Raw genomic sequence first — 72089 nt, forward strand, 5'->3', positions numbered from 1 at the left:
AGAAGGTGCCACGTGGACCAATGAGGAATGAGATTTAGATGGAAGAATATGAGCCTCGTATTCCAAAGTAAAGGATTGTGAGCCACAAAACAAAGAAGCGTTAGATTACATTATCAGTTCTGTGGTTGCGTGGCTTGGGAAAAGAGGGCCCACGTAATCAAATTCTTTACACGTGGCGGTTAATTAGGAGCCCTGTCAGAGGGGGGTGGAATAATTAATCTTGCCCAATCATGTCATTCCTCAAAGGGAAATTTGGGAAAAGAGAAAACGTAAAGAGGAAGAGAACATGAGGGACCTTTGACGAATTTAGAGATTGTTCGACTATTTTTGGAAATATGTGATCCTGATTGATTGGACATAATTTTACTTTCCTCTGTTCGAAATAATTAAGGTTTTAGTTTCTAAAACTTTGATTCAAAATAATTGATGCTTATAAAATTAGGAAGATATTGATTTTTTTTTTATTATTTTGCCCTTGACATATACCTAATCAATGTACGAATTTAATGATAATTATGTGAACCTAAAAAGAAAAAGAAAAAAAATCATAACTAAGGATATTATAGTCAAAACCCCTCTTAATTTGTAGGAATAAGTGAATTTCTTAATGCATGTGATCAAGCTTAAAACATCAATTATTTTAGACTGGAGGGAGTAATAAATTAATTGTGTTTTGAATTCTGCAATTTAAGTTAATAATTTATTTTCCGAGAAGCTAAAAGTATTTATTTTAAAGAATTAAGGTATTTGACCAAACTTTTAAGAAAAAAAATAAATATTTTTAAGTAGTAGCAGAAGCTGAATAAAATAACTTTCCTCAGAAGCATTTTTGAAATCTTGACCAAGCATAACTCTAATATTGGCAAAAACATTTTGAAATTGATAAGTCAAACACAAATTGCTACTCTCCAAATTACTTTTTCTAAATGTACTTCTGACAAAAACCACTTACAAAATAAATAAATTTTGAAAGTTTGGCTAAACCGATTATAAATACGTATATAAGAAAAATTTAACTTAAACATGTAAGGTGAAGACACCATAAGGGAGTTCATTAAATAAAATGATATGAAATGCTGAAATCAGAAACTTGTTTTAAGTATAAGGAGGTCATTTTTCTTTAAAACAGACTCAAAAAAAGTAAGATTTCTTTAAAACAAACTAAAAAAAAAAAAAAATCAAGTTAATTTGAATTCAGTAACGACATTCGGCCAATGCACTTGTGTTTTGAATGCATGTGATCAAGCTTAAAACATCAATTATTTTAGACTGGAGGGAGTAATAAATTAATTGTGTTTTGAATTCTGCAATTTAAGTTAATAATTTATTTTCCGAAAAGCTAAAAGTGTTTATTTTAAAGAATTAAGGTATTTGACCAAACTTTTAAGAAAAAAATAAATATTTTTAAGTAGTAGTTAATTTAATAAAATAACTTTCCTCATAAGCATTTTTGAAATCTTGACCAAGCATAACTCTAATATTGGCAAAAACATTTTGAAATTGATAAGTCAAACACAAACTGCTACTCTCCAAATTACTTTTTCTAAATGTACTTCTGACAAAAACCACTTACAAAATAAATAAATTTTGAAAGTTTGGCTAAACCGATTATAGATACGTATATAAGAAAAATTTAACTTAAACATGTAAGGTAAAGACACCATAAGGGAGTTCATTAAATAAAATGATATGAAATGTCGAAATCGTAAACTTGTTTTAAGTATAAGGAGGTCATTTTTCTTTAAAACAGACTCAAAAAAAGTAAGATTTCTTTAAAACAAACAAAAAAAAAAATCAAGTTAATTTGAATTCAGTAACGACATTCGGCCAATGCACTTGTGTTTTGAATGCATGTGATCAAGCTTAAAACATCAATTATTTTAGACTAGAGGGAGTAATAAATTAATTGTGTTTTGAATTCTGCAATTTAAGTTAATAATTTATTTTCCGAAAAGCTAAAAGTATTTATTTTAAAGAATTAAGGTTATTTGACAAATTTTTAAGAAAAAAATAAATATTTTTAAGTAGTATTCGAATAAAATAACTTTCTTCAAAAGCTTTTTTTGAAATCTTGACCAAACATAACTCTAATATTGGCAAAAACATTTTGAAATTGATAAGTCAAACACAAATTCACTCTCCAAATTACTTTTTCTAAATGTACTTGATAAAAAATCACTTACAAAATAAATAAATTTTGGAAGTTTGGCTAAATCGATTATAGATACGTATATAAGAAAAATTTAACTTAAACATGTAAGGTAAAGACACCATAAGGGAGTTCATTAAATAAAATGATATGAAATGCTGAAATCAGAAACTTATTTTAAGTATAAGGAGGTCATTTTTCTTTAAAACAGACTAAAAAACAGTAAGATTTCTTTATTGCCCTTCTTTGGGGTGGTCTTTAAATTTTGCCCTTCATATTTGAAAAAACAAACTAAAAAAAAAAAAATCAAGTTAATTTGAATTCAGTAACGACATTCGGCCAATGCACTTGGGTTGAGGTGCTACCAAGATACTTCCACTGCTATTCGATCATTTTATAGAGTATGAATGGATCCAAATATAAATTTGTTTTCTTCGCATAACTTTGGTAATTCCTTAACAAAAGTATCCTAAACTTGCTACTTGTTAATTTTTTTGCGAATTTTTTTTTTAAAAATTTTGAAGCATTTTTCTGCATACCTTGCAAAAAAATGAAAAAAAATCAAGCACTATGCTGATCTAATCATCTTGATCATTTTATAGAGTGAATGGACGACTAAAATATAGTTAAAGCTCCAACTCTGGTTCCTTCTTCTTGATATTTATCTTCTATCAGTTAAAAGTATAAACAGTTATATAGTAAAGCCTATGAATATAATATTAAATTTACAACATTTAATTAAGGAAAAGCATAAATCTATTGGCCCTTCAGCCATATTAAAGCTGTTTTAAAGTTACAGAGGCTAAAGTGTATCTAACGGAGAACCATTACATAACTTTTAAGGTTTACAAAAATACCACCCTGTGGCTATTTTAGTCAATTTCACCGTTTTATCACAGCATGTTTATTCGCGATTACTATTCCATCCTCTGATGGGTTCGCAAGACTATTTTTAATCCTCGAATAACTTATCCATGATTAGTAACAAAAAGGATAAGATGGCTCTAAATTTTTATCTAAGGACATATCACTAAGAACATGATAATTCGTCGTTTGCAGCATATTGTTATATAAAATCACGTTATACCAAAAGTGATGACACTAAAGATCATGTCATGGATAACATGTTATCCATGTTTATCTGAAGTTGGAAAGTCATACCAAACTTTTGAAGTTAGGTAAATCAAGTACCGTAGACATCCTAGATATATTTTCGATAAAATCAAGTTTGAGAATAACCAAATCATTTTTAGATCACTTAAACAAATTGAAATTTTGTAAAAGGCAAAAAACTATTGACGAAGACATGTTAAAGGTATTGTTATCGCCCAGCAAGTTTCTAAATACTTTTAATTGCGTCAACTGATTTACCACAAGGTACTTTTAATTGCATCAACAGATGCACCAGCATTTACACGATCCTCTTTAACAAATTACTCCAGTAACATACACTCCAGGTGCTCTCTCTGCACAATATGCGAACGAATTTACCACCAAGGGTAATCAACATTTCCAAGACCAAAATATTCCACTCCGAGATTAATATACCAGCTCCCGGACGAATGTCGACAACCAAAGTGCCTCATCTGCTGGTTTATAGGGAAGATCCTCAAGATTTCTACAATCAACAGGACCAAAAAAGGAAAATTAGGCTAAAAAGAATGAACGAAATCGTAATGAAGTTCCTACGCTACAATCAAAGCAAGTCCTGAGTATCTTTCACCTGCATTGGAAGGTAGAGTTTGAATTCTGGTGGGAGTTCCTCCTCTGAATACAGACGGTCTGAAAAGTATATCCTCCTTAGCCGGCAATTTGCATGAACCTGCACTCGTAACGTTTCAACATAGTTGGTTCCATAAGCTCGTCTGATCAAATCAGAAAGATTCAACTGGATTTGATTCCATCCTTCATCCAATTTCAAGGGCATAGTGCAAATATAGGGTTTCACTCGTGTGACAGCCTGCAACATACAGATGAAAGTTTCAAACTCCGTCATAATAACTAAGCAGTCAAAACTGTCAAAGAGGTCATCAATACAATACAACTTGACCCCCAAGATAAAGGTGTCAGCAGGATTATCCTGTAACAGCTTGATCATCACCCAAATGGCCAAATCTATTCAGCAGCAACTGAAGAAACCTTACAAAGTTAAAGTCAAAGTACTGCAATATCTCGAGGTCAAATAATGACAAAATAAATAGTAGCATTTTTTTCCTCTTTTGTTTCTCGTTTATGCTGCACTTATTATCTAATCCTCACTAATTCAGCTTTAACTAACGTCACCTTTTTTTATGCCACCAAAACAGTAAACCGTAATAGGCGAGATGCTCCAAACAACAGTTCTGGAAAAGAGGTCCACATCCAAGCAAAACAGGATGTAGCAACAGAGAGAATTTATGTTAGGCATTTACATTATACCTCATTTAAATCTAAAACAAGTTTATTTATCACTATGTGGCTCTAAGGTCAGGAGAAAGTGGTTTGGCAATTATTCACATATCACCTCTGTACTCCACAATCAAGGAAGATATCTAAAGGCCAATAGGATAAGTTCACAGGACGGATTAATTGACTTAAAATTAGTTACACTATAATAACTGAAAGACAAATTAATCTATAAGATGGTCTTACATTCAACAGACAACACTAAGCAAGTGAGAACTTCAAAAATTATCTAGAAGACACTAGCAAGTTAGTCCATAATTTGCTTTTCACCAAATAAAAGAATTGTTGGCAAGGACCACTAGGCAAGTGCAAAATCTTAGAAAGCAGCAAAGCACTCAGCAGACCAAGTTCACAGCTCATCAAGGAAATCACATTAAGGCAGAAAATTTAGATGATCAACTAAACACTGATACAAGCAGTAGGAGCCAAACCTTCCCTTTATTGTATCCAGAGCATGTTTCATCATTTCCAGGCTTCCATATGTCATATTTAGTTTTGACAAGATGCTAGAGTAGTTGTTTAGATATTCCTAAGTCACATGCGGTCAATATCCACAACCAAGCTCTAAATTCTAATGTCCTTTTTAAGTCTTTACAATCCATGCGATCATTCACCATCCTAGGTTACGTTTCAAACCAAGAAGCGGCTGTGCATGTGCTGGATTCTACCTAACTATGTCATCTTTATGCTTCCTTTTCAACTCTAGACAAGGATAAGAAGGCAACTAACCAAGGTGGTCAAATCAAATTTAAGCTCCAACCATGAAGCTGGATGTTATCAGCTTGCAAGCTTCTAATCAAACCTCTAAACGTCATGTGCCGCAAATAATAAAAAGAATCCGATCAAGCGACCAAACTGCTACATCCAACATTTTAATCTGGAAACAGAGAATTTCTCCCATCTTTTTGCACACTTCACAGGTCGCTGACTTTCTCCTCATCACACTTTATTTTAATTAATGTATGCATTGACAGTTTATTAGGAGAATCCCTAATCCATATAACGAGAACCGAAGAAAAGTTTAACATATGATAATACTACTGTTATAAGTCTAGAAAAATGACGTCAAATATATGCTCTGACTAAATGAGCAAGACACTGTTCATGTCATAGACTCCATCTAACAAGTAAAATTTTGTTTTTGTTTTTTGCTCATACACAAATAAACGTTGATTAACTGAAGAATCGTTCAATTAAAAACAGTTCCTTTCAAATGCTATGATTATCAATTATTATCATAAGACAGCACTCAGTAGCTCTCTTAAACCAATGACAAGACTACATGCACAAAAAGATATCCAATTTATGACACAAAGAAGTCACAGGAACAAATCTATATATCCTGGGAAAGACTTACAGACTTGATAATTAGAAGCTCGAAATCTTCTCCGGACATTTTTATCATCTAAAACCTGAATTTCAAATGTGAAGTACTTCTTCACATTCTTCACTATCATGACTAAGAAGGGAAGCTTTATGCCAAGAGTTGCATTAGGATCTGCAGGACAGGTTATGTATGCTTGTTGGACATTCGACCCAATAATTTCCAGGACATTGGATTGGATATCTTCATCTTGCAGCCGTTTGACATGTCCATCGACAACTGCACACAGGGGGGAAAAAAAAAAAAAGGAAGAGGGTGAGCATGCTGCTTACAGTTAAATCTTTCTCGTTGACTTGTCAGAAAGGAGAGATAGTATGAAGGCGTTAAAAAAATTGGAAAAGCAAATCTCTGAAGAAAGTAGCTCTTTTTCTTTTGCAGAGCAGGACTCTATTTCAACTGAGGATATTTGTGAGTTGGTGTTGTATCAGGAATGTGCAAAGAATCAAGAGAGCTGTTAATCATCTCTTGTTGCATTATAGGTTAGTTTGGTAACTGTGGGACCTTGTAATCTCATAGTTTAATATCTCGTGAATGTTACCGAGGACAGTGGAGAAAGCAATTTGTAGATTCTAGAGGATTGCAAATGAAAGTAAAGCAACATGGAAGACGGCACAGCATATCTATTTTGGAGCATATGGAGCGAATGAGATATGAGAATGTTCGATGATAGGGAGAATGATGTTGAATGCATAAAAAGATCTTCTTTTTTTTCAGTTTTAATCATTGGTGTAACGAGAAAATACCATGTTCTAGAGTTGGTAGAAACACCAAAAACAATCACATAAACCAAAGGAAAAGAGGAAGATGACCAGGACACATAGAATTAAAAAATACATAAACAAAGGGTGAAAGTTAACTCTTCAAGTATATAAAACTTCCTGCGATGAGAAATAATTCACCAAATCCATATAATCTAATGTGATTTAGTAACAAATCAATTGTCCCGGTGAATTTAATACTGATCATATAAAAAGGTAAGGCTCTCCCTGATGTAATTTCCTAGTTACACTTTCCAAGAAGGACTTGAGGATTCAGCAATCGAACAACAGAACTATCACCACATCTTATCAACAATACAACTGATTCCAGCGTGTGTAGCTCCCTCTTGAATGCTCTAATCAACCTGCTCCGCACCTTAGTCTATTTTTTTTTAATCTAGAATTTAGATATTTGTTATAATTAATTGTTTGTTGGACCCATCAGATCAGTTAACACTACAGATATGATCCTCATCAAGAAATCAGTTATATGTCAAAAAAAAAAAATCCCCTTATGCATAAACCTACAAAAATTATACAGTAATAAGTCCCCATAGAAAAACCCAGAAACACAAAGTCAACACAAAATCACATATAAAAATGCTCATCCATGAATCATATTTAATGGTGCTCTAGCAAAATAAGTGCAACCCAAATATTAGTTTATATTACCTTCTTTATCCCAAATTTGCAGAGGCTTGCTCCTGGAGAAAGAAAAAAATGCTTAATACATGTTGAAAAATTGAAAAAATTTATAAGAAATTGAGAACTAAACAGCAAAAGACAAAGATTACATACCCAAGGCTGTACAAAATGGAAAGGAAACCAGATTGAAACGTGTTCTTAAACATTGGAATCAGCTCTGCAAATTAAACACCCAGAATAGTAACTTAAAAATCAACTTGTATTATGTACAGCGGAAATAAATACATACAGGTGAATATAAGGGTTGATACCTCAATGAAGAAACAGGGACGAGTGTTAGGGATTTTAGAGGCGACTTTGATTTAGGGAAATATACCGGGCGAAGTTTGACCCGGCTTGAACCCGAAGTAAGGCAGCGGGTTGTGCTAATGTTAATTTTATCAAATTGGCGAAAATTGGTATCTAATTGCTTGATATTTGAGATAATAGTCAAAATACCCCCCCCTTAAAACGCCAACTACACACCTAACCTTTGCCGACCTATTGAACAAGAGCGTGAATACACGAATACACCGGTGGCGCGTTATAGCCTTTAAAAAGAGCATGTGACGTGTTTTGGAGCGCCAACCGGACCGCCACGTAGATGCCATGTAGATTAATTTGAACTCCCTCCATTTTTACACCCAAACGGCTACTTCATCTTCTTCTTCACCCATTTAATACCCATCTCCATTTTTTTGTCAAAAAAGCAAACAACTCCATAACTTCAACCACTCCAATCGTTATACCTCTAAAAATCAACACCTTAATCGCTCCAATCGTTGGAAAGAGGTTCGTTAGCTAGGGTTTATTTCTCATTTATTTCTCTTTAAATTTTCGTTCATGTGAAATTTATTGTTTTAAATTTCTTGAGTGATTCTTGCTCATATTTAGTCATTTTTCATTTCTTAGGGTTTGTTATGGAAAAAATTGACCTTGGTCGATTGTGTATGGATGAGAGTGATCCTATGCTTAGAACCGTGGTCCAATGTCAACACGGGAATTTGTTGCAAATGCAAACTTCTTGGTCTAAAAACAACCCCGGAAGAAGATACCGGTCTTGTCCCTATTATGGTGTATGGTCTTGCTCCCATTTTTTGATTTATTGAAAAATTAAATTTGTAAAATTATGCTCGTTTTGTTATTTTTCGGGGCTCAAAAATGCAAGTTTTTTCGCTGGAGGGACAGAGATGAAGTTGATCCAAGATCAAAATTTATCCTCCCAAAATTGGTTAACAAAATTAGAGATTTAGAGAAGGAATTGGTGCAATATCGGAGTTTGAAGATGGAATTGATGAGATCACTACTAACGATAATAATTCGGTTAGTGTTGACATGGGTTTGGTCGAGGTTGATGGACCAAAAAAAGAAGACACAAGGAAGACTAAAGGGGTAGGTTCCATAGGAATTTCATTTTTTGTTTTGTTGTTTGTGTTGTTGTTGTGTTCATAAGTTTTGTATTCCGTAGTGGCAATTCAAACAATGGAAAAATCAAATTGCCATAGATAGTGGTAGTGGTGGTAGTGTCTCGGCTATGTTATGTTTTGTTTGCCTTTTGTTATGGCAAATTTTCTAACATATACATCTATTTTATCATGTATGAATGAAGAAGTTTGATGTTAAGGTGTTTTGAAGTATTTATCCGAAATTAAAATTAAAATCAAAATCACATCCACATAACATTAATCATTGTCTTAATCAAAATAGTAGCATACATGGACATGTTAAACATAGACAATTGAATAATAGAGATCTACTAATCAATATTTATGATCTCTATCTCTTTTTTAAATACATGAAATCCTATGCCATCTCCACACTCACATTTACACACCCAAATCTCTAGTGTGTCTCCCTCTTTCAAACCTTTTGAATCTATAAATGCCTTCCACCCTTGGCATAAACGAGCTTTTTTCCCAATTTCAACGTCATCTTGTGAACGGTGTCATCTTGATACTTTAACACGGCATGCGTTGTTGTCGTTGGAAAATGTCATGATGTTCATGTGGAAGTATCTTCAATGAACAAAAAAGAAAGTTTACATCGTCGGTTTTCACGTAAATCAAATAATAATAACAAATATAAAAAAACTTACAAAATCATCGGTTTGCACGTAAGAACGGGTTAACTTTTTCACAAAGAAAGCTAGCATCTTCTTTTGGTATGATGTAGATGTTATATGTGTTTGTTGTGCACTAGTTGTTGTGTTTGTTGTGCTTGCTACCTTGGTGCACGTTGATGTTGTGTTGTAGTTTAGTGTGGTGAATGTGTGATATGGTGTGTGTGTGTTGTTGTGTTATATAGATGGTTTCAACATTTTTTTGCACGGATTGCCCTTCGTTTGGGGTGGTCTTTAAATTTTGCCACTCAAATTTGTGGTCTTTAAATTTTGCCCTTCATATTTGGGTCTTTAAATTTTGCCCTTTGCTTGAAGATGAGCGAATACAACGGGGTGTGTGTGTGTATGCCGGATCCAAAGATACAATCTTTAAGAAAAAGTTAAAGTTATGGTTTGACCAACTTTAGTTAAACATAACTAAAAGTTAGGCATATAAAATTTAAACTTTGCCTTATAAGGCAAACTTTTTTTTGTTGAAGTCTATGGCTAATCTACCTTGTATTGACCAAAGTGTGAATTTGTATCCGGGATGGACATTTGGTTGTAGCATAATACTTTTCCATGTAACTTCGCTATGCTTGGTTGTGAAGGAATTAGCAAAGTTATGCCGGACCGCATACTTATGCCTTATGGGCACTTGACATAAGTATGCTGTTGGCATAACTTTGATAATTTCTTCATAAGTTTATGCCGGATCCGGCATAAAATTTTGCCCATTAAAAGTATGCCCCCATCGGCATAAACTTGTTAAGGATTTACCAAACTTATGCCGATGGGGGCATACTTATGCCTTATGGGCAAACTTTGCCTTGAAGCATATATATGTATTTTTTCAAGCATATATACCAAAGTTACATGGAAAAGTATTATGCTACAACCAAATGTCCATCCCAGATACAAATTCACACTTTGGCTGGCAATACAAGGTAGATTAGCAACTGTTGATAGACTTCAACCAAAAAAAAAGTTTGCCTTATAAGGCAAAGTTTAAATTTTATATGCCGCCTCCGGCAGACTTTTAGTTATGTTTAACTAAAAGTCCGCCGAGGGGGGTGTACTTTGCCTTGAGGGGCAGATTTTTAGTTATGCCGGATCCGGCATAACTTTAACTTTTTCTTAAAGATTGTATGCTGGATCCGGCATACACTCCCCTAGTCCCGCTTGCGAAATTATTTTTTTATTTTATGCTTGAGCGGGGGTTCGAAAATTTAAAGACCACAAATCATCCAAGCAAAGGGCAAAATTTAAAGACCACAAATATGAAGGGCAAAATTTAAAGACCACAAATTTGAGTGGCAAAATTTAAAGACCACCCCAAACAAGGGCAATCCGTGCAAAAAAATGCATTTAACGGTCCTTGACCATGTTGGATTTAGTGCCATTTAACGGTCCTTGACCATGTCGTATTTAGTGCCTTTAATCGTCTTTGTTGACCATATTAAATTCATGCCCTTTGCCGAATTTGTACACGTTTAACAAAGCCTATGTCAAGCCGAAATGGAATTGGAACACGTTAAAACTATGTACCGTAGTGTTGTTTTGATTAAACGAACAAGACAAAATACTAAAATGTTGTTTTGATTAAACGAACAAGACAAAATACTAATATGTTGTTTTGATTAAACGAACAAGACAAAATACTAAAATGTCAATCCATAAATGTGTACATTGAAGAACCGCAGGACATTTTCATCATAATTATATTTTCCATGGTCGCTTGGACCGTGAACAGTGCTTTCTTGGCTTGGGTTTGCCGATTTACCTCTACCTTTTGTCATTTTCTCCCGTATCTCTTGTAGTTTCCTCGGTTGTGATTGCTTCATTGCCTCTCCATTTCAGCTTACTATTTGCACTTGGCTTGTAGCCAATGTCACCAGCTGGTAACCGCCGATCCGGTCACCTTTGCTTTACTAGTTGACACAATCCTCGCTCGCTCGACATGCTGTGCTCGTTCACGCAAATTATACCAAGGAGTTAGTAATGGAAACAACACATAAAATAACACTTAGTAATGGAAACAACACATAAAAGAACACTTGTGCGTATTAAGGCACTCACATTAACCGTTTTGAACCCATTTTCCGCCCGGAAAACACCCATTCCCATTACTCTAGGCCTTTTATATGGTGCACTAGTGCCACTTCCTCTTCCTCTTTAGCAAATGGGTCGTGCACTAGTTGTCGCAGGGACGTAACATGAAGCATGAACTTCACCGTCGCAGATTATTTCCTACCGCTGCGCTTTTCCTAGGTCTTCCTCTTGGCCTCTTTTCAACAGGTACTAGTTTTGTTGGTGGTTTCTTTGGTCTCCCCATGACCTTGCTTGAAGATGGTGGTTGTGATGTGTTAGCCCTTCCACTGCTAGAGCTTGCTGTTTCTGTCCATGCTGCTGAGTCTTTTTTTGGACACCCTCTCTTGTTGTGGACTCTATTATGGCGCTTGCTACAAGTCATGGCCATTCCGCTTCTTGGCATCTTCCCGTACTTTGGAATTTCACCGCCTCCTTCCTTCTCGGTCTTTTCGAGGCTTACTGTGCATGCTTTTTATGTCCGGTGGAGCCACACTAGGCGGGTAGAGACAGCCACATTTCCATGTTTGGATCGGTGAAGAACATGCTCATATGTTCTTATGTAAGTCTCTTTGCTATAGCAATGGTCAATGTAGCCAAGTGGATCATACCTTTTGAATCGAATTGCACTAAAGCACGTGCACACGGGATGCCTTTTAGCCGCCACACCCTACAAACAAGATCGCTTTTAGAAATATCCACAAGTGTGTTGATATAGTCCTTCCCTAATTTCAAAACCAAAGAACTCCATTAAACTCAATGTTACATTGCATTGAAAGTGTAGCATTTTCCTCTAACACCTTCGTACACATGGAGAGTAGTTACATTTCCAAGTGTTTACAAACTCCCTTAATGTTCCAATCCTTGCCATCATTTTCACCCTAATCTCCTCAAGCATTGTTATTATAGTTTTGTGCCTACCGCTTAGCCAATAAACAAACAAATATATTGTTATCTACAAACAGCTTTGTCAAAACAGAGCAACAAAGAAGGTAAATATGCATTACTCATACTTGGTACCATGATCCAAGCATTAAAACACTCACCCATATTGTTATCTACAGAATCTACTTTTACATTAGTGTTGAAGTAGACCTTACACCAATAATTTATGTTGTAATACATCGCTTGTCCATCATTTTCGTTGGACCAAGCAACTTCATCTCGCTCAATATTTCTCCTTAGTTGAGACTCAAAGGTGCTTTTGGCAATTCTCCAAAACTCGCCGTCTTCTTTGTAGCTCCCTCTCCGCCTTTGCTAAAGTTAGCTAAGATGTGCCTAGCACACTTTCGTGTTCAACAAACAGTAAAAGATCTTGAATAGCAACAAATAGTCCCCGAAATAGTAGCAAGCTAGTATAGATGAAAACACATGACTTTTCATGAAAAAAAAAAAATTGCAACAAATCTCTAGTGTACATACCTTCGCATATCTCGTTATCAATGTTAAATGTGTCCCATCTCCAAGTGCCAAATCTTCCTTCAAAATTCGATAAACCAAGTCCAAGTGCTCTTGTTTTCATACTCCACCACGCCCCATGCCGAGGCAACATTTGGTTATTACCATCTTTACACACAAACGCCTACCAACAATCGTCCTCTACAAACCCCTTTCGTAAAACAACCATCTAAACCAATACATTTTCTACAAAGCTATTTGAAATGCTTTCTTCAAAGCATCAAAACAGATATAAAAGCTCTAAAAAAATGTGCCTACTATCGCATTTGGTTCAAAGCAAGTTTAACTACACAAGTGGAACCAGGATTAGTCCTTAACAATTCATCCCCGTAGTCAAGGATTTTTCCAAACTCCCGAATATGATCTCCCATGATTTCTTTCAAGATTTTTGCTCTTGCTCTTCTAACTCGTGGTCTTACCAACATGAAGATTAAACTTTGTCCTAATTAGCTCTTGCAACCGAACAACTTTAATGTTTGGTCGCTCGCTTATTCTCTTTCTATAAGTCTCGACAATAAACTTGGCATTACACAAGTAGTTTCGGTAGTTTGGAGGCAAGTATGCTTTGGAATGTAAGTTTTAATTTGGAAATCATCCGTGGTTTTATCAAGCCTAGCATACAATAACCATGGACAACCATCCTTGCACCTCACCCTAACCCTTGTAGGCTCATTCACCCACTTTTCTACTTTAACCCTTTTCCTAACAAAGATATTTTGTTATCGCTCTCCTAAACTCATCAACATCTTTAAAGACCATACCCAACTCGCCATACAACTTTCTTGGCAAAGGTGGGGTCATGAATGATTTTGTTCTTATCATTCTTCCTTCTTGTAAACCTTTGTCTTCTTGCGCATTTACCCCAACAGATTCAATGTCCTCTTCATCATCCCAACCCTCATCCTCATCTATTTCAAAGCTATCATCACCGTAACTATCAATGTAAGGTTCATCACCTCCTAACCTACCCTCAAGACTAACCTTACCTATTCTAGTTTCATCAAATCCTAGATCCACACCAAGCCTGACCCGCCGGAACCTCTTCACCGTCGTGTTTTGCCCTCTCACTTCTTTTTCTCCTCTCGAAATTCAATCCTCCTTTCAGCCCCTCAACTCTCTTACCTCATCGCCCTCATCACTTGCATATTCATCCTCACCTTCCCCTTCTATGTCATCTACAGCATTGTTCACTATCATCGCTGAGAAATCGAACCCTCATCTAAGGAATCAGATCCAACTGGACCTACATCTTTAAGATCTTCATGAACAGCAGGTGTAGAAGAGGAAGGTCCTGCTGTATTTTCAGCAGTAGTATCAGCACAAGGAAAAGAGGAATGGGGTGTTGTTTCTTCAGGAGCAACAGCAGGTGTAGGATAGGTAGAGGTGTTTTTTCCGGAATGTAAAAATTTGAAGTAAAAGAGGAATGGGCGGTGTGTTTTCAACAAGAAGAAGCAGTGTATGGAGGTAGGAGGAGGTGTTTTTTCACAAGTTTGAGTAGAAAAGGACAAAGGTGCATTAGGACAATTTAAGGGCTCCTCAACAACCCTTTCATTACTACATCTTTCATCGCCCCTATGTCATCACCCCTTTATTAAAAGGGGAACAAGATTCCTCCCTATCCTCATGACTAACATATTCTAATAAAGGTGGGTCAACAATCGCTTCATCAACCATGTGCTTGACAAAAACCTCCACAAAGTTGTCACCATCATTCAAACCCACAGTCATATTTAAAATAACCTCATCACTATCAACATCTACCAAAATGCCACAACGAGGTGGCTTAATACCGAATGTGCAAGTAGTTGTGTATCCTAATTCTTTAATAAAGTCTCTCAACTCAAAAAAGACAACATATCAACATCGACATTGAATATATCAAGAACTTCCCCACCTTCATATATGGCTCCCCATTATTTAAGTGTAACACACCTCCATGGTACCATCTTAAGGTTACATACACAAAATCACCATGTACTACCTAAATACAAAATAAAAAAACAAAAAATAACAATTAATTCAACTTAATGTTAAACGGAATCAAATAATGATAATAATATGCACAGTAACTGAAAACCCTAGACTACGTCGTTTTTTGAAAAAAAAATCAAACAATATGCACAATATGATAATAAATGTGCCGATTACGCTAGGGAACTATGAAAATTTGTTTTTTATAGTCCGTATTTCAAACAATATGCACAAAATCCTAGTATCATTTTTTGAAAGAAAAAAAAATGTAAGGAAACTAACCTTTCCTAGATGAACAACAATGAACAAAGAACGAGAACAAAGAACGAAAATATGTACGTGAGAAAATGAAAACAAAGATCGGGGTTGAAAATGGTGTTTATCATGAAATTTGGGATGGTCGCTAGGTTTTTGTGAATAAGAGAATTGGGATGGTGTTTAATTTAGGGCTACGGGTCGGGTTCCGGTCAAAAAAAATGGGTCGAAATTAAATATGTGACACGTGGCGCGTGTGGTGCGCGTGTGGACAAGCGCCATTTAATAATTGGGGGTATTTTGACTATTATCTCGTTGATATTTTAGTCGACTAATTTCTATTTTTCGCCAGATTGTTAGAAGAAATTTGTATAAAAGAAGAAATAAGCCCTTCTAATAAAAGCATTTTAATACCGAAAAAAAATGTTGATTAGCTAAGTTAGTTAACAATTGAATTTGGGGTAATAGGTCCAACGCAAAGTGTTAGGTGTGTAGTTGGCATTTTGGTCAAACGTCGGGATATATATATATATATATATATATATATATATATATATTTTTTTTTTTTTTTATTATTATTTTTATTTTTTTAATTTATTTATATATGTTATGTATATATTTTAAGTGTGTGTGCGCGCGTATATATATATATATATATCTGTCTCTGTGTGTGTGTGTGTGTGTGTGTGTGTTTAAGTTATATGTATTGTATAACTTAAGTTTATATATTAAATAACAACTTATGAGTATTATAAAATTCAAGATTGTTTTTTTTTCTAAGTAATAACTTTCTATTTTATAAATTAAGTAAATGTATATTCTAGGTATATTGTAGGTATATATGTTTAAGTTATATGTATTATAACTTAAATTTTATATTTACTAATAACTCATAAGTATTATAAAATTCAAGATTGTATATTTATTTATATATATATAGTTATAACTTTCTATTTTATAATTTAAGTAGATGTATATTCTAAGGTATATTCCTAACTTAATATAAGTAATATTAACTTGAATACTTGTAAGAATATGAACACAAGTAAATAGAAGAAAGCTCAATGAGCCATATATTTTATTCATTAATGGATAACATTTATTTGCAAGTTGTAATTTTTTTAACTTGCAAATAATACATGAGTTGCAACTAAGTAGTACGAGAATAAAATCACATTGTTTCAACCATTTGGCTATTGTCCGCCATATCATATTCATCCATTAAGATATCTTCCATGTCTTCAATTTGGTTTTCTTCACTTGCTATTAAAACTTCAATCTCTTGGTCTTCGCCTTACACCGCCACTAGACTTTGGTTACGCCGCTCCGATCTAATCCGATCTCGAATGCAAACTAGTACTGCAAGCTAAATCAGGATAAGGAGTATCTATGATTTCCAATTTGTTGTCTTCCTTGGCTAAATGCACTTTCCGAGGCCACGGTTGATATTTGAACATTAAGGATATCCCGAGCCATTCTTGCAAGTACCGGATAATTGTCCTTGTATTTCTTCCACCATGCTAAGACGTCCACTTCGTCGCTCCTTTCCACCACCGGCTGCGTCAAATAAAAGTGAAGTTCATCAAAGTTTGCACTACTATTAGAAGGAGTAGTAGAAATGTTTCTCCAAATTCCTTTTAGTTTGAGAAGTAGAAGTAGTAGGGCGGGAGCAACGGGTATAACATTTTCTTCCAGCTTAGAATAATGTAAAAAAAAAATTTAAGCTCAACATCTACCACTTTCTCAGCCTCAAATAAAGATGGTTCCTCGGTAGTAATATCTAAATAACGATAAATTTGTTTAACATACTCAACGGTATAACAAGATTTAAGACAAGGATTTAGAATAGAACCCAATATAAATAAAGTTGGGATGGAAAAATAATACTTCTTAAATTTTTCCCTCATACTGTGAATAGCCGCTCGATAACCCGATTTTTCACTATAGTCATATAAAACTCTAGTTATTTCGGCTAAGTATGCTAAAATTCCGATAACTGCGGGATATAATTGTTTAAAAAAAGCAAGAGTAGCATTATGAAATTTTTCTAAAAGTGTAGTACATTCCACGACATCTTCCCAATCGGAATTACTTAACCACCCACTAATCTCCTCATTGTGATTGTTGTCAGTATTTTGTATGGGAACCTTATAATTATATGCTTGTTGCAACATAATGTAAGTGTAGTTCCACTAGTATCAACTTCAACTTGAATTTTCTTAGGTATAAGACCAACACTCACACATTGACTCTTAAAATCTCTAATTTTAGCCCTATTGGCATTACAAAAGAAAAGAACCGCATTTCTAACCTTGTGAATAGATCATCAAATAACTTAAGATTATCTTTAACAATCAAGTTTAAAATGCGACAACTACATCTCACATGAAAAATATTTTCTAGTGGAGGATTTAATTCATTTTTTATAAGGCCGACCGCCTTTGTGTTGTTAGAAGCATTATCTAAAGCAATACAATTTTTTTTTTGTAAATGTTAAAAAATTTCATATTAGTTGTTATTCCATTCGCTAAAAATTTACCATCGTGACGACCCTTCCCTTCATCATATATAAAACCTATAATTCTTTTTTGCATCACCCAACTATCATTTATCCCATGACATGTAATAGCTGATGGGACAGATGTTCACTGCACAGGACTCCTCATTTAATTCTTTCAAATTCATTAAATTATTTTCCGCATTCAAAAATTCCCTTTTCTTCCTGGGTTGTCGTCTGCCACTACCGGCAGGTTAACGAAGTTAGCGACCAGAAAGGTGGGATCCAAATAAAATCGATGAAACCGAAGAAAACATGAGCGAATGGGAAGAGAAAAGAAAATAAGGGATAAATTCCATGCGAGTCTGGAATGAACTGTCCACGCATTCTCTTGGTTTTGAGTCAAATCCGTCTTTGTTAACCTGGATCTGACTTTATGCGTACTGCCACTTATTCTCTGAGTTGTCCAAGCATTGAATCCATATTTTTTTACCTTTTTTTGGTTTTTGTTTTATTTATAGTGTTTTTTATTGTGTGAGATGCAAATATGTTATGTGGTCATATCTCACCTAATACTTATTTATATGTACAAACCCAGTGTACACCCGTGGCCGTCCACTTATATTCATTTAGACACTTCGGTGTGGTCATTCCTATTCTACTTAGACACTTTTTTGCACCTTGAGCAAAACCAACACCAAAGGGGGCGCCATGCACATCCAAAGCCCCAAAAGCCCCAATTTTTAATGGTCAAAACTCCACGAATTTACAAATTAGTGAATTTACAATTAAAATGAGTTGACACAATTTAATTGAGTTGACACAATTTAAATGAGCTGGCACAATTTAATTGGCCACTTAATCCACGTAGGAGACGACTGGTGTTGGTTTTGCTCCGTGCAAAAAGTGTCTAAGTGGAATAGGAATGACCTTTGAAGTGTCTAAATGGAACAAGGGCCACTTAGGTGCTCAAAAGAAGTGACGATACAATGTTGTTTGTCGATGGGTTTGGCCTATTTATAGACGATATTTTTTTGTATATGTTCCCTGTGTTGCTTGATTTCTCAATCATAATCAAGACTCTTCTCATGAGAAAAGGCCATAAATAGTCCCTTATCTATGGGATATCTATGGGAGTAGATCTAAAATGGTCCCTTAACTATACACTTACCGGTTTTAGTCCTTTAACTATCCAAAAACTTATCAAATTTGGTCTCCGTCTATTTTTTTATACAAACAACGTACAAACTCATAAACCTTCATGAGATTAATCGTTAAACCATTCCCCAGACCTATATTTCTCTCTCCCTGCTTCTTTTTCCCCAAACTGGTATCGCTCTCGAGTCTCTAAAATTCGAAAAAACAAACTCAGGCACAAAATTTCTGTAACCATTCTTCTCAAACACTACTAAAAATCGATAAAAAACCGACGAAAAACCCGATGGAAAAACCGTGAAAGACCAACAAATTCCGTCGATTTTTTCAATAATTTTTTTTAAGAAACCCAACGGACTGTGTCGGTTATTTTTTCCACAAAAATGCACAAAAAATTATAATTATTTTTATATTATTTTCTAAAATAAACCGATGGAGTCCGTCGGTTTTTTTCCGTCTCCGTTTTTAGAGCGAAAAAACAGTATAAATTAAATCAATGTAAGTATATGAACAAAAAATATCAGTGGTCTAGTGGTAAAGCCCTTTAATGCCAAGGAACATTGTTCGATTCCAAGTTCCTACATTTCATTCTTTAATTTTCAAAAAAAAAAAAAAACCGACGATCTCACGTTGGTTTTTAATTTTTTTTTTTTTTTTAACAAAACCGACGGACTGGGTCGGTTTTAACCAACGCAGTCCGTCGGTTATGAAACGCGAGAGAGAACTTGAGGAAAAAAGTTGAGGTTAAAGAATGAACTTGCGGAAAAAAAAAGCAGGGAGAGAGAAATATGGGTCTGAGGAATGGTTTAACGATTAATCTCACGAAGGTTTATGAGTTTGTACGTTGTTTGTATAAAAAAATAGATGGAGACCAAATTTGATAAGTTTTTGGATAGTTAAAGGACTAAAACCGGTAAGTGTATAGTTAAGGGACCATTTTAGACCTACTCCCATAGATAAGGGACTATTTATGGCCTTTTCTCCTCTTCTCATCGACAATAAACCTTGTGTAAGGTTTTGTTTAATTCGCTATTTTACTATGGGCATCAAATTACTTTGTGAGGGGTAGGGGATCAAACCGGTGATTGTTGCGGTTGTTGTCTGCGGGGATGTGACACTCACAAGTTCATTAGTGCTCAATCGGGAGAGTTTTCTTTGGATCGTTAGAGCGGTTTAAATAGAAATAAATAGGTAAAAGTGGAATTTTCCATGTATTATTGCATGTCAAGTCCATACGCTCTTAAAATAAATCTCTATAATGTAAGAAGGAGGTTTACTATTCATATTTCGAGCAATATATATCCACAAAGGTGATGTGTCAAAATAAAATTTTGTGCTAGACTTAAGTTGGCATTGATATATTTGTTGTATCTTTTAAAATGTGTTCCCCTATTGTGTCTGGTTCGAAATAGCCCCAGCGAAGTGTGAAAGAATGTGGTAATAATATTAGTCCTTCCACTATATACGGTCAAACCTCTTTATGATGGTAGCGTTTATCAGGAAATTTCATGGTTGTTATAGTGAGGTGTTGTTATGTATATATGCTGACATTTGATGTTTAGATTTTATCTAGCTGTTATAAACAAAAGTAGGCAAACAATTAATCTTATGTACTTTTTATGTTATAAACGAAAACAATATAGTAGTTAATTTTAAAATTTCAATTGAGTTTGATATTTCATTAATTAAAAATTAAAAAGACTAATAAAAATCTATAACTAGTTGTACCGTATCGATAAAGAATTAAAATCTAAAGAACATATGCATTAAAATTAATTGAGAATTTAAATATTTCAAGTTTGACGGAAGAATCTATAATTGTAGTTTGTTTCATAAATTCCAATCTCTCATTGATAATATAACGATTGAATTAACGAAAATTTTGTCCAAACTTCCAGCAAAAGGGAATTCAATAGCTTTCCCTTGAAAGTTGTCTAAAAGCTTAACGATTGACTCTTCTTTCTCATCCCAAATAGTAGTAGCTTGAGGATCTCCATTAACACTTTCGTTGTCACCTTCTGCATCTGTTGTCTTTTGAAATTTACTACGTTTATGACATTAATGATGATTACCATAAATATTTCAATATTTTATTTTATACATAATATATTTTTTACAAAATACTATTGCACAATATTTGAGTGTGGCTGTTATAGAGGTAATTTTACAAAGAGTGTATCGCTATAATGCATGTCACTCTTTGTTATAGATAGAATGCTATTATAGAGAAGTAAAATAAAACATGAAAAATAGGTTATGGGGAAAATCAGGCTGTTACACTGAAATGTTGCTATAACGAATGACAATTATAGAGAGGTTTGACTGTATTTGATCTCCATCGATCGTGATCGAGTCGTAAGTACTCATGATTCTTAATAAAAGGTATATCGAATTCGAGCTTGAAATAATATCGCATGTGGTAGACAATTACACTTTACTTCAAAGTGGGATTTTCCATCGCTAATTACGTACGCAAAAAAGGATATCGATATTGATGAAGCAAATCATTATAACAACATGAGAAATATTGCAAACTACAAAAAGGAGTAATTTTTTTCCTTTCAAAATTATGGATTCTAAACTCCTATTATGTTATGCTAAAATAACTCAGTTTATTTGTTTTATCACCTTTTTGTATATAACTAGATTTTGATGCACCGATTTAATCTTATTTTGGCACAGTAGCAACTAACGAGCAAAGTTAGATTGTTACAGGCTACAAATTCAATCGTCCGATCGTTTAAACCACACAACATTTATTGTACTTGCACATAGTTTATACGCACATATAATATACTTTTAGACTAATGAGTCTCTGCCTTTGCTCATCGGAAACTGAATTAGTCTTCAAAGCAACACAAAACAAAATTGAAAATAAAAAAAGATATATAATTGTTGGCATCAAACAGCAACAACAATGTACAAAAATGAATTCCTTTAGCTAACATTTACGGTTAACTTGCACATAGCATATGATCTTTGCACATAACGTTAACATTTATGGTCCATAAATTTTTTAATGTTCTATTAAACAATGATCGCGCTAACTAAACTGTCTTGAAATAGTTGTCCATAAAATTTTGAATGTTCTACTAAACAATGATCGCGCTAACTAAACTGTCTTGAAATAGTAGTCCATAGAACCCCAAAAAAGTTAAAATCTGGAACCGTCTTTGGCCGGCCAAACGTAAAGCTCTAAGTATGAATGGACGCCAGCCACGATAAAAACAAAAAGCATGATCAGAAGGGATGCATAGGTAGCAATGGCTGGAAGCATGTCCTTTTTTGGAGGGGCAGTAGGGGGTGGTGAAGGAGGGGTTGGTGGTGTTGGGTTGTATTCCATAGTAGGGGGTGGTAAAGCAGTGGTAGGTGAAGGAGGGGTGGGTGGTGTTGGGTTGTATTCCATAGTAGGGGGTGGTAAAGCAGTGGTTAGTGAAGGAGGGGTGGGTGGTGTTGGGTTGTATTCCATAGTAGGGGGTGGTAAAGCAGTGGTTAGTGAAGGAGGGGTGGTGGGGTAAAGAGGGCGGGAGAATGACACAGGTAAAACCAAGATGAGGAGGAGGATGACGAGTGAATAAGCCATAAACATGGGAGACGTAGCCCTGTTCTGTAGTTTCCTTATATTTGTGAGAGATTACAGGAATTGTATTAAATTGACTCATATTTATAGATACATACTCCCTACTGTACAATCATAATCCTTTTTTATTTAGGATACAATTTACGAATCATATTCCTATTTCTCTTGGGTATGGTAACTGAATGTTTAGAAATCTAATATCAGAGTTAATCTAATTTTAAAAAAGCAAAATGTAACCAAGCAATATCAATTTTAAGCCTATGATGGATATGCATTGTATTTACTTGACCGTTGGTAACAAGTTATTCTAATAGCTCTATTTCGATTTCTCCGATAGTGTCTTTCACTCATTATAACTATCTTATAATATGAGTTATTATTGTCCAGTCACAACAATTTCCGGAGTAATGTTAGACATACAATATATGGAAAACGGTCCAATATGTCCCTAAATTATGCGAAACTGAATGAAAATGCCCTCCGTTAACATGTCTAAAAATACCCCTCTGCCGTTAATAGTTTGGTCCGAGAATGAAATTGAGAACCTAAAGCTACTAGGTAAAGTCGTTAGGGCTCCATTTATTCAGCTAGTTTTCAGTAATTTTTAGGTCCAATCTGTCTTTTAATATTAGCACTTAGGTCCAGTTAATTCCCAAAATAGGACACTTTAGGTCCTTTTTGTCTTTTCTGTTTTGCGTACTGCATGCCAGCTGTGGCAGAGTATCCATGTTGCTTTAGGATATTCAGGCATTGTCATTATCCTTTCTTTTCATCAATTCAAATATATTTAGGTGCTGTTTGGATATAAAAATTATTCACTTTTTTCGAATTTTTTTTTCACTTTTTTCATTTTTGGGTGTTTGGCCATAAATATTCCAAATATAATTTGAAGTTGTATTCCGGAATACCAAAAACTCAAAAAACTTATTTTTTAAAAAAAAAAATCACTTTTTTCACTTTTTTACAACTACATTTCACCAAAAACTACAATTTAAAAAACTATGGCCAAACACAACTCCAACTTCAAAAATTTCAAAAAAAGTAAATTTATTTTTGGTATCTATGGCCAAAAGCCTACTTAGCTAATTTTGGTATAGATTTACTTTTATGTTTCCCTTACTAGCGGTTTTTATCTTTGTTCCATTGCTGCAAATTTTTACGCTACTTTATTTTCAGTATAAAATTTTAGATTTAATTTAAATTAATTTATAAGAATTTTCTATAAAATAAAATGAATTAGGGTTGTATGATTTAATGGGATGGGGAAACGGGTTACGGGTTAAAAGAATTGGGGTTGGGATCCGACGTGGAGCCTACATGGATCTGACGTGGCTAATTTTTTTTTTTTTTTTTTTTTTATGTTGTGGAGTTCAAGTCATACTTCCATCCATATAAGGGCAAATTTATCAAGTGTCCTAACAGGGAAGACAAATTTGATCCCGAACTTTGACGGATGCAAATTTAAACTATAAATCATACTTGAAGGGTAAATTTAACCCTTTTCCCTAGATAGAATGCTGTTATAAAGAAGTAAAATATAACATGAAAAATCGGTGCCGGAGAAAATTAGGCCGTTATAGTGAAATCTTTGCTATAACGAATGACAACTATAGAGAGGTTTGACTGTATTTGATCACCGTCGATCGTGATCGAGTTGTAAGTACTCATTATTCTTAATAAGAGGTATATCGAATTCGAGTCTTGAAATGATATCGCATGTGGTAGACAATTACACTTTACTCCAAAGTGGGATTTTCCATTGCCAATTACGTATGCAAAAAGGATATCGATACTGATGAAGCAAATCATTATAACAACATGAGAAATGTTGCAAACTACAAAAAGGAGTAATTTCTTTCCTTTCAAAATTATTGTTTTAAACTCTGATTATGTTATGCTAAAATAACTCAGTTTATTTATTTTATCACTTTTTTGTACATAATTGGATTTTGATGCACCGATTTAATCTTATTTTGGCACCGTAGCAACTAATGAGCAAAGTTAGATTGTTACACACTACAAATTCAATCGTCCGATCGTTAAACCACACAACATTTTTTGTACTTACACATAGTTGATACGCATATACAATATACTTTTAAACTAATGAGCCTCTGCCTTTGCCCATCGGGAATCTAAATTAGTCTTCAAAGCAACATAAAAGAGAATTGAAAATAAAAAAAAGATATACAATTGTTAGAAAAAAACCTTCCATTTCTTTTTAACTCTGGTTGACTACCTAGATCATGTTATTCTCATTTACGAAGGATCATAAAAGTATTTCAGGCAAATAAATATTAAAGAATCAATAGTATTTCAACGTTTACTTGTGTTTAAAATTCATCTATGGACCATCCAATTTTCCTATGACATTTATTTTTTCCCCGTACGAATTTCTTCCGGTTTTGCAAGAATGTTCAAAGAGGAAACAAGAGAAAACCCAAAGTTCTAGGTCTAGCACTCATACCCTTAAATCCTAAAACCCCAAGCGTCTCTGCTTAAGTAAATTTGAGAAAGAGAGAAAAAAAAAAAAAAAGTAATTCAATCTTGAACATGGTAAGCTATGTGGTTTCTCTTTCTTCTGGTAGTTGTTTCTTGATATTCTTCACTCATTCTTTCAGCCATTCAATCTTTAAGTTTTGTTGTTTTTCCATTTTACAGGATTTGTTTAGGCAGGCTATTTTGAACCCTGGACCACCTGAAGATTTCGCTCTTCAAACTGTTCAAGAAGCTATAAAACCTCAGGTTTCTTTGACTCCCTATATACCCTTTTAAGTTTTATCTCATCTAATTGTGTTGTGCCCTAAATTACTTGTCCTACTTTCTGCTTTGCATTGTAATTGAAGGGAAGTGTTCTCTATGCTACTCACTTCTTTATTCACTATCGAGCTATCAGTAAGGTACTTTGGTGTACTAATACTATTATAAGATGTTCAAATTTGGCGAATGTTACTAGTTCTGTCTCCATTTTAATGCTAAAGATTATAATTTTAACTCTTAGCTCAACTGCCCAAACTAAATAGGGCACTCAAATTGGGAAGGAGGGATTACTTATGTATTTCCATTGATCTGTGTATTTACTTGGAGGTAATTAGATGCAAAACCGGTGTATATACAACTTGTAGTGCGTTATGGAGGTGTATCTGAATGTGTTCTATATTTGTTGACAGCTTGGGTAAATAAGAAGGAAAACAAAAAACAAGATAAATTTGCATATATGTATCTAGGAAAGTGAAACAGAAACAAAGATAAATTATAAAAATATTGTTGCAGATCAAGGAAATTCATGCAGTGGATCCAAAATAGTAAACGGTAATACATGTCCATTACATTGTTTACCTTTATGAAGAACCAAGACCTGAAAGTGACCAGTCAAGCAGATGTTGATATCGGCTAAAGTTTATCTAACCCAGTGACTTTACCTGACAATTAAACCTGCTTTTTTCCTTGTCGTTGCAGTTGGGGTGAGGGAATGTTCAAGATTCAACATAAGAACTTGCTCCCTGCTTTTAATTTGGCCTTTTCCAGTGTTACAAGTGGACTACCTTTTTTCTTACAGTGTTTCCCAAATGTAATTTGACTGCCATTTCCCATTTGATTGTGATGGTGACACGTTTTTCTGTTTTCTTTGTTTGAGGTGCAGTATTCATTATAAAGAAGTCAATTTTGTGTAACATAACGGTAGCTTATGTGATAAATGATACATGTGGGTTTCACTGAGTAGTTATGATTGAGATATGCTTACTAATGCGAGGTTACTGCTATGGAGTTTTTGTCTTCAGCCTATTGACTTTTCTGATCATCTGCAGAAGCAAACAAAACTAGTCCAAGACGAGAATCAGCTGTTGGAAAATATTCTCAGGTCACTACTTCAAGAACTGGTGGTATGTGTGATTTTTTTTTAATTAGGAATTGCATCATAATTTATAAAAATGTTGGTTGATGAAAATTGTCTCTCTACCTTCTCAAGGTAGAGGTGAGGTTTGCGTACACATTACCCTCCCCAGACCCCACTCGTGGGATACACTGGGCATGTTGTTGTTGTTGTTGTTGGTTGATGAAAGTTGGACTTAGTAAATCGTGGTGGATTCTAGTTTAGGGCGACTGACAATCTGATTGTTGTGGTTAACTAATTTATGATGAGAAAACGTTGGTTGATGAAAATTGAACTTAGTAAATCATGGCGGATTCTAGTTTAGGGTAACAGATCATCTTAGATTGTGTTGTGGTTAACTAATTTATGGTTAATTTTTTCATCTCATTTGTGAGCCTACTCTTTTCAGTTTCTTGATATTAGCCTTTTTTTGACAAACTCTTGCTATGTAGGTTTTTTTTTTTTTGGAACCTTTGATACGTAGTTAACAATTTAGAGTCTTAGATTTTTCCATGGACTAAGTCAGAGTTATCAACCTATTCTTTTTAATTACGATGCTGTCTGGGCCAGCTTGTTGCTTTCAATCAACACAGGTACCATTTAACTCTGCCCTTCAAGGGTTAGACAGATGGGAAGAAATTACCTACACCGAGATTTGAACCGTAGACTTCACGGTTCTCCTATTTGGAAATTACTCCTTGATGTTATGTAATATGATCTTCATGCCGGTGACTTTTCTTTTTGGATTATTTTCATGCTCCCAGATTCTATTGTCATTGTGTAGCCCTTTTTCACTAAAACTTACGCATTCCAGTGTAAGTCAATATTCCATTGTATAGATTCTTCTCATTAGAAGTTAGATTTAGGGTAAAGGTAAATAGGCATTATTTTTCCTACGAGTTGTCCGTGTGATAAGTAGCATGTAAAGGGTAGATTTTCATCTAGCTTAGATATTTCGGATCTCGAATATTCCCTAACGAACAAACAAAGAAGGATTTTTGGAGGCTGAAAGACTAGTTGATAGGTCTAACAGTATAGCTGAGACATTATTTGGCAGATGAGTCCAAAAAATGGTTTTTATGAATGCTAAAGTGTGATAATAGACTAAAACTAAAAAATAAACTGATTTTTTTCTGGAGATACTGTTGCGCCACTAATGCAATATCTAGATTCTGGTAAGGGTAAATTTGTAATATGCAAAATAGGTTCTAATAGCTCATGACTATTGCAGTGGGAGGTCGAATAATCCATAAGCAACAAGAGTAGGCAAAACAAGTGAATACGTAATGGAATTGAGTAACTATGATGGTGGTTCCTCTTACTACTTTATTTTTAGTTGGAAAAATATCCAATAAGTATGAAGAGTTCAAGTCCCCTCTCTTTCTTTTCGCTCTTGCTTATGCCCTTACAAGAATTTGTTAGCTGGGTTAGATCAAATGCACTGGGTCAACATCTAGGACAAGTCGTGATTGTGACTGATTCAAGTTCCAACTTGAAATGGAGAGAATACATCAAATATTACCGGAATACTTCTTAAGCAGTAGCTCATTTATCAGGAATTTCTGTAATTGTATCACCTTGCATCAAGAAAGGCCGAAGCTGTTTCTTTCTTGTTCACGAGCTCTGTAGTGTTGGGGAACTTTTTCTGCTGCCTTTCCATATATCTTTTTTATGGTTTTCTTTTGAACTTCACCATTGGTAATGCTGTAGAGTACTTTTTTGGGTAACATGACTGTCTTGTGAGTAGTGAATATTTTTTAATCTTGTCACAGGCTGCTGCAGTTCAGTCGGGCCAGAAAGTCATGACGTATGGTGTGTCAATTGTTGAAGGTGAATCAAGTCAGGGTCAGATTCCCCGCCTTCTTGGTGAGTGTCTTGTAGCACTAGCGAATATACTGCAAAGAAGATATGGTCTATTAGTATGTTTCTTGGTCTTGGAATATTTGAAGTGTTTCACCTTAGCGATTCGTAAGTTATATACTTATTTAATGTTATCGATGGTTGAGAGACATGGAAACTCTTGCTTTTTGGGTGCTAGAAGAATTAGTTATATTCTACTATTCTTCAAGTTGAAACTTACTTCTGGACTGGGTACAAACATACAATATCATTATGCTTTACTGGAAGATAGTCAATCTATCGTGGTGATGGGAATATATTATAGGGAGGATATTGCTTATGCCATCTACAAGTTAGTCCTTTGTTTGATTGATAAACTTCAAAGAAAGGAGAGAAGGAGATAATACACCAAGGAGTTGTTTGGTTGCCTGAAATAGGGAGGACAATCTCATTGACATCAGTATAAACAATACCTTGTTTGGTTGAACTTATATTGTCATTGAATTCAGCACAACTCTTGCACTTTTTTCTAGTAGTATTTTTTCAATGTTGAATTTAATGAGGATACAAGAGTTGTGCTGCCTTAATATCCTATTTGAGTTGACTTCTATTGGTTGAAAGAAGCCTTGAAGAGGAGAAACTGGAAAACAAAGTTCTCGGCTATGTCGGAAATTTGGTGAGTGTTATTTTGAGGATAGTACTCGCCGGCTATGAGAAAGTGGACGGAAAGAACTTTTGAGGAGAGTGAAAGTTGAGAAAAGGTTCTGGGTCATGTCGGAAAGGTGGCTATGTTGATCAAAGAGATTCTTTGAGGAGAGAGAGTGTTGGAATAGGGTTTTTTACGACTTACTTTGGGATCTGTGCCTGGGAGCATTTTTCCAGGGACCTCTTTTTTATTGTGTTATTAAGTTTTATGTTATGCTTAAGGTTGTCTATGTTGTTCTCTTTTGGTTATTATCAGGAAATTGCGATCCTTAAGTCTCTGTAGTTGTAATAGTACTACTAGAAAAAATAATTCATCTTATTGTTATACATCTGTTATTTACCCAAAGGAACAAAATCAGCTAAGATCACGATTGTAGTAGCAGTAGAGGTAGAGAGATCCTTGACATATGCCTTAATTGCTAATGAGTGGCTACATAATGCTAGGTGTAAAAATGTTCCAAGTAATGTTTTGAAGTTGGATTTAGGTATCCTATGAATGCTCTGGCTGATTTCACATAGGAGTTGGTGAGATGCATTTATGATCTTAATCTAATTTATGAGATTATCATGGATTGCCACTTGTTCTTTCCTTGTAATATTGTCTTTTAATTTATTTCTAGATATTGTTCTATATCTTTGTGAGAAAGAGCATGTGGAAGGTGGCATGATATTCCAACTTTTGGAAGATTTGACAGAAATGTCAACAATGAGAAACTGTGAGGATGTTTTCGGGTACATAGAGAGCAAACAAGACATATTGGGGAAGGTATGCATAATATGAGCAGTTTCAGTTCTATGAACATTTCTTGGGTCATCAAAAAAGTTGTATGAACATTTCTGACTTTATTGATGGTATGTGTTTATTTGGTGCGGGAAATTCTTGACATTTGAAATGCTTATGTTCATTTTTGTGACATATAGCCAGAACTCTTCGCACGAGGAAAGCTTGTTATGTTAAGGACGTGTAATCAGTTGCTTCGTCGTCTATCAAAGGTGCATAGTGCTTCGCATTTCAGCTTTGTCTTATGTATTAGATATCAGGAACATCTTTGTCTCTAATTGCACATTAATTCATCCGATGCATGTTAGTGAAAATGAATCTATTTTCAGCAATACAAGTCATTACTCATTGTCAAAGCACTGAAAAAAAAATAGTCTCTAGTATTCAGAAAATGGCATTGTCCCGTGATTTGATTTTATCATGGTAAAAAGCTTCATTTTCTTGTATTATGCTAAATCTTTCCCTCTGTATTAGATTGAGGCATTATCTTGGCTGTACAAGCTCTAATTTCAAATCTCTGTTCTTTTTCCTAATGATCAATAGTTAAAGTTCAATTCAGTATATAATGGAACATTATTTTGAGACTTTAACCTGGGACTTCTGCCTGCTTTGCTACCATGTCGAACTGTGGGACCATCTCATCTAAAAGCTGAAGTTGTTATAGAGAACACACTTTTAGTTAGTAATTATATTATGTCTCAACACAAATTGCTCGCAGAGAGAACACAAAAAGTGATGAGATATTTGGTTGCTGAAACAGTAATGAGTTTTATTAAAGGAAAGCAGATTACCGATGTAGTGCTTATTAAAATTGAATGCTTAGATAGTAGAAGGAAACAAGGGGAAGTTGGGGTAAGGTGCAAGCTGGACATAGAGAGTCTTATGATCATATTAACTGGTCATACTAGCTAAATTTGTTGAAATAAGTGGAATTTGGAAAAAACTGGATCGGATGTATAAAATGTTGCATATTTATGGCGAAGTTTTCAGTTCTTATAAGTAGGACTTCGAAAGATTTCCCCCCCTACATACAGAGGTTGAGGAAGGTGGATCCACTATCATCTCATACATAGGAGTTCTTATGAGTAGCGTGGAAGTTTCTCTGCCTTTGATTGATCATTAGATTGCCGATAAAGAAAAACAAGTACAAGGTCTTGGAAGTCATTGCTTGCATCGACTTTTCTCTTCGTGATGTTAGGCGATCTTTATTTTTATGAAATAAAGTACTCTTTTGTTTTAGCCAATTCGCCTATCACGAGTCGTCACTTAAATTTAAATTTCATTGTGTTTCATTCCTTTTCCGTATGGCCGGTATAGCCTGAACAATGCTTGTTGGTTATCATTTATCTTCTCTCTAAATAAACAAACTGTTCTAATATCTTATTGGCTTAACATCTTCCATTGCAGGCAAATGATGTTGTTTTCTGTGGGCGCATTATCATGTTTCTTGCTCACTTCTTCCCCTTATCTGAGCGTTCTGGTACTTTGTTTTCTTTCTCTGTGGTTGGATTCCCCCTTGGTATATTGGTGCTAATTTGTTTGCTCAAATTCCCGCAGCTGTAAATATAAAGGGAGTTTTCAATACATCGAATGAGACAAAATATGAGACAGAAGCTCCTGAGGGTAGATATCTTTTTCTCATCACTTTCTTGCTGATTTGTTTTTGCATTTTATTTAGTGTTAAACAGTGCATCAATTTGTTTGGTTTCAGGTATTTCTATTGATTTCAACTTCTATAGAACACTTTGGAGTCTACAGGTTGGTATCAGGTGTTTTTACTTTTAAGGGAATACTTTTGACTACCATATTCTATTCGATAAGCATCTTTAAAACCTAACATTACGAGATATTAATTCTGCATTTCCTGGTAACACAGTTGCTTTCATGCTTGTTATTCCTGGAGAAGTGTCATAGAGTGTTTTGTAACAATCTAAGTGAAGGTTGATTAGGTGCCTGTTTTGATGTCTCTACGACTGACTATCTATGCGTATTGACCTTCTGCGGTTGGTAGAAGTTAAAGCTGTTGCTTAGTTTGAGTAGTCTCCTTTACTGATGCGAGAACACATTTATATGTAGCGTTTCGTTTCATTTTTTGTTGTCTTTCTAATAGGAGGTAAGAACAGAAATTTATGGCTCAACACTTGAAGAGAATCTCATCGAGCCTAAGTGGTGAGAGAGAAGGCAAAGAGAAACCCATTAAAACACAGTAATTACCAGTGTCGAGGAGATTGACTTTAGCGAGGATTTAGCTTGCTTTTGGCAAAGCGTAAGCTAGAAACTCCTCCATGGGTAGAGTATCCTTAAAGTTACACGGAGATATAAAGGAAGCTGATACCATCATGTTCTAGCTCATTGATTCTGTTAAACTTGATACACACCCCCCCCCAAAACCCCCCGCCACCAAAAAAAAAAAAAAAAAAAAAAAAAGAGAGAGAAGAAAAATAAGAAGAGGATTCTGTCAAACTAGGTAATCAATTTGAGTGAAATATCAGGTTAGGATTGTTTATTGCGGAAATCAGACGACCTTTATTTTTGCATTAATCACTGTGCTTGAAGTATCTCTGACAAGCTCTGCGATATGCTTCGCCCACCTTCCTATCTTGTTTTGTAAGATTTTAGCTTTGCTAACTCAGGAATACTTCTGCAATCCGCCATCCCTGATTAATGCTCCTGGCAAGTGGCATAAATTTACATCCAGTTTGATGGTACACCTCTTTCTTTTAAATTCTTTGAGATGTTTCTGTTGCTGTTTTTTCATTAACTCCATGTAATGTGTGATTTTTTTTAATTTTTTTTTTTTTTTTTGCGGCTTGCAGGTCGTGCTAAATACTTTTGAGGCTCAACCTTTAAGTGATGAAGAGGGAAATGCTCAAAACCTTGAGGATGACGCTGCAACCTTTAACATAAAATATCTTACAAGCAGTAAACTTATGGGTCTCGAGGTATGGGACCTCAATTTAGAAAGCTCTTCTTAAGCAAAAACGGAGCAAATTCAATGGCATATTCCTGATCATTCTTGTTGTCTCAGCTGAAAGATCCTAGTTTCAGGCGCCACGTTTTGGTTCAGTGCCTCATTCTGTTTGACTATTTGAAGGTAATGATAAGCATGTTGTTAGCTCGAGTTCAAAGTGCAAGTGGATATTTTAGTGATAATGTCACCTTAAATAATGATGTCTGAACAATAACTAATGTTGGAAGGTTCTTTCTCTTTCCTGTGTACACGTGAGACAAGTTTTTTCTACTTGAATTCACATATTCAAACCATCAAAACTCAGGTGTTTGATTTCGATCAGGATCATGACAAGCCACATGACTGTTTGTTAATAATTAAATTGAAGATTCTCTAATATACAAAATCAGTACGATTCTTAAATGTCTTAGGCGTGCTGTACATGGGAGAAGAGAACTGATGAAAACGTGTCAAACGTGGTCTCTGCTGGAGTTTCGCCGGGGGAAGCTGTGAGAGTTAACTTAGTTGAGGAGGGAGAAGGAAAAGCACGGTAGAAAGCTGATAGAGAGAAAGCAGTAGGTTAGGTGCTCTGTCAGTAATCTAGAAGGAGGCGTCTCGTGTTGATCTTGTCTCTTGTCATGATGGCCCGATGTGACTATGACTTATTAGTTATTACTTGTTTGGCCATCAGTTTTTGTCCGTTATTTCAACTTCAACTTGAAGTAGGGAATTTGAAGTTGAAAACTTGTTTAACTATGTCAAGTGAAATAATGGTTCACTCACAAAACTTCAAGGTTTTTCCTGGTGAAAGTTATGTCCAAACAAAACTTCAACTTGCAAATACTTTTTTTTCAAATTCAATGTCAAATATTCTTTTTGCAACTGCAACGGAATAATGACCAAACTGCTACTTGCTTGTAATCATGCAGGCGCCAGGGAAAACTGAGAAGGAATTGCCCTCTGAAGCAATGGTTGGTATTGCTTTTGCTGTTTATTTCATTTCAGCTGTAACAGATTTTTAGCGGTCCCTTGATTCCCACCTCTGTGTGTGTGTGTGTGTGTGTGTATGGGTATATGTAAAATATAGCACGCACACTGATGCATAAAGAGATACTTCTGCAAGGGTTTCCCTAGGTGTGAAAGTAAAACTGTTGGAAATTATTGTTCAGAAGGACCGCTATTTATAAACTGTTGGAAATTATTGTTCAGAAGGACCACTATTTATATGTTCCTTCCAAAAGAAAACCGGGGAATACATGAGCCTTTGCTGTATAACTTACATTCTGAATAGAAGTTCTCTGAAGAATACATTGCAGCTGTTTATAGAAGTGATTCTCTTTTACAATCTTTAAACTGCTCGTTTCTAGAATATTGCAACATAATTCATGACGATGTAACCAATGTTGTTACTATATAATGCAGTGGGTAATGAAGAGTATTATTTATTGTAATTTCTGATGTTGCGTATATCTGGACTACCTGTCCTTTCATAAGTTTCTTCGCTGTTCTATTTTTACTTCTTTGCTGTTAATATATAATTAGCAGGTGTTATTTTTTGCCTGAAGGAAAACGTGCCTCAATACCTTTTCTTATTCCTTTTAAGTGGAAGATTGAGATAGTAAACACACCATTAGGTGGATTACTATATGGAATAAGTTACACGTCTAACACAAACTACAAAATTACTTCCATCCTCACCCAGAAACCGCAGCTATTAAGTTACTCGGACTCTTCACTTTTGGTGCCACACCCGTGTCGACACCATCCGTACCCGATCTGGTCAGCCGCTTTTGGGTACTTTGACCAAAATCAACGAAGAAATTCCGGATAGATCCAATGATTTTTATAATCAAAACAAAAGCTGAGATGGACTTAAAGAAAATGGAATACCTTGTATATTGAAATTTCTATGTCACTCCTTTTCCTTTTATCTCCTTCCGGGATTATCCTCTTGATCAATATTTTCTCCTCATGTTTTCCACATAATATCTCATAAAAAAAAAAAAAAAAAAAAAAGCTATCAATCAAAAAAAAAAAAAAAAAAAAAAGAGGGGTGGGGGTTTGGGGGGGTGGGCGGTGGAGAATCTAATGTAAGTAAAAACCTGCTTTTAGGAGGAGGACCCATGGCCTCAATGATTTGACTTTTCCACTTGAGCAAGTGCTCATCAATAACATGTTTCATTTCCTTAGAAACAAAAAAAAAATATGATAGCATGCACTTATTTGGTGCACATATTGGGATGAAAATGTGGTCATGGCATATGCTGGTTGGAAACTTGTAATCATATCTCATCATTAATAGATTTTATGGTCGGTCTTTTGTCGAAATGGAATGGCTTTTCTTTTTATCTTTTTATTTATCGTGAATGGGGGAATCATTACACATAGTATGCCCGATCGGCGTCAGGGGAAAATGCCATATGGCATACTTCTCATTTGTTTCTTTCTACCATTTTGAAATTCTTGCAGATTATGGTGTTGCAGAAGTAGGGATCAATATTTTGTTAATGATTGCTAGTTTGCAAGTCAAGATGCTCTGTGTTTAATACTTGTACCTTACAGAGAAAATAGTTGACCATTTATTGCTGAACATAGCTTTACTTAAACTGGGGAGTCCCTACAGTCACTTACATAATATAATCACCATGTGTACATTATGGAGTCCGACACCTGTCCCTCATTGGCTAGGGCGTCTCGTCAAGGTGCCACACGGTTTGACTAACATGAATATTTGCACACAGAGCATCGTGCTTTACCTCAGCAACAAGCTAATTTTGTGTCCTCAAAATTGTAGAAGGAGGAAATAAAGACTAGTGAAGAGCGGGTAAAGAAGCTTCTTCAAACGACTCCACCCAAAGGCACAGATTTCCTCCATAGTATTGAGCACATATTGGAGCGTGAAAGGAATTGGGTAAGCATCCGTTTTCTCTCTTTTTTCGCTTTCTCATGCAGGAGATCTTAAACATTTGTGAGGATACTAGAGGCCATGTGTTTATGTATATCTTATCTAAAATATTCTGCTTCACCTTCATCAAAAAAGAATATTCTACTTCACTCTTCTCCTTACACATTTCTCTATTTTCTATTTATTGGTTGGCTTATTATGCATAATATTCTTTCTCACTCTTCTCTTATACATTTTTCTGTTTTCTATTTGTTGATTGGCTTATTATGCTCTGCGGATGATGGATTTTTCCATAGGTTTGGTGGAAACGTGATGGCTGCCCCCCATTTGAGAAGCAACTGGTAGAGAAAAAGCCGGTTCAAGGTGGAGCCAAAAAACGGTATCTAACTACAAGTTGGCACGTGTTGTTGCTTTTAATCCTTGGATAATATATTGGTGAAGATATCCAGCTCATATTTTTTTTTCCCCTTAGTTTTGCATTTCTCTCACATTGGAAAAATTAATTTGTTAACAAGAATGAAAATGCATTAGAGGACTAGGCGTCCTCTACTACAACAACATACCGGGTGTAATCCCACAAATGGGGTCTTGGGAGGGTGCTGTGTACGCAGCCTTACCCCTACCTTGTGAAGGTAGAGAGACAAAGGAGGGATGCACCACGAGGACTTCCCGGGGGGTCACCCATCCTAGTACTACTCTCTCCCAAGGACACTTAACTTCGGAGTTCTGATGGGATCTGGTGCGTTAGTACTGGTATGATCGCACTAGTGACAATATTAGAAAACGATAAGTAATGAAAAGTTTAAACAAGCAGGAGCCTATTGCTGTGAAGATCCAACAAGTCCACTCCAGAATAAAATCCTTCTGCAATCACCAAAGCAATTCGTAGAAAACTATTCCATTCCAAACTCAGGCTGGATGAATACTTCTGCCCTGGAATCTTTAGCATTATGCTGAAGCTTAATGCACCACTCAACATAGAGCATGAAGGATTTAATGCTTCTTGCCTTTAGTCTATGTTACATGGGTCCTTCATTTGCCTTCATGTAACTCAGTGTTGTCAAAGGCGCGCTTAAGCCCTGAAGCGAGGCTCAAAACATGTTGAGCGCTTCGCCTCGCTTTATGTGCGCTTCAGTGTCATCATCAAGGCTCTAAGACATACTTTTCCTTGCCAATGAGCCTCTCTTGTAGAGGTGACACTCGATAATTGATATTTCACTTTAGCGTGATGTTTTTGCATTTTCTTTGTCCATATATTTGTCATTCATGCTTGTTATTATTAGTCTTGGTCTAAACATATATATATTTGTCTTTTTGCACCACTGCGCCTTCTTTCATTAAAGCCCGCACTTCATTTGCGCTTTCCGCTTAAAGCCCCAGCTGACCTTAGAGCTTTTTTGTGCTTTTCGCTTTTGATAACGCTGATGTATCTGTCTCTGAATGGGTGTGATAAGTGTGGATTATTTCGTGCCGATTCTTTAAAATATCCTTAAAAAATTCAGCAAAAAACTTGACGTACCCGTACCAGATACTTCTACACACCTTGCTGAATGCGTACCATAAAGAAATCCACGTAAGATGGCCTTTAGTAGAACCAAAGTTGCGGTTTAACTAGAAAGGTTTCACCCAACGAGCACATGCTTCTGCGATCTCTCCCATGGTTTTCTTGCATAAGGGTAATGACTAGAAAAAGGTGGATGAGTCTAATTGAGATTCTGGATGTTTAGTAGGGACGAATATCCTTATGTGGCCTGTAAAATGTAAATTAGTGTGAACTAAAGACCATGTGAAAAATCATAGCAGCTTACTGTAATGAAAGCCAGCCAACATATATTTCTGCTTCTAAAATTCTCAGTTTTACTTATGTGATTGGAACAACCAATCTTCTTAAATCCGATGCCGAAGGTTGACTATTTACAACAGTTTGTAAATATTTCAATTTTGTGAATTTAGTTGGTTTGTGATATTTGGTACTTCTGCACTGTGCAACTGTAGGATATTTTTGAAAATTACTATGTATGTATATCACATATCTGTAGTGTGTCATTCAGCAGTCTTCGAGCAATTTGGATTGTGCTTTCTCAAATCTTTTTGAAACAAAACATATAATTTGCTAAATTGTGCCCTTATGACCTGTTTCATCTGCACACATTGTGGACCCATCTGCGTGGATAGTTGTTTATCTCATCCTCAGCAGCCTATGTAACTAAATGACGATAAAAAGTTTGGTAGTCTAGACTTGAGAAGCCAGGAGCATAAATAGTTATGTCTAGTTATTAGTTCCTAGTTCCTTCTAAGTCTTTTTACTTAGCGGATCATGTTTTCTGGAATTCAAACTGCTGCTGTTTTTCGTTCCCTTTAGTCATACCTTTAGAAGATAATTAACTGTCTTCTTTTTCCCTTACTCGCAGTCGGCCTCGATGGAGGCTTGGAAACAAAGAACTCTCCCAATTGTGGAGATGGGCTGATCAGTATCCGGTTTGTTTTTCATCAACTTATTACTTGCATGAGTCCCATATCGCAAAATATTTTATCACATTAGTTTTCACTGACTCTGTATGATGGACTTGCTGATACTGTCACAATGATACACAAAATCATTAGAACTCTTTCCTTGATAAAGAATTCTCATTGTAGAAGATTAATTTTGAACCTATGACAGTATTGGGTAAAAATGTGTAATAGTCTCGTTTGTAATTTATGGTCTCTATGGACTATGGACTTGAGAAAACCAAATATCCTCTCATAATCATCATGAACCGTATGAATGATATACACATTGAACATATTTCTAGTACTCGTTAGATATGATGTGTGTTTCTAGATATGAATGCTCATATCTTGCTTTTTTAAGATAAAATAACTAAGTAAAATTAATATAAATCCTTAAATTTTTTTGCTAATTGATAATTATTTGATTGTTCTTTGTCAACTATACAAAAATATGAAAGTATTTTTCCAACTATCTATACCAAAAAGAATGTTCTCTTTACCCCAAAAATACAAATTAACAAGATCTCCTTTGACTTTCTATGCTGGTGTCTCGCCACTCTTTTAGAAGTTCTATTTCTTTTCTCTTCAGATTGTTTGGCATATATGAAGAGGTGTTGTCTTGCACAGCGTTTTTACTAAATATAGTATACCAAGGTCTTCCACAGCGTTTTTACTAAATATAGTATACCAAGGTCTTCCACAGCGTTTTTACTAAATATAGTATACCAAGGTCCATAGTTCTGTTGCAAATTACACTATAGTAAGTGATCCACATCCTTCCCTTGCATTTTGTACACCGATTCATTCAATTGCTTCTCCATTTTATAAGATTGTTAACTTTTAAGATAGCATCTATGTGCACCACGTGAAGGACACCACTTCCCTATGTGCTTTCGAGTTCCATTTGGGCCTTGCATGACCACCATCAAGCTAGCATCTATGATCCGATTTCACCGATAAATATTTGTTGCTTGCTTCTTTTGTAAATCATTTATCCTCATTCGTAAACTCTGTATGACTATTTTCTTCTGCAAGAAATTATCAAGTTTCATCTGATTCTCAATCTTGCATTCATCTCCTAAAAGATTATTTCTGGGGTACTTGGCCTGCATCTTCTGAGCATTATGACTGTCGTGGCGTGCTCCATAAACTGCGGAACTCCTTGAAGATTAAGCCTTAGCGTCATACCTCAAACCAACATTGTTTGAAAACCATCCATGCCTTCTACATTCATATTTCATAAGGATGTCTATCCTCTATAGGGCCCCATCTTCGTTCTCAAACCTCCATATCAATTTTCGTTAAGGGCTTGTTGGAGTTGGTTAACCTACAAACAGTCAATCCTCCTGATTCCATGGGGTTGCTACCCTCTCACCATACCAAGTGAATTTCTTGTCTCCATTTGCTTCATTCCACAATAAAGTAGCTCATTGGTTCTTTCAACAAAGAGGAACGGGAAACATAAATAAAGTATGTCTCGGATGCTTGATGGGGTTGATTTTGTAAGAGGTAACATTCCCTTCTTCCAAAAGCTGTTGCTTTTCAACCCGCTGACCTCTTCTCCACTTTCTCTTCTGAGCTCACCATTTTCAGAATCCTCCAAGTGGAAGCGTTAAATACTTTGTGGGCTAGTTAGCCACTCTACGACGACGTTCTGTATCCAGCTCATGAATATTATGCACCTCGTCGGCTGGAATCCACTTAAATGGCCTCATATTAACTCATAACATGGACATTGCCTCAAACTATGCAAGTGTCCTGAATAATAAGTTAATATTCGCAGCATGCATAAGATTAAAGTATCATTTGCGAGCTGTAGGTGGGCGCCATATTAACTCATAACCTTGACAATGCCTCAGATTACAGTTTTTTTCTTTTTCTTTTTCTTTTTGATAACCCAGAAATCCCCAAGGACCACAGAAGTATCCTGAATAAATAGTGAACCTGCCTCATTCGCAACTAACATAACACTGAAGTATCATTTGCATATAGTAGGTATGATACGATGAGTAAAGACTTCACCTTCCTTCCTTTGTCCACCTGAGTCCTCTCAAGGATCCCCTGCTATAGATTTCTCCAAGAGTTAGACTTCTATAACAAAGAGAAAAAGAAGGAAAGAAGATCTTGATGTTTGATTCCTGTACTGCATTTAAAGAAGCCGATAGAAGTTATTTTAACTATTATGGAAAAATAATTCCTTCTCGTCAGTTTGTGTGATCCATTTCCCCCCCAAAAAAAAAAAAAAAATCAAAACCTTTTCTGGAGGAGCACGAAATTATGGAAAACTATTTTTAGCGGGTTGGCGAATAAAGCAATGGGTAGATATAAAAAGATTCCTAGCTAAAGGTTGCTAGTCTCATACAAGAGGTTCATGGCTCTGTTACCTCTGTATAGACTATGTGGTGCGTGCCAACGTAGCCCTTATGCTAAGATGACACTCAATAAGAAGTTGTCTTTGCTAACATGTCAGTTATAGATTTGTACACTCTATTACTCAAACTCTGACTAATAGCACGGGTAATCATGCATTTCGGTTCTCCTGTCAGCTTTTCATTCTAGTTATTCCATGACTTGATAACCGTATTATCCGAAAGACTAAAACCATGAATATGTAGTTTCTAGCATGCTTTATTCAAGGCATCTTGAATCTGAAGAAGACGAAGCTTACTATTTTGACTTTGAATGGCTAATGATATAAACACCTCATATAAACACCTCTTTTCTCTTCTTTCTCCAGAACGCTTTAACTGATACTCAACGTGTGCGCACTCCCACTATCACAGAGTACTGGAAACCTCTGGCAGAAGATGTAAGTATCCATTAAGTCTCTTTAAGAACAACTTTTGCAGGAGATGTTCCCTCTAATTTCTACTTTGTGTTATTCCCTTTGCTGCAGTAGGAACAGGTGTCTTCATAGTATTTCCTTGATTTCTGATTTTCTCACTTTGATTTTTATCTATTCTGATTTGATAGATGGATGAAGCTGCTGGAATAGAAGCAGAATACCATCACAAAAATAACCGAGTTAGTGTCTTCATCTTTTCTGCTTGTTTTTCTACCTACACTTATTACCACCATGACATTATGTTCTTGGTTACAGCTTAAGTGACCTCTTATTTTCAATAATGGCATGTTAAGAAGACATTGTAGCAACCGAATTCTAGCTGACTGGTTTATTTCATTGAAAATTAGGAGTCATTTTGTGTTATATCTATACTAATGCAGGACTGATCAGCTCGGAACTAAGATTATATACATACATATATAGCTTAAGGCAAAAGCTCATTTAACTGATAAAAAGAAAAAGCAGCTGAAGGTCATTTACATTAGAATATAGAAGAACCATGTTGCAATATATTTATCTCTATGTATATACAAGACTGCTACCTAATAATAATATATATAAGTGAACCTCAAAGCTGGATGAAGTAAACATTTTGCATCAGATAAAAAAATTTAAAAATTACTCTTGCAGTTGAAATACTCCCTCCGTTTCTAAATAAATGGTGTTTTAGGCTTTTCATTTTGTTTCAAATAAGTGGTGCTTTAGGATTTCAAGAAGAAATTTATCTTATTCTTCCAAAATTACCCTTATTTGCATAATCAAGAATCATTAAGTAGCTTTTCTAGGAAAAAGGAAACTTAGAAAGAGGTAAAATTTTGATTTGGGGTAAGTTGGTAAAAACACTTCGAATTTGAATTTTCTAGGATTGAGCAATTTGTTAAGGGGTGTGCATAAGGTAAAAGCACGCTTATTATGAAATGGAGGGAGTAGCGATTAGTATTGACTAATCTTCACTGTTCATTTGTGGGTTAGTGTGGTGATCAAAGATACACCTTCTTAGGCAGGTGTAGTAAGGATTATCTATTCTCATGCTATCTGGAAGATGGCACATGTAACAGTAGGTAATATATTTTCTATAAAGTAAAAATGAGAAATCGGGGAGAAAATTGTTGTGTTGATATCATGATACATCTTTATGCTCGCCTTACGATGCATATTTCTGTGACTTTTCTTTCTTGGATGCACGATTGTAATGATATCCTGGGATCTATCCAGGTCTATTGTTGGAAAGGTTTGCGGTTTTCAGCCCGGCAAGACTTGGAGGGATTTTCCAGAGTATGAGCTTAACTTATGGGTGTGATTTCAAGTCTTTATCATTGTTAATAAATTCTCAATGAAATTTGTTACTGGTTTCTTTTTCAGTTTACAGAACATGGTATTGAGGGGGTAGTGCCTCTGGAGCTATTGCCTACTGAAGTACGGGCCAGATATCAAGCTAAACCAAGCGAAAGGACTAAGCGGACTAAGAAGGAGGAAACAAAACACTCAGCACAACAAGCAGAAGAAAATCAGGTACCTGAAAATGAACTTAGCCTTATGTTCCCAGTTTCCATTTCTTTTCCCGTAAGTTAATCCTTTCCCCAGTTCATGTCCTCTGTGCCGCATGGTCTGTACACCGTATAAACGAGAATACCCTTCCACAATATTGAACACCAAATTAGTGTATGACTTCAATTATGAAATTCAAAATTTTTATTGCTTTTTATAGTTCATTCTGGCCTGTCTTCTTCGTGGCAGCTTATATTTTTCGTGAAATATAACATCATAATATGTTCTGGTCAAACGCGCTACTGCTGAAGATGTCCATGGTACCAAAGCCATGTAAATGCCTCATGTGGAAATCCTCACCTCATGTTATTGGTGTTAAATTAAAATAGAGATTCTGCTTAGAGAATGGTGAAACAAATGAGTAATGTCATCAATAAATGTTCAACTCCGGTGGTCATATTACTCGTAGTGATAGTTATTAGCCTTACATTTTGCAAAAATGAAAATAGCTGGAGATAATTACATTTTGTTTCTGATGCTGCAGTTATTCCGAGTTTGGAGTTATTTCTAATTCATTTAATCTTGTCTAGATTAATCTTGTTTGCTGTCCTTAACGGTTCTTTTCGTTTAATCTTGTCTAGATTGCAACACCACCAAATGAGATGGACAATGAAGCGGGCCGATCGGATCCAGAAGCATCAGCTGCTCCCATGGACACAGATGCAAGAATTGCTACTGATAACATATCTCAGGAAGAAACTCCGACTCCAGAGGATAACCAGAAGCAAAGCTCTGATACAGATGTTGCTCAAGAAGCAGGGCAATTGGAAGCAGACACAGAAGCAGAGACGGGGATGATTGATGGAGAAACAGATGCAGAAGTCGATCTAGATACGGTTGGCTGATCCAACTGTGTATCGGTTTGTGCACCAAGCCGGTGTAACTTATGTCAACGATCTACTTAATATGGACTGAATTTGCACTATGTATGTTGAAGAAGCTTGATAGCTAAAACATCACACTTTAGAATTAATTGTTCTTCCGTTGGCTGCAAACAGTTGCTGCTTAGAACTTAATTTTTAGTCGAGGAAATGGTTGCCAAAAGTTAAATTAGCCGGAAAGGGAGGTGGTATCGTTGCAAGCAACAACGGCGAGATTGGAGAATGGGTGGTGTTTATTAAATTGTGTTTGATTACGTAAGTTCTATTCCTTTTCGAAACTCCTTACCTGTGGGATTACATTGCGTATGTTATTGTATTCCTTTTCGAAACACTATCATGAGATAATTGCAAAATGCATTTGGATTGTGGGTCCTGCCTCCAACTTGAGGAAACATGTTCAATGAAGATCCATGTAGTCGATTTTAACTTATTCAGGACGGAGATGTAATTTGTCTACGTTGTTTATAAAATAATGTTTAACAGTCACATGTAATAGTTGTCTTAGCTTGAAGAAGTTTTTCAAATTTAAATAATTAACATATCTCCATCTCAAATCTTAGAGTCAAAATGTTAAGGATTTGGATTCTGATCTTCTCCAAACCATTTTTTATATTTGTCACATTATGTGGATAATTGGTAATTGTACTAATAGAGTCGGGATTTATAAATTATAAGATTTTATTCCAACTCTTTAATAACAAGTTTTCTTGTATACGTTCCACTCACAAATTAAAGACTCTTTATTGTCTGAATTTTGACGCTCAAAACACAAAACACAAAATACAAAGTTACAAATTTAATAAGTATAATTTTAAAGTTATTATAATTTCTTGTGAATCTCGGGAAGATGCATGATTTAGGAAGTCAATCTGACTCACCTTGCCCTACGTCGTAGGTCACAACTTTCTCGTCTATGCTGTTCTCGAAAGCGTGTAGACAGAAGGCCCTTTTTCGGACCGTCTTGTTTTCAGATTACAATTTGTCATTTGCACGGTTACCCTTCAAAGGCGGTGGTCTTTAATTTTTGCTCTTCAAATTAGTGGTCTTTAATTTTTATCCTTCGCCTAATCTGGCGAGGGTTTGGCCGAATCTCGCGATAAAAAAAAAAAAAAAATCGCAAGACAGAGTTTTGTAGCAAAATTAGGCTTCAGGCAGAGTTTTGCATTCAAAATTTCACCTGAGGTCTGCCTTGCGAATCCAAACCTCTGCCTTGCAAATTTTTTTTTTCTTTTTTTTTTTTTTTTTTAATCGAACTGTAGCTCGAACCCGTAACCCGTATTGACAGCGAAGGCCAAAAATTAAAGACCAGTAATTTTGAAGGACAATCCGCACAAAAAAATGTTTTCTTACAAACCCAGTATGTCCTAGCCTCCTGGTATGATCCACCCCAACCCACTTCTCGGGTTGTGGGTTGTGCTGGATTCCCCTTCTGCCCAATCTATATCTGAACCCTCTTTTTATATCTCGAAGACGGTATGCAAGCAAGTTATCTGTATGTATACATCGACTGAATGAGACCTATGTGCAGTTGCACGTGTTATTTTTGTTAAAATCTGGCCCATATAATTTGGAAGTCTAAAATTTTGGCCTAAATCCAATGTTAGGGCACATGACTCCAAAGAAAGGTTGAGCAGGCCGGATCATTTGCAACCTTATTCCTTTTTGGAGACACACATTAAATAACGAACTAATTTCACCAATAAAAATAGTTGAACAATATTTTCTTTTGCAGGCATTATTTAAATACTCCCTCCCTCCCTCTCAAAATAAGTATCATTTTAGCAAATATATATATATATATATATATATCCTAAAATAATTGTCGTTTTAGGAATTCAATGCAATAATATTATTTCCAACTGTACTCTTATACTCTCTCCGTCTCAAATTATCTGTCGTGATTACTAAAAATTGTTGTCTCAAATTATTTGTTGTTTTAGAAGTCAAGGCGTAATTAATTATTTTTTCTCCATTTTACCCTTAGTAGAAGAATTAATGGAGATGACACATAAATAGAATAAACTTTTAATGAAGAAAGATTATAACTTAGACATAAATAAGGTAAAGTAGGCCAAATACCCCTTCTAATTAATATTTCTAAATGATTGTGTAACACAAAAATGCGACATATAATTTGAGATGGAGGGAGTATTAAAGAACTACTTCTTTATGGTGTTCAATTCACAATAAACATCTAATAAATAGGGATAACTTAGTAAATAATACTCCCTCCGGATCAAAAAGAGTGTTCACTTAGCCATTTGCACATCCTTTAAGAAAATATTAACTTCTAGAAAAAAAAGAAAGTAATTTGACTAAACTGCCCCTCATTAAATAGGTATTGGGATTTGATCACATAACACTTAATTGGGGCAAATCTGGAAAAACAAGGTTAATTCTTTCTTGATTTGATAAGTGGACACTCTTTTTGACCCAAGAAAAAAAAAGTTAAGTGAACACTCATTTTAATCCGGAGGGAGTACATTGTATATATTATTTTTGTTAATGCACGTGAAAAGAGCCAAAACTACACTTATTTTTGGACAGAGTAAATAGTTGCATAAAAAGGGTCATTTGTGCAAATGTCCCTAAACATATGGTGAGGCTAAAAGTCCAACTTTGTTAACCCGAACAGAAAGGAAAAGAAAAGAAAAGAAAACCTAGGTTAGGTTTAAGGTATATAAAGCAACCGGAGTAATCAGAGAAGCCTCTTATTGCCACAGTGTTTTAAAAGGCAGGGCGTTTTACATTTGCCTCGTCGAGGCGTAAGCCCCATAAGTATTTAATTTTTAGTATTTCATAAAATAATATATTTACAATAAATATTTTTAAATACGCAAAATTACATAAAAAAAATGAAAGAAAATTGTTTTATATATATATTGTTTTTATTTTTCTATTATATAGAAAGATGAAGAGTTGGACGACCAAGGGCAAAAATGTCATTCTAGAAATATTTTGCATTGTTTGGGTATGCTGTATGCCTCAGAGCTTGGTCAAAAACCCGTAATGACCAAAAAACCAAACCTTTTCTAAATGCCACGTCTCCCAAATGGTATAAATATCCACGCGAGGCCTACGTTTTTCCATCACATTCTCCATAATGCGTTGTGTGAGTTCTAAGAAATGACTAGCCTATATTTATGGGGGTATATGCACGGTAAAAATACTCATTTTCTATTCCCTTTTTATGTGGTGAAATTTTCACTTTTGTTTTAATCAAATGAAAGTGTCTAAAAAAAATATATATATATAGAATTAATTTTTTTCTTTGCACATTTGATTACAATACAAACTTATATTGTAGTAGAATAATAAAAAATAAAAAAGATACAATAAATATTCAAAGGCATTCATCCATCTACATATTGGAAAATAATTTCAAATTGATAATTTTCACTATGTCTAAGGGTAATTTTAAAAATATAATTTGTTGAACCTCAAAAGTAAATTTAAGCGATGAATTTTGTTCACACTTTATTATGATATTACAATTTATATGCTTAATCGATGTGAGAATTCAATTTAAGTAACATGCAATGTAAAGGAAAGAAGTTCTTACTATCAGGTCATATAAGAATATCTATAGGTGAGATTTGTAATCCTAAAAAAAAAAAAAAAAAATCAAACTACTTGTTACAATAAACAAATGGACCTGATAATATAAAATTTCTTTACACTGACAATATATATGACATAAATTCATTTACTATATAGTATTGTTTATACTCCATTCTTCCATGAATAATTTCTCTTATTAATTGTCTTTGATTTTATGTTTTCTAATTTGTATATTGTTTCATTATGAAAATATCTCATCTCCTTAAAGTACATTATTTTATTTACTTTTACTTATATTAGGTAAAGAAGACTATGCCATTTTTTAATTAATTTTTTTTAGAATACTATCGAAATTAATCGTTTAATTTGATGTATGTGTTTGACATAGTATTGCAATGAGTATTAAAGCATAAAATCTTTTAATGTTAACTGTGGTAACTTAGACAAGTTTTAAGTTATTATTTAATTTTATAGAAATAAAAAAAATTGTAAAGTCTGATCTCCAATGTAATTTTTCTTTCCTGTCATGCTTAGCTGAGAACAATGATAATTAATTTATTTTTAAAAAATAAAAAAATGGGTATAAATACAATATAATACGGGCCCTTCAACATCTAGTAGTGTTGCCTTTTTTTATTTTTCATACTTGTTGTCTTTTACTTCAAATAGTAACATTAGTATTTATATAAGCGAGGATCAATTTAAGTCAATAAGATATTAGCCATGTGTTTTAAAGACATTACCTAGGATGTTATTGTAAAAACTTTATTTAATAATATGAAGATTTGCGTAGTTTAGTTCAAAGTTCTATAATATTGCTCTTAAAACGTAGATAGTGTTATTTCTTTCTTTTGTTATATATATTTTGTATTTCTTTTTACAATCTTCAATATTATCTAAAAGAAACTTATACCATAAAATTTAGGGCATTTTACATAAATGGCAAACATTTAGGGTTTAATCAAGCTGCATAGCTAATGTTTCAATATTTACGTTCTGTAGCAAATCACCCCGCCTCCACATGTATTCAATTTTTTTTTTTTGCCGTATTCGGGAATACAACAATTTTTTTCAACCGTATTCGTAAATATAACTATCCGTATTCATAAATTGGCTTGTTGTATTCATGAATACAACTATTAAAAAAAACCGAATACATATACACCAATAATATATACACCAAAAAATTAACAAATATGCCATATTTTCTCGTATGTATATAGCAAATACAAGCGAAAAAGCTTATACAACATAGATACACCAAAAAATTAACAAGTACGCCTATATTTTTTCGGTATGTATACAACAAATACAAGCGAAAAATATTATATACACGGTAAATATACAACAAAAACGTGAAAATCTACATTTTTTCTAGATCTACGACCGGAAAAATTTTGGTGACCGGAAAAAATTCGTAATACAACAACAACATTTTTAATCGTTTTTGCTTCCAACAATGCTCAGATCCGTTATAGATCGAGCTTTTTTTTTTTTCATTTTTGCTTCTAACAATGCTTAGATTCATCGCTATTTGGTGCTTTTCCGTGTAGATCCGAGTTTTTTTTCCCTTGTTGGCGCGGGAGAAGAAAGGAAAAAAGGATACCGGATAAGAACTTAGCGATGACGGTGGTGAAAAGGTCACGGCATTTACGGTGTTTGTGGTGGCCGGCGGCGGGGTAGTGGGGAGAAAGAGGGGGAAAGAGATAGGAGAGATGGGTTGGAAGTGAATATGGGATGAGTATTCTATTTTTGTGTGTGTGTATATATATATATATAGTTACTAAATGGTATTAACACATAAATATTTGCTATGAGAAGTAATTAAATTAAACTATAGCTACTAAATGTTAATACCCACTATTGTTTGTTATATCATGTAGTTATTCCTAAAATTTATTGGTAAAAATTTTTGGGCCTCAAAAGTTTGGGGGCCTAAAGCTAAAGCTTTACTGGCCTCACCCTCTAGCCACCTCTGCTTACAACTTGTAATTATATATAACATAATTTTTCCAGTATAAACAATACAATGAAATAAAAGTTATTATGGAATACAAATAAACTCTAACATCTTAACTTTCAAACATTGAAAAAACCAAAATTTCTTAAAACAATATTACTATCATATTGTTCATTTTATATCAATAAACTTTATCAGTATTATAATTAAAACGTAACTCCTTCATGAAAAAAATTAAAATTACTTTCAAATAGAGAAATAATAAAATATGATAATTTTGATACATAGGACAAAAGACCAATGACAAGTGAAAATATACAAATCGGCTACGTATTTAAAAAAAAAATATTAAGTGATATTCACCCCCACGATGTTATCAAATAGTAAATATGTAATATCACGACTTGTTATTTGAGTTACACCTAATCTTTTTATTTACATAGATAAAAAACTATTAAGTATCATTCATTTGTTAAAAAATTATGAGGGTCAACGATTTTAACTAAAGAATTTAGCATATTATTTGTGTAAGAACTGTTAGGCGAGTCCCGAGCATTAGGCGTGTTTAGGGCGTACAGTCGGACGCTTAGGGCGTAATTTTCACAGGAACTAAGCACTGCACGTGAGCCCCAGAGCATTTTGCCAGTGCCTCAGGACGAGTTCTGAAATTGCCTTTTATAACACTGAATTTGCTAGAGCTTGAAGCAGCTGAGCCAACCATAACTATTCCGAGCTTCTTCTTCTCTCCACGTTCAGGTAATCTCTCTTCTCTCAAATTAAATAAACGTGTTTTTCTTTTCTTTTGTGTAGCCTAATGTTTTTTGTTTGTGTGTGCAGAAAAGAAAGATGGCAACATATGCAGCAATGAAGCCAACAAAGCCCAGGCTTGAGGAGCCACGGGAAGTTATTAGCAAGATTAGGATCACTCTCTCCTCCAAGAATGTTAAGAATCTCGAGAAAGGTTATCCCTTTTCCTCCTTTTATTTAATATATCTGTTTAATCGAGATTCTGCTTAGAGAATAGTGAAACAAATGGGTAATGTCATCAATAAATGTTCAACTCCGGTTGTCGTATTACTCTAGTGATAGTTATTATCCTTAAATTTTGCAAAAATGAAAATAGCTGGAGATAACTACATTTTGTTTCTGATGCTGCAGTTAATTTCGAGTTTGGAGTATTTTCTAATTCACTAGTCCTGTTTTCTGCCCTTGATGATTCTTCTCGTTTAATCTTGTCTAGATTGCAACACCACCAAGTGAGGTAGAAAATGAAGTGGGCCTAGCGGATCCTGAAGCATCAGCTGCTCCTATGGACACAGATGCAAGAATAGCTATTGTTAACATATCTCAGGAAGAAATTCCGACTCCAGAGGATAACCAGAGGTAAAGCTCTGATACAGATATTGTCCAAGAAGCAGGGCAGACGGAAGCAAAAATAGAAGCAAAAACGGGAATGATTGATGGAGAAACAGATGCAGAAGTTGATTTACATACAGTAGGCTAATCAATCCAACTGTGTATCGGTTTGTGCACCAAGCCAGTGTAACTTATGTCAAAGATATACTTAATCTGGACTGAATTTGCACCATGCAGTGTAACTTAAGTCAGTTGCTAAAGAAGCTTGATGGCTAAAAATTACACACTTTAGAATTAATTGTTCTTCTTTTAGCCGTAAACAGTTGCTACTTAGAACTTAATTTTTAGTCGAGGAAATGGTTGCCAAAAGTTAAATTAGTCGGAAAGGAGGGTGGTATCGTTGCAAGCAACAATGGTGATTGGAGAATGGGTGTCGTTTATTACTTATCCCAATTTGTAATACTTTAAGCTTTTGCATTCAAATTGTCTCAACTTTGATTAACATTTTAAGATGCATTTTTTCAACAAATTGATAGGAGAAAAGTTGCAAATTATAGTACTTTTCATGTAGTTTTCACATATATAAATTTTAATCTTAAAATATTAAGTTAATCTAATCCAATTTAGCTTTAAAGTTTAGTCAAATTAACTTTCGAAAAGCAAAAAGTACCACATATAAAATACTCACAAATAAAAGACTATTGTTTGAATAATAGATTTTCTTGTATGTGTTCCACTTACAAATAAAAGACTATTGTTTGAATTTTGACGCGCAAAATACGACATATAGACATACAAATTTAATAGTATGATCTTAAGCTATTAATTTTTTTTTTTTTTTAAAGAAAGACAATGGGTCCCAACCCAGCCTGGACCCTTGCACCCAACCCACTTCGGGGGTTGTGGGTCGTACTGGATTGTCTCTTCTGCGCTACTTGTATCTGAACCTTCTTTTCGTATTTCGGAGAAGGTATGCAGGCAAGTCATCTATGCTACCAGTTCAGAAACGTGTGAGCTGGCCTTTCGGCTTGACATGCATACATGGACTGAAGTGGAAAGACCTGTGTAGTTGCATGGGTAATTGGCGCAATTGTCCCTATCTTGAGGTGGTCTTTAATTTTTGTCCCTCAAATCGTTGGTCTTTAATTTTTGTCCTTTGGCACTTTAAATAATAAAAAAGTGGCCGAAAATATCCCTGACATTCTGGGTTCGAACCCAGCAGAGGTAAAAAAAAAAAAAAAAAATTGCAAGGAAGGTTTCATAGCAAACTATGCCTATTCGGGCAAAGATACATAAAAAGTATGCCTTGTCCGGCATAGTTATGTAGAAATTAAGTTATCCTAAAGAACTATGCCTTGTGGCATAGTTTCTATGTAAAGTATGCCTTGTCCGGCATAGTTCGATAGAAATTAAGTTATCCTACAAAACTATTAGTATAGTTTTGCTCCGAATAGGCATAGTTTCTATGAAAACCTTACTTTGCGAAATTGTGTTTTTCTTTATTCTGCTGGGCTTCGAAGCCAGAGTCTCTGATTTCATAGACCAACGAATAAGGGTACTTTGGTCTAGAAATTTTCATTACATGAGAAGTGGAACAAAAATTAAAGACCAGCTATTTGAGGGCTAAAAATTAAAGACCAGTCCACAAGAACAGCAATCCGCGCAAAAAAAAAAAAATGTAATTGCATATGGTATTTTTGTTTAAACATGGCCCAGATAATGTGGAACTTTAGAATTTTGGCCCACATCCAATGCTAGGGCTTGAGTCCAAGTCATAACTCCAAAGAAAGACTTTAGCAGGTCGGATTACTTGCACCTTATCACATTTTTTCAGACTACATTTTATTAAAGGGAGATTGACCTATATATACATTATAAGAAAAGTATTTACGAAATATAACGAAACTTTTCATTTTACAAAACATAGCAATATATTTCTTCCAAAATATATACGAAATTTTAGCTCAAGTTTTATTTTTATAATTTTTTTCATTTTTTTAAAAATGTTTTTTTTTAAATAATTTTTTTTTTCTTGCTCAAGGCCTAAAAAAGTCGCTCAAAATTTTGTGTGTGAACATGTCTGAAATGTGTATATCTCGCTCAAAGCTTAAAAGTTCGCTCAGAATTTTGTGTATGAAAAATGTATGAAATGTGTATATCTGGTTCAAGGCTTAAAGCTTTTGCTCATTTCATGCATAAAAACGGCATAAATTACGTATATCTTGCTCAAGGCTTATAATTTCGCTCACATATTTTGTATATAACGTTCATGCTAGGTTTCTGGAAAATTAATACAACTACAACACATTGTGTACAACATTCATACAATATTTAAGGCTTAAAAAATAGCTCAAAATTTTGCGTATGAAATGTGTATATCTCGCTCAAGGCTTAAAAAGTTCGCTCAAAATTTGTGTATGAAAATTGTATTAAAAATTTCGCATACATATACACATTTCATATATGTTTCATACAGTTTTTATACACAAAAAATTGATTGAATTTTTTTTAAAAAAAATATTTTTTTTAAATAGAAAAATTAAAAATATTAATTAATTTTTTTAAAAAAAAGTATGAAAAATGAAGATCTGTTATATTTTGTAAATAAAAAAAATATTGTTATGTTTTGTAATAAAGAGTCTTCAGTAGGTCTCCAATGTCATTTTCTCTTTATTAAATAATGTCACGGTTGGCTTAATGAGCTAATATCACCTTTAGATATAGTTGAATTCAAGTAATTTTTTTCATGAAGACAACTGAGCTGATGGAGATATATAATTTAAATAGTAGCATAATAAAAGGTCATTTGTGCAAATGTCCTAAACCATATGGTAAGGTCAAGGTTTAGTTGTAAAACGGGTCATTTGCATTTTTATCCCTATTTTGTGGCGGTCTTTAATTTTTCCCCTTCAAATGGACTGGTCTTTAAATTTTTGGCCTTCGAAATAAAACTCTAGGCATAGTTTATGCATCATAATATCCCCAAGTCATGCCAAAACTAATATCTTGCTAGGCATAAGTTTGATTTTGAAGGACAAAAAATAAAGAATAGCTCATTTGAAGGACAAATATTATAGACCAATCCATTTGAAGGACAAACCGTGCAATTACTTGTTGTGATACTAGTAATTATTTAACATTTTTTTGCCTTGCGATTGTCCTTCAAATGATTTTAGCCGATCTTTAGTTTTTTCCCCTCAAATTGGTGGGTTTTAACTTTTATTTTTTGTGGCGGTCTTTAATTTTTCCCATGAGGTTCTTTGAGGCCTTTAAACTCTAGGCATAGTTTATGCATCAAAATAAAAAAAAAAAGAATAATTTCGTATAAGTTCAGTTTTGCAAAAAATAAAAAAAACGTGTTAAGGCAAATAGAGTTTGACAACTCTTCCGATACTAATAGGTCTCTGTCCTTAAGAATTCAAACTCTAGGTTGTGATTTTTTCCTTTTTTTTTGAGGTTTAAACTCCATTTCGGTAAAAAAAAAATTTTTAGACCTTAGCGGGAGTTCGAACGATACCCGAGTCTGCCTTGAGAATTCAAAAGGAGACTTTTTTTTTTAGCTAAGGACTAAAATTAAAGACCACTAATTGTTTGAGAGATAAAAATTAAAGAGCAGTGCCTTTGAAGGCCAATCGTGCGAATGACCCATTATTTAAAGGCCCAAGAAATGGTGGTGTACGATTTCGGAACCGAAAGAGAATAAAACCCTAGCTAGGTTTTGAGGTATATAAGATAGACGGAGTAATCACAGAAGCCTCCTATTGCCAGAGCTTGAAGCAGCATCTCTTGTGTCTCTCCATTGTCAGGTATGAATGGGACTTTTTTCTGTGAAACATGTCTGTGTTTGGTTAACAGAGAAAGTTGTTTTGTTCTTGTTGTATAGAAAAGAAAGATGGCAGCAACATATGCAGCGATGAAGCCAACAAAGCCTGGGCTTGAGGAGCCACAAGAAAGTATTAGCAAGATTAGGATCACTCTCTCCTCCAAGAATGTTAAGAATCTCGAGAAAGGTATCTCCTTGTTTCATTGTAACGATATGTCATTCTTCTATCTGCTTCATTTCGATCCGGATATCCTTTATTCTTATATCTTAGATTTGGGACTAGGGTTTTGCTCGTTAGTATAATAGGGTAATGAAATTTGTTTCACTGTGATTACTGCTAGTTCAGCTTTAATATATTACATGCATTGTTGTCTAACAAATCAATGGTATTTGCTAGTTAAAATTGCAGATTCTGAACCCTAATTGGCCTATGATTTTCATTCCCTTGTTATGTATTATATGAATTATACTTGGTCTTTCAAATGCTGAAAATAGAACTAGTTAGTATGTTAAAAGATGAGAATTTTGGGAATGGAGCATTACGTTAATGGTTTATTTGTGGTTGTGCTTTTGGTTTATTGTCAATCAATAACTGAAAAGTATCCTGATTTTATATAGTGTGTGCTGATTTGGTTCGTGGTGCCAAGGATAAGAGGCTCAGGGTGAAGGGACCAGTGAGAATGCCCACAAAGGTCCTCAACATTACCACAAGAAAGTCTCCTTGTGGAGAAGGTACTACCATTCAATACGTTTTTTCATTGTGTTATGGAGCTTATGCTGTTTGCTTAAATTTCCCCTTTTTGACACTATGCATTTCTATTCCTCTCTGCATATATTTAACTGGAGATATTATATTACTGAATCCAATCCAGAGGTTCTTGTATTGCATAGAGGTATCTTTTTTCAGCCCACTAATCATGACAAGAATTAACTAGACATTTGTTTAGGTTGAACTGTTTACATTGGTATTGAAAGATGGTTATTCTATGTAGTCCTACATCTTCCTAGTTTGTGGTTTCATAGGAACATAAACTTCTTGTGTTCAAAGTGTATTTGCTGGATAATATTGGGTGCTTACCACCATGAACAGTGAAAAAGAGAGTTTGAAAGCTTGAGCAATGTTTTGATCAAGCAATTGATTCATTTGATATTTTTTTCTCAACTACATCTGAGCCCCGACACAACAGTAGGTCAGATATGTACGTCAGGACCCCAAACCACATTTCCATTACACTCATAAAACAATCCAAGTGCTCGTTGTTGTCTGTCTTGAAGCTAACATGCAGAATCTATGGAGGTGTAGCCTCGTTTCATGGTGTTGATTTTTGGTTTCATCAATAGTAAATTGGTTATTCGAGGAGATTTGTCTTCTGGAAAGTTATTCTCATTAAATAGAGTTTATACTTATCCTTTGTTTTTCTCTACTCACAGGTACAAATACATGGGACAGATTTGAGCTACGTGTTCACAAGCGAGTGATTGACCTTTTCAGCTCACCAGATGTTGTCAAACAAATCACCTCAATCACCATTGAACCTGGTGTTGAGGTTGAGGTCACTATTGCCGATTCTTAGATCTCCATGGTCTTTCTTAGATAGATGAGTTAATCTTTTATGCTCTGGTATTTTGGCCTGCAGACTTTTATGTATTACAAGTTTTTTGGAGTTACAATTTTGCTGTTAAAAAACTAGACTTTGATAAAAGCAAAGTGGTTTGTTTAATCACTAAGCAATTTTCTTTAATTCCTACCGTATATTACTTCAAAATAGCCAACTCGGGGCATTCAATTCTTTACTTCATGAGAAAGTGATGTACACGACTGTTTTCAGTTGAGATTCTGTTTCAAAATCCTTAAGACCCAAAAATTATTGTTCGTTGCTAATGTGATCTAACTTGATTAGACAACCATTTTGGGTGATCAAGTGAAAATTGCTTACGATAGATGGTTCTAACAAAATATTTGGATAGTGAAACGTCTTATCTTTTTATAACAACCATAACCTAATGTATGTTACATTAGTTTGTCAGTATTAAACGGCAAACTTGGAGTTTGGTTAAATTGAGGATGAAAACGAAGTTTCACAGAAGCGATTACTCAATTTGAGTAAACGCCCGATAAATTGACTATATTTTTCTCAATCTCTGCTCCAAATCTTGAAAGGGCGGTAGACATATTTTTTGTTAAGTAAAAACGGGAGTAAATGTATTAAATTGAAAGATGTACGTACAGATTTAGACGCAACATATAAAGGAGCTGAGACAAAAGTCGCGGTAGAACATCTAGACAAAAAATCGTTATGCAAACTTACCATTGTTTGACTTGATATCATAAAAAATGAAATCTGAACGCCAATTCAAAACCTTAAAGTCAATAAGTGGAGTAGTGTAAACAAAACTAATATCTAATATTTTTTTTTTAAAATTATATTAAACTGTAAAATAAAATTAAAAATACGTTGATTTAACTTGGCAAAATAAAATGTGTACCTAATATTACTAAATCACTAAAATTCTTAATTTAAGTACAACATTAAGATTGTAAGCCTCAATCAACTAAATACAATTTAAACATAAGATGTTCAAGGTGGACATGGGATATTCTTGGAACTTAAGGTGCAAATGATTCAAGCTGCGATGGACGAACTCTAGACGTTTTGAGGCAATACCGTAGGAGGGGCGTTAACCTACTTTAGCCCTCCATAATTGCATTGGAGCATATTAAGGTTCTCCCTCTCGAGTTGGTCCAACTTCCATTTAAAACATTTACTCCCTTGTTTCAATTTATTTGTCTTTTTCTTTTTAATACGTTTTCAAAAAAAATGTCTCTTTCCTTTTTTGATAACTTTTTAATTCCAACTTTACACATGACACATTTAAGACACAAAATTAAAGGGCATTTTGATACATTCTATATATCCTTAATTTAAGACCACAAATCGAAAGTCTTCTTTACTTTTTTAAAGGGGAGAGTATAACTTATGGAAGCGCATAGAGAGTACAATCTTTATGAGTATAACAATGTGTTTCTTCTTGGTGCTTTTTCCAACGAATATGGAAACGCCCTTCATCTTCAAGATATATTAGTTTCACCTTCATTTATAGTTGAAAATTTGATATCACCAGTACTTTATATGTCGAAATAAGAAAACGGGAACAATTTGAAAATTAACCAATCGAGTAGTAATAAGCTCCGATCTGAAAAGATGTCTATAGATCACTAAAAAGTTCAATTTGGAATAATTTGAGGTCCAATAGGGCAAAGCACTTCCAGGTTCAATATTAAACTCAAAATTCAGAAGAAAGAATAACAAAAATGAAAAGAAGTAAAGAGTTAATGTTTGGGGGGTTGGGGTTGGGGTTTGGGCTGTTAGGAATAAGGAGAAGAAATTATGGGCAAGCAACTCTTGTCATTACTCATTCCCATTGAATAGCAAATGCCCACACGTTATTTTTAACACAATAAAACAAGTCTGTGCATGTCCCTGCATGCTTCTAGCTACACCAATACCCAACTCCATGGAGTTCAATCACTGTCAACAAGTCAGTTTTTTAAACTGGTTGGATCATTCCATCATTCATTCCCTAAGTTGACCGCAGCCCATAAGCATTAACAGAAAACAAAGGGTTTTGATTGAACTGTCCATATTTACTTGGTAGGAAGTGAAAACCTCCACAAGAAAAGTGTAGATTCACTTCCTCAAATAGTCTTTTCGTTTCACTTTTTACATAGAGAGAGAGAGAGAGAGAGATGCGACGATGATCAAGGCGGAATAAGTTACGTCATTTCTCTGGTCCTTCAGGACTTCGCCCATTCGAAATACTGACAACAGGCACCTCTAGCAGCAGTCCAATTCCCACACCCGAAGAAGAGGCTTCCTTGCTTTGGACCTGGTTTTCGGAACATCCCTTTGCTGCTCCTTACTCCACAGAAACAGTAAGGATGATTTTGCAATACTGGAGAAGGCATGTCCCTCATCTTTTGAGGTTGAAAAGAAGAGGGAAATGATGGGTGATCTGGGGGTAGCTTCCATGTAAGGGGTTCATCATTTGATTGATACATCAGAGAATCGGTGATAGAGAATCTAAAACCCTTGTGCATGAGAAAAGCAAGCAAGCGGGCTGTATTTTTGGCATCATCCAGACCACAGTGAGCACGGCCCTGCCATGCTAGGCCAGCCATTTGGACTGCATCTTTCAAATTGCACCTTGCACCTCCAAAAACCTCTCGGAAAGGAACCTTCAAGTTGATCCAACTGAAAGATGTTTTTAAGGTTAACCCAAAGATAAAGAGCTCCAATCTCCAATTCAGAACACAGATAAAATAAGAATACAAACCTACCGGTTGAAATAAGGAGGCTTCCTGATCTTTTTGTATCGGCATTCTGATTCCAACATCACACGGCAATCCCAACTGGACCATGTGACAACTGCAAAGTTCGCGTTCTTTATCCCTTTCTTCTCAAGCCACTTGTCATGCCTAAGGAGAGCTTCACTTAGAGTAACACCTCTGTCAACCTGACGAACGAAGAAAAAAAAACATTTTTTCATGACTCAGCTGTTACAACAATAAACCCACACAAAGCAGCAATAGATTACCAACACTCACAAGGAATGTCAAATCTACTCGAGAAAAAAGATACTCCAAACTACAAGCCTGTCCTTAAAAAATGCATTATTCTTTCACAGTGTTGTCAAAAGCAAAATGTATAGACAAGTTTTGTGGTTTCAAGCAGAAAAACGATGACTGGGATTAACGCAATTCAACTGAGTGCTTTAAGCGAAGATGCAAATTAAGAAAAATATGAGAACTATATAATGGCAAAAAAATAAACTATAAACACGAATAGATGATGGGTAGTAAGATACATGTCTTTTTTTTTTTATCAGTAAAGGATATACAGTAAGACACATATATCAATACACAGAGTTTAAGTACTCCCTCCGGTTCAAAAAAAATGTCCACTTAGCCTTTTTCACAAACCTTAAGAAAATACTAACTCCCAGAAGAAAAAAAATGTATTTTCACTAAACTACCCTTAATTAATAAGACTTGCTTATTTATTGCCTTGAGTAAATAGGGGCCAAATCTGGAAAAATAAAGGCAATTCCTTCTTGATTTTGTAAGTGGACACTCATTTTGAACCAGAAAAAAAGGGCTAAGTGGACACTTATTTTGAACCGGAGGGAGTAATAATTTACAACTCTAATCTTAGACGAAATCCAATAATTGGTAGCAAATCAAACACTTGCAACCAACCTGAAGTTGCTGGATACCAGTCAGATCTTTGCAGAAATCACTCAGTTGTTGATTGCACGTTGGCCTCACGTAAGTTTGAAAACAAGCCTCCAGCTGGCCAGTTGTGCTATTCACTATTACTGATGGAAACTCTATTATCTCCTGAGGGTGAGGATTCTTTTCTTTATCACATGTTGCCTCAAAGTCAATAACAACAAAGTATTGGAAATCTTGGAACCGATAATCATACTGATAATTTTGAGGGAACATGTTTAATAGGCTGTAATGGTAGTGATTATCCACTGAATATGCATAGGGCTGGCTTTCAATAGCATTCACGGAGCGCAGATGCATATTTGAGTTAGGATAAAAGGCTGACCATAAACCAAAGCCATGCTGATAGACAGTGTGGTTCGGAGATTCTTTTGAAGCCTCGATAGGTTCACCACTCAATGTGCAGTCCAAGCTATCCCCACCAGGATGAATATAGGTTCCATCACTAGCCTCCGGTAAGACTTTGACCGCAGTCCTACTGTAGTGCAGATTATGGGGATAGCCTGCATTCTGAAGGCATCTTACAGATGCCTCACAGTTCGTATGCATAGTATCTGCAGTCCAAGGGTAAAGAACAAACGCATCAGAGAGGTACTAATGAAAGTGTTCCACAAACATGAATAAATACAGATCCCAAAGTGCATAATTTCCACAAACTCAATAAACCAAAAAGAAAATTCTTAACCAAATATGACAAGACTGGCTTATAATATAGGACTTGAATATCAAATCTCATTGCCGCTTGTGAGTTATTTGCTGTATGGTACTTAGCTAAACAAAAATATGCTTGAAAAATCAGATGACTGAAGAGGCTTTTTCAAAGTTCCAATTAAATGTCAATGCAGATCTGCAGCTTTTCTCCCTTAAGATAGCAGCCCAAACTCTACCTATTCAATGGCCAAGGCAACTACTTTCCAAGTGAACTAGTCTATAACCTGAATACACAAGGGCCAACCAAAATTTTGATGCTTATATTATTTGAACAGACTTCAGACACTAGAAAGACAGCTCAATCCAAGCTTTACACAAGCTCTGGCGTCTGGTTTGAATATTTTTATTAAGTTAAGAGCTCTAGCTTTTAAGAGGATACACCAGTAAGCAGGGCCTTTTGCATACAGCAGAGAGTAAGCTGACAAAATATGGTTCAATACATGATACGCATCTTCATATTGCTGTCAGGAGACATAAGTTGCACGTTTCCTTGTCAGACGTCAAATAGTAGGTCTAAGTTCCAGCAGAGATACGAAAGCCATAAGGTGCTATTTTACAAATAAAAGAAATTCTAGAGTTCTAGCAGAATCTCAGAATACACTCAATAGATTGAGTTGCTTTGCACCCACTCAAGCTACTAAACCTCAATAGATCTTTTGACAGGAAGATCGTATTATTAATCGCTACACTAAATGCAGTAGCAATCAAGAGATACTTTCCTTCTGTTGTAGTTTTTCTACCCAGATTGATCTCTCCAATAAGCATTTCCACTAAATAGCAAAGATTTGCTTCACACAGAACAAAGAGGAGAAGAAAAGACAACCAGTTCTGTTAAAAACTAAAAGGGCATACATCTTTATCAGTAACTAAAAGGAGGATACTATATTATTTGTCATTATACAAGTCTAAAGCTTAGTTTAGCTCCTGTGCTAATCAAAAATTAGAAAAGAAGTTTTATTAAGTACCCATGTCTTTGTATGGGCATGGAATAAAGGTAGCTTATGGGTGATTTTATCTTCATCATGGTTTGAGCTCCTTGGATTTGCTACTGCAAATGAGAGCTATTGAGAATGTTATAATGCCCATGTATGTCTAATTGACGCAGCAACTCAATCAGCCCTAATATGACTATGACCTTAGAGAGTCTTCTAGCTAGAAATAGTGGAGCAAATCAGATGGTAACTTAAAAAGTACTTGGAGGATAACTTTTAGAAGTTCCTATGAGGGGTATCTCGCACATTCCAGAAAAAAGAGAGTTGCTTGTGCATTTTCTTGAAGTGACTTTAATAAACCATTTGGCAGATTATATACAAGTGACTTCCACGCGGTCATTTAGCATTCAACAGATTTTGCCCCAGAAATAACTTAGGCATTTGGAAAGTGACTTCTGTGCTTTGTGAAGTTGGTAACTCTGAAAAAGTTGCCAATCTAATTTTTTTTCTTGTAAACTTCTTGTCTTTCAGTTATTTCCTATTTACTTGGCAAGCTAGCAACTTGACTGCTACTAAAGTAAGCATTAAACAGTTTCAATAAGTTTCCCTAACTACCAGCTATAGGAACATAAAAATAGCAGTCCCAAGTAACAAGTATGACCACAAACTCGTCAAGATTCTCAGACCATCTATATTACTCCCTCTGTCCCAATTTCTTTGACACTTTTCACTTTTCGAGAGTCAAACTTCTTAATTTTGACCATGTGTTTGAACATAAAATCTTTAAAATTTTCGATTTTTTTTTTTTACATATTTGGAAACTAAGTAAAAAGTAAGATAAGTCACCATAATTAAAAATTTAAAAGACATGTGAAAAAAATTACGGTCAAAGAACAACTCATTTGACTCTCAAAAAGCGAAAAGTGTCAAACAATTAGGGACGGAGGGAGTATGTAAGTTAATCCAATTTCTGGGCAAACTGAATCCACAGAGAAGAAATGAGAAAGAAAAGAAAATACTAGAGAGCCAACAATGGTGCCAACTAAAAAGCTTGAATTGTGGAGAAGCGTTCCGGAGAGTAAGGGTTTTAGGATAAGTACAAGAAAAACTGAATATATGCACTGCAAGTTTAGTAAGCACAAGGAGAGTGAACTTGAGAAGAGATTTAGATAAGACTATGGTGACAAGTGTTACCGGAGAGATATGAGGTAGAATGACACCTAACAAAGTGAAAAGCAAGATCTATACAACAGTTATAAGACCAACCACATTAGAGGAGAATGAATGTTGGGCCGGTAAAGTCCAACATATCCACAAGATGAGTGTCAGAGATGTGGATGCTTATGATGGATGTGTGCGGTCATACAAGACTAGACAAGATTAAAAATGACTACACACAACAACAGGTACAAGTAGCACATATTAAGAATAAAATGAGAGAAGGTTGGTTGAGATAGTTTGGTCATGTCCTACATCGACTTCCGGATGTACCGATCTGTAGGTGTGAAATCATGATGAGTAAAAGTGTTAAAAAGGGACGATGCAGATTTAAACTCACGGGAAGGGAGTTGTCTCGAAAGACATACAATCTCTTAGCATCCATGCAAACCTAGAGGAAAATAGGACACAATGGAAAAAAACGAAATGTATAGGCAATACCAATTAGTTGGGAATATATATTAGTCATGTCAGTATGTTAACTTTAGGTACTATGTTTACTATGAGTCTTTTAGGCATTTGAGATTTATATGCCAATAGAATATATAGAGAACTTCTATTACTTTTTATTTTTACCTCATATATAATTGGTCTGAAATAATTGTGGGATTTCACTGGGTATGTTGTTGTTGTATATAATTGGTCTGAAATAAACTTTTTTTTTATATTTTAAATTCAAGTAAAAAGTTTCATTGCTATTAACAAGGCCAACTTGGCCATATACAAGAAGTATACCAAACAGGAGAAACCTACAAAATATGGTTCTCTCCAAAAGACACCCAATCCTCTAAACAAATAGGAACTACAGGGGTGCACCAAAAGAAAATAAGGGAACGGAGACTTACTCCTTAATTGAGCTTAGCTCATCTCCACCCCTTCAAAAACTCTCCTATTTCTCTCATTCCAAACGACCCACATTAAAGCAAGAGGAGTAACATTACAAGCCTTGTGCCTTCTTCTCCTAGCTCCACTCTTCCAGCTGAACATCAACTAATCAACTCCTTCACGGATCTTGGCATAGCCCAGGAAACGCCAAACCATCTAAAGATATCCCACCATAACAGTCTGAAATAAGCTTAAATGGACCAATATGGTCAGCGAGCATTCATATAGCTGACCCCAAATTGTTTGGGATCAAAGCATAGGTGTTGTTGCTTTCTTTTTCCCTTTCTTCTCTCTTGGAAGCGGGTGTAGAATTAGTGCAGCCTTACTATTACTCCAACCATTGAGTGCATTGAATAACAACAGAATAACGTAGCCGAATAACAACTTTTTTGAACAAAATAGCATCTCTAAAACTAAAGTATCATTGCTCTTTTTTTTTTTTGGACCGGTAAGTACCATTGCTCTCTGACAGGTTAGGATGAGCTAATATATTCATTTAACCATCAAAGTCAAGTACCACCAGAACTTCAATTCTAAGTTACAACATAAACTCCACTGTGATGAGGGGGAAAGCAAAATATTGATAACCTAAAACAAACTTTATTCCCCATCCCACCAAATAATCTTCCCCTAAAAATTATGTCTACCCAAGGGTGTGGCTTAGTGGTCAACGAAGTAGGTGTGACCCTCGGAGACTAAAGTCAAACCTCAGGAGAGACAAAAACACTAATAGGTGATTTATTTTCATCTGCCTTAATCTTAGTCGGAAACATTACTCGATATCTGTATTGGCGGGAGTAGGAGGTACACGATGGAATAGTGGTGAGAGGTAGTAGGTACCTCGTGGAACAGTCGAGATTCGTGCAAGCTTACTCAGACTCTACCTATATTAACAAAAACTGCTTACCAATTATTCAACCTCAAAGTCTTCCTAGTATTTCCCTAACAATAGCTTTTCATGGATTATTATCTTAATAAAAAGGAAAACAAAAAAAGAGAAAACACCAATAGCACTACCTCATCAAGAACTTACTCTTTCACATCTATTCACAACCAAAAACCACTGTGAATCAAACCCTTTGTCATTACATTCAAAAAAAATTACACAAATCAACCCACAATTCCTATACTTCAGTCCTACCCCACAATTCCTGAAAATTCAAGAATCACCATCCCAAATTCCACACTCATAAAACATACAATAAATAGCACAAATACCCATATCAAAAAAAATAAAAAAATACCTTTATGCTCTACAGCGATCATGATCTGAATAATTAAGATCCCCAAGCAAGTACATCAGATCTCTTCCTCAATTTTCCTACACAAACACACACACACAACATTCACTCACTAAAATTCACTAATAAAAAACATTAAAACATAGGCATCTAAGCATAGTTATTAATTATATAAATAGAAATAAAGAGTAAAAAAGTATGAGAGAAATAAAAAAAAACCTTGAGCCCCTTTGTGATCTGAGTTACCGCACAAAGAAGAAGAAAGAGAACAAGTAAAGTAGGTTATACTTGTACTTTGCATTTATTATTAGTAAACTCTTTATTTTTTACGTAACTTATTTTAATCTCCTTATTGCTCCATGTAATATAATTTTATTTATAAAATAAGTAAATGTTTTACACGTGTGGTTTATTGTCGCACGTGAAAGTTTGGGTTAATGAAGAAAGGGTGTCCACAAAATATGATATACGGAGTATTGGGTTTGGATATTTTCCACAAAGAATATAGAAATATATCAAACCACTTTTTGACTCATTGGGGGTTGTGGCATTGGCAAACGGCAACATAATAATAATATTATATTAGTACTAAATTATAAGGCATGGAAAAAGAAGGTTAGTAAAAGTTTTTAGCATGAAAATTGCGATATGAAAGCTAGGAAAAGTAATGGCATTACTACAAAAATTTATTACTTGGGGAGGAAGAAAGTATTTGATGTTTATCCTTTTTATATTCTGATTTTCCCTTTTTTAAGAGAAAGGGCAAAATATTTACCATAAGTTTCTACTTTCTAAGGAGATATAATTCTCTTTTATATTTGACTAATCTTTTTCTTGAAAGAAAAGTTTTTGGTATTTTCTTTTTTTGTCTTGTTCAACATCGTTGAGAATTTGCTTTGTTAGTTTATACTCTCTCTGTCCCAAAATAAGTGTCACATTAACAAAAATCACGCACATTAAACACTTAATAAATACATTGTGGAGTTTACTAAACTAGCCCTACTTATTAGATGTTTTTTTTAGAATTGGGCATATTAAAGAGGATTACTTTTTTAATACTAAGGGTATAGTTGGAAACACTTGCCTTTTTTTTTTTTTGAATTCCTAAGGTGACATTTATTTTAGGACCAATTTTTTTTTTTTTTTTTTGCTAACATTTTTTTTGCTAACATGACGATTATTTTGATAATCGCATGTGTGGGATGGAGGAAGCACTTGTTTAGTAAAATTTGACATTCTGAGTTATTTTATGGGATAGCAATAATAATTCTGGAACAAAATACGGAACAATCTACTCCACGTTTAATTGAACTTTTAATTATGGAATTAAAAATTTCGAGTTTATTTTACTTTTATAACACACTCGATGTGGATAATAATTTTGAGAATTAATCCTGAAATAAAGAACCAAAATGACAAGATGTTTGATAAGAGAAAAAAATACCATGTATAGGCTAAGTTATTATTTAAATTTCAATACTAATAATTTTATTTTCATCGCAGAAAATATCATAAATTATTAATATATTAAAAACTCATAAGTTAAAGGAGCATGTGAGCAAAAAGAAGAGGAAAAGAAGATTATGTCAATTGAACATATTTGTTGGTGAAGTACTATTAGCATACCACTACAATGGCCACTTGCTAAAATTTACCCCCTGTTTGGATGGTAGTTTCCCGTGGTTCATTAATGTACAGGTTTCTATGAAACCATATTTATTTTCATTGTTCTTAAAATTATGTGGTATGGTGTTATAAACCCGTAGTTCATTCCATTGTTATATAACCATGGAAAGTCCTAATTTTTATAACCACGGATTTGGTGATTTTCCGTGATTATGTATTTCATTTCTCCATTATACCCCACCCTCCACCCCCACCCCCGCCCCACCCTACCACCCCCATCCCACCCTCGCCACTCACCCCCACCCAACCCCACTCCACCCCTGCCCTATCACCCAACCCTACCCCCAACTACCCCACTCCTCTGCCACCCACCCCAACCACCACCCACTACCCCCCCCCCTCACCGCCGCCCAACCCCACCCCACAACAACTCACTCCCACCCTCATCCCACAACCACCCATCACACACCCACCCACCCCACCCATTACCCTTCATCACCACCCAACCCCACCCCCACAACCCTCATCCCACACCACCACCCCCCACCTCATCCCAAACCACCCACCCTCTACCGCCCCCACCCACTACCTACTTGTTTTTTAAAGTTCCTATTTTATTCTTTACCTGAGTTTATTAATATATATAAATTAATTTCTAATTAAGAGTTAAGGGTATTTTAGTAAACTTACAAGTTATTATACAGTACCATACATTCAAACCAAACAATACAAATGTTATTAAACCACAGCAAACAATACAGTTTATCCAAACATTGTGTTCATTAATACAATACAATACAACACCATACTATACCATACCATACTGTACATTAATGAACCACGGGAAACAACCATCTAAACAGAGGGTTAAAGACATGTCCACATGAGCTCACGATAAAAATAGCTATGTATGTACCATTTGTTTCTGGAAAAAAAAAAAACAAAAGAAAGACAAAACAAGAGAAAAGTCAAACGGTACTTGACAACTTGTTGTTTAAAGGATATGAGCTCAATTTCAAGGCAACCTGACAACTTGCTTTACATGGCATTGGAAGAATCTATAAATTGAACATGCTCAGCTTGAAGTGCAATTACGAAGAGGAGAGGCAAAAGTGCTAAAAAAATAAATACATTGTTCGATTCCTTAGCCTTTTCCTTAGTTATTCAGTATAGGAAATTATTCTAGTTCTTGCTTTTAATTAAATAGCGGAATTATTCTTCTTGAATATTTCTTCTATTTTCTTATTTAATAGACATCGATATTTTCGTTGGTTATATTAACTCCAATATGGAGTAACTTTCTTTTGTGTTGGGAGAATGACGAATGACGGATCTTGATATTTCTATATAATAGTAGATATTATTCCTCAATTTCACATGTTTGAGCAGAAGTTTTCTGTTTAACTTTTATGCTTTACAGTTAGATGTTATTTTATTTGTTAACGTTTATCTAATTTATACTACCAATTAACTTGTTACTAATTTTGTAATCGAGAGAGGTGGAAGAAGTAACATAGTTAATTGTCGTATTGTTAACATTTATTTAGTGACATCTATCTCTTTTATGTTGTAATTAATTTTACACTTATTTGTAATCGAGAGAGGCGGATAGTGTATTGATTAGTTATAACAAATAAGATAAGCGAAAGGACTTACTATAAAGAGCATGTTCAAAGCATATATTTCTGGTGCTTTAATATTACTATTTTGATAATTAATTTATATAACCGAGAGGATTGTGATTAATTCTTCAACTTAAGTAACAATATATAAATGTAATCTTGGCAGGCATTTATACATTTATGAGAAATAGAAATTGAAGATTAAAGAATTTACTTTATAATATAAATATCAAGTGAAGTCAGGATCCCAACACCTTTTATTATATTTGTGAAAAACCAAAATATATCTCCATTGCTCTATTTGCGTATTTTTAGTTAATTAACTTACAACTCAACTCTTTCTGATTTTCTCAAATAGTAATTAAAACAAGAAATGTCTGTAGAATAGATAAACTAATCTTTGTGGGTTCAACATCTTTCTATATTATTATTTGACAGAGTACGAGTTAAAATATATATACGCCAGACACTCGTCAAATTTTTGGCGCCGTTTCCAGGGATCAGCAAAGTCTACTACAGATTAATTGTTTTACTACTAATTTGAGAACTGTTTTACTTTTATTATTATTTTAACTTTTAAGAAGAAAAAAAAACTTCATGAAGTGTATGACCCGTTCCTCTTCAAGAGAACTAGTTAAATACGATCTTGAAATTGAAAAATCCTTAAGATTATTACGAAAAGGACAATCTCAAATTCCTTTACTGAAAGACATGGAGAACAATGAGAACAACCCACCTCCACCACATCAAGTGGAAGAACAATTAGATGAGGTGATACCACGACTTGATAGGATACTTAAAGATTATGCAAGGCCAGATCACTTTGAAGGAGACCACCAATAGCGGCACATAACTTTGAAATCCGCACAAGCTTAATTCAGACCATCCAAAATTCATGCCAAGTTACGGGTGATGTAAGTGAAGATCCTCATTCACACCCAATTGATTTTCTTGAATTAGTTGAAACTTGCAGGTACAATGGAGTCATAAGATATGCCATCAGGTTGCGACTTTTTCCCTTTTCACTAAAAGGAGAAGCCAAGACATGGTTGCGAGGCTTACTAAGAGGTTCTATTACTACATGGCACCAAATGACCCAAAAGTTCCTAAACAAGTATTTTTCACTTGCCAAAACAATTAAAATGAAACAAGAAATCAATAATTTTATGCAGACAGATACTGAATATGTATATCAGGCATGGGAAAGATTAAACTCAATGTTAAGAAAATGCCCACACCACGGTATCCAAGATTTTGATATTTTATATATTTTTTATCATGGTCTTAAACCCTCTGCTAGAAATGTAATTGATGCAGCATCAGGAGGATCCATAATAGGAAAGACCACTGCAGAAGCCACACAATTGTTGAATGAAATTTCAAAAAATGCTATTCAATGGCCTTCAAACATAATGATTATCAAGAAAGCAACAGGACTGAATCAAGTTGAAGCTTTAAATTCATTGACACAAAAAATTGCGACTCTCACACAAAAAGTCCAGGCTATTCAGGTAAATGCTCACTCGCCATCTCAACTTGGGAATCGTGATATCTGTGGAGGTAATCACCCCAATCACGAATGCCAAGCTTCAACTCAAAATGAGGAACAGGTAAGTGCTATTGGTTACAGAAACAATTATTCATTTGGTAGTCCTATGGCACAAAAACATCCGGGATTTCAATGGGGGTAATCCTAATGGTGTTGAAAATCCTCAATGATTTTTTAATCAAAAGCAAAAGTTACAGGCATCACATGGTTTCCAAAATCAAAATAGAAGGCAACAAAACTTTCAACAATTTCAATAACAACCCTAAATAAATCATCAATCAGGCCTCGAAGACTTGTTATATAAACACTTCAGGAATACTGATGACCTGATATAAAAACACATTAGGGCTACCGACGAGAGGGTCGAAAGTCAATAATCAGCCATCAAGAACTTGGAGGTCCAGGTAAGCCAAATAACAACCCTCATGTCAAGACAAATTCAATGTGCTCTACCAAGAAATACCGAGAAGAATCCAAGGGAGCACCTCAAAGACATTGCCCTACGATCAGGTAAAGCTCTTGATGATCCATATGCGGATCGACAAGGAACTCCACGAGAGGTAGAACAGGTAAATACAAGAATAAAGAAGAACCTAAGCTTCCAAGTGAACAAAAAGAAAAAAGGAAAAAGGTGCAAGAAAATGAATTGATTAGAAATCCTCATTCTGTACCTCTCCCATTTCCTCAAAAGATGAAACGAGAAAAACTTGACAAATAGTTCTCAAAGTTTCTGGAAATTTTAAAACAGCTTTACATTAATATACCTTTCACAGATGCTTTGACACAAATGCCTTCTTATGCTAAATTTCTTAAAGATATTTTGTCAAGTAAAAGAAAATTGGAAGAAGTTTATGTCATTAAGCTTACAGAAAAATGTAGTGCTATACTTCAAAACAAGCTTCCACAAAAACTTGGTGATCCATACAGTTTTACAATTCCTTGCACTCGAGAGGGTGCTCATTTTGAAAAAGCATTATGTGATTCAGGTGCATCAATAAATCTAATGCCTTTTTCAATTTTTAGGAAATTAGAACTTGGTTAAATGAAAGACACTGGTGTGTCACTTCAATTGGCGGATCAAAGTACTAAAAAATTGAAAGGAATAATTGAGAATGTTCTCATAAGAGTTGACAAATTTACCTTCCCAGCAGATTTTATAGTACTTTAAATGGAAGAAAATACTGAGGTGCCATTAATTTTAGGTAGACCATTTTTGGCTACAGTTAGAGCAATTATTGATGTCCATCAAGGACAATTGATACTGCGAGTTAATGAGGAAAGAGTGATTTTTGACATGCAAAAAATAATGAAATTTCCCGAGGATGAGTCGTCATCATCTCGTTTTCAAATTGACCTGCTAAATGATCTTGCAGATGAATACAAAGATGATTAGTTGATTACTGATTCATTGGAAAGATGTTTGTCCAAATTAGGTTCGACAAGTGATGATGACCCCATAATAAAAGAAGAAGCTAAAACACTTGAAAAAAATTATGAAAATGAGGAAGTCTCACCATAAAAAGTTCAACCAAAAATTGAACTCAAAACTCTTCCTTCTCATTTGAAATATGTTGTTCTTGAATCTGAATTTTTTTCGATAAGCATTTCATCTTCTTTAACTACGAAAAAATGATTAATTGGAGTGTTGAAAGAACACAAAAGGGCTTTAGGGTGGACTATAAGCGACATCAAGGGAATCAATCATTATTTGCACGCATAAAATTCTCATGGAGGATAATTACAAGCCAATAGTCCAACCCTAAAGGAGACTCTGAACCAAATGCAAGAAGTTGTCAAGAAAGAAGTGGTGAAACTACAACAACGGGTATCATTTACCGATACGTGACCCTTTTGATAAGTCCCCAATGGCAGTAGTTCCAAAGAAAGGAGGTATGACAAAGAATAAAAAATGAAAATAATGAACTCATACCTACCGTGAACACGTCCGCAGATAGAGTAGTCCGTATTGATTACGGACGACTTAATACGAAAAGCCACAAGAAAAGACCATTTCCTTCCCTTTTATTAACCAAATGCTTGAGAGAGTTGCAGGTCATTGTTTTTACTTTTTTCTTGACGGATATTCTGGATACAATCAAATATCAATTACTTCAGAAGATCAGGATAAGACCACATTCACATTCTCCCAAGGTACGTATGATTACCGAAAAATGCCGTTTGGACTTTGTAACGCTCCTACTACATTCCAGTGTTGTATGTCAGAATTTTTTTTAGACATGACTGAAAAAATTCCTTAAAATTTTTATGGATTATTTCACACTTTTTGGTAAGACATTCGAAGATTGTCTCTATCATTTAACTTTGGTGTTTAAAAGATGTGAAGAGACAAATCTAGTTCTTAACCGGGAAAAATGTCATTTTATAATGCTTTTGAAGGAATGGTTTTAGGACATAAAATTATTGTTAAAGGGTAGAAGTGGATAAGGCAAAAATTGATCTTATAGCAGGATTACCCCCTCCTCCTACTATTAAAGGCACTAGAAGTTACTTAGGACATGCAGATTTTTACAGAAGGTTATAAAAGATTTTTGAAATTTTTTCAAAACCACTGAATAACCTACTGATGAAAGATGTGAAGTTTGAATTTTCAGATGATTGCAGAAAAGCATTTGAGATCCTCAAAGAAAAATTGATCAACGCCCCAATTGTTGTTTCTCCTGATTGGAGCCAACATTTGAAATAATGTGTGATGCGAGTGACACAACAGTTGGAGCCGTATTGGGACAAAAGAAGGACAAGATTTTCAGGCCTATCTACTACACCAGTATAACACTCAATGAAGCTCAAAGAAATTATGCCACAATTGAGAAAGAACTACTGACGGTAGTATTTGCGTTTGACAAATGCCATTCCTATTTGATAGGAACAAAAGTTATAATATTCACTGATCATGCAGCTTTAAAGTATCTCTTAACAAAGAAAGATGCCAGACCTAGATTGTTAAGATGGAT

The 72089-nt window shown here is 34.8% G+C and overlaps 4 protein-coding genes and 1 non-coding gene across 8 annotated transcripts; 2 read left to right on the forward strand and 3 right to left on the reverse strand.

Moving 5' to 3' along the window:
• Positions 1 to 3467: 3467 nt before the first annotated feature.
• LOC132063687 (uncharacterized) lies at positions 3468 to 7824 on the reverse strand. Its single transcript, XM_059456363.1, has 6 exons — positions 7693 to 7824; positions 7535 to 7598; positions 7409 to 7440; positions 5956 to 6197; positions 3873 to 4109; positions 3468 to 3767 (listed from the first exon to the last, which is right to left on the reverse strand). The coding sequence occupies exons 2-6, from the start codon at positions 7585 to 7587 to the stop codon at positions 3759 to 3761; spliced, it is 573 nt and encodes a 190-aa protein (XP_059312346.1). The 5' UTR covers positions 7588 to 7598; positions 7693 to 7824; the 3' UTR covers positions 3468 to 3758.
• A 17214-nt stretch (positions 7825 to 25038) lies between these two features.
• On the forward strand, positions 25039 to 43829 carry LOC132063688 (THO complex subunit 1). 4 transcript variants are annotated; one of them, XM_059456366.1, is made up of 21 exons: positions 25039 to 25078; positions 25184 to 25267; positions 26332 to 26406; positions 28169 to 28262; positions 29561 to 29706; positions 29862 to 29933; positions 31129 to 31201; positions 31279 to 31344; positions 31433 to 31479; positions 32355 to 32426; positions 32538 to 32663; positions 32750 to 32815; positions 33601 to 33642; positions 35466 to 35582; positions 35873 to 35955; positions 37988 to 38054; positions 40807 to 40878; positions 41043 to 41093; positions 42130 to 42189; positions 42277 to 42426; positions 43044 to 43829. In XM_059456366.1, exons 1-21 carry the CDS (start codon positions 25076 to 25078, stop codon positions 43305 to 43307), a joined length of 1830 nt encoding a protein of 609 aa, XP_059312349.1. In that variant the 5' UTR covers positions 25039 to 25075; the 3' UTR covers positions 43308 to 43829. The 4 variants fall into 4 exon arrangements, with proteins under 4 accessions (XP_059312349.1, XP_059312348.1, XP_059312347.1 ...); XM_059456365.1 differs by lacking the exon at positions 25039 to 25078 and adding an exon at positions 25982 to 26093; XM_059456364.1 differs by lacking the exons at positions 25039 to 25078; positions 25184 to 25267 and adding exons at positions 25367 to 25422; positions 25982 to 26093.
• Positions 36225 to 36343, reverse strand: LOC132065824 (5S ribosomal RNA). Its single transcript, XR_009416801.1, has one exon. It is a non-coding gene; the product is annotated as a 5S ribosomal RNA (ribosomal RNA).
• Positions 43830 to 54003: 10174 nt separating the features above from the next.
• Positions 54004 to 55785, forward strand: LOC132063689 (small ribosomal subunit protein uS10z/uS10x-like). Its single transcript, XM_059456368.1, has 4 exons — positions 54004 to 54026; positions 54104 to 54230; positions 54662 to 54775; positions 55475 to 55785. The coding sequence occupies exons 2-4, from the start codon at positions 54113 to 54115 to the stop codon at positions 55615 to 55617; spliced, it is 375 nt and encodes a 124-aa protein (XP_059312351.1). The 5' UTR covers positions 54004 to 54026; positions 54104 to 54112; the 3' UTR covers positions 55618 to 55785.
• Positions 55786 to 57430: 1645 nt separating this feature from the next.
• LOC132063690 (uncharacterized) lies at positions 57431 to 64622 on the reverse strand. The gene is made up of 5 exons (XM_059456369.1): positions 64540 to 64622; positions 64324 to 64400; positions 59301 to 59887; positions 58383 to 58558; positions 57431 to 58296 (listed from the first exon to the last, which is right to left on the reverse strand). Exons 2-5 carry the CDS (start codon positions 64343 to 64345, stop codon positions 57840 to 57842), a joined length of 1242 nt encoding a protein of 413 aa, XP_059312352.1. The 5' UTR covers positions 64346 to 64400; positions 64540 to 64622; the 3' UTR covers positions 57431 to 57839.
• Positions 64623 to 72089: the final 7467 nt, after the last annotated feature.

This window comes from Lycium ferocissimum, chromosome 7 (assembly GCF_029784015.1).
Source record: "Lycium ferocissimum isolate CSIRO_LF1 chromosome 7, AGI_CSIRO_Lferr_CH_V1, whole genome shotgun sequence".
In the NCBI taxonomy this organism is placed as follows: domain Eukaryota; kingdom Viridiplantae; phylum Streptophyta; class Magnoliopsida; order Solanales; family Solanaceae; genus Lycium; species Lycium ferocissimum.

Coding starts and splice junctions, on each gene's coding strand:
- LOC132063687 (XM_059456363.1), bottom strand. CDS start 7,587: ATGTTTAAGAACACGTTTCAATCTGGTTTCCTTTCCATTTTGTACAGC. Junction 6,198..7,408: donor GCAAATTTGGGATAAAGAAG/GTAATATAAACT, acceptor CCCTGTGTGCAG/TTGTCGATGGACATGTCAAA. Junction 4,110..5,955: donor TTCGAGCTTCTAATTATCAA/GTCTGTAAGTCT, acceptor TGTATGTTGCAG/GCTGTCACACGAGTGAAACC.
- LOC132063688 (XM_059456364.1), top strand. CDS start 25,382: ATGCTACTCACTTCTTTATTCACTATCGAGCTATCAGTAAG. Junction 26,407..28,168: donor CACTACTTCAAGAACTGGTG/GTATGTGTGATT, acceptor ATCTTGTCACAG/GCTGCTGCAGTTCAGTCGGG. Junction 28,263..29,560: donor TCAGATTCCCCGCCTTCTTG/GTGAGTGTCTTG, acceptor ATTTATTTCTAG/ATATTGTTCTATATCTTTGT.
- LOC132063689 (XM_059456368.1), top strand. CDS start 54,113: ATGGCAGCAACATATGCAGCGATGAAGCCAACAAAGCCTGGGCTTGAG. Junction 54,231..54,661: donor TGTTAAGAATCTCGAGAAAG/GTATCTCCTTGT, acceptor GATTTTATATAG/TGTGTGCTGATTTGGTTCGT. Junction 54,776..55,474: donor AAAGTCTCCTTGTGGAGAAG/GTACTACCATTC, acceptor CTCTACTCACAG/GTACAAATACATGGGACAGA.
- LOC132063690 (XM_059456369.1), bottom strand. CDS start 64,345: ATGATCGCTGTAGAGCATAAAG. Junction 59,888..64,323: donor GATCGCTGTAGAGCATAAAG/GTATTTTTTTAT, acceptor CTTGGACTGCAG/ATACTATGCATACGAACTGT. Junction 58,297..58,382: donor AAGCCTCCTTATTTCAACCG/GTAGGTTTGTAT, acceptor AACATCTTTCAG/TTGGATCAACTTGAAGGTTC.